At 41.2% G+C, this 72,089-nt stretch overlaps 3 long non-coding RNA genes across 15 annotated transcripts; 2 read left to right on the top strand and 1 right to left on the bottom strand.

Moving 5' to 3' along the window:
• Positions 1 to 17,850: 17,850 nt before the first annotated feature.
• LOC149125376 (uncharacterized) lies at positions 17,851 to 45,752 on the bottom strand. Of its 3 annotated transcripts, XR_016237050.1 has the most exons (4): positions 45,619 to 45,752; positions 23,004 to 23,136; positions 18,243 to 18,477; positions 17,851 to 18,070 (listed from the first exon to the last, which is right to left on the bottom strand). It is a non-coding gene; the product is annotated as an uncharacterized LOC149125376 (long non-coding RNA). The 3 variants fall into 3 exon arrangements; XR_016237051.1 differs by lacking the exon at positions 18,243 to 18,477; XR_016237053.1 differs by lacking the exons at positions 17,851 to 18,070; positions 18,243 to 18,477; positions 23,004 to 23,136 and adding exons at positions 29,723 to 30,040; positions 45,005 to 45,137 and having other exon boundaries at positions 45,619 to 45,734.
• On the top strand, positions 23,627 to 25,875 carry LOC149125377 (uncharacterized). 2 transcript variants are annotated; one of them, XR_016237054.1, is made up of 5 exons: positions 23,627 to 24,036; positions 24,425 to 24,606; positions 24,932 to 25,033; positions 25,132 to 25,298; positions 25,712 to 25,875. It is a non-coding gene; the product is annotated as an uncharacterized LOC149125377 (long non-coding RNA). The 2 variants fall into 2 exon arrangements; XR_016237055.1 differs by lacking the exon at positions 25,132 to 25,298.
• On the top strand, positions 45,628 to 70,285 carry LOC149125375 (uncharacterized). Of its 10 annotated transcripts, none has more exons than XR_016237042.1 (4): positions 45,628 to 46,036; positions 46,927 to 47,028; positions 47,127 to 47,293; positions 70,037 to 70,284. It is a non-coding gene; the product is annotated as an uncharacterized LOC149125375 (long non-coding RNA). The 10 variants fall into 10 exon arrangements; XR_016237041.1 differs by lacking the exon at positions 70,037 to 70,284 and adding an exon at positions 53,753 to 54,829; XR_016237040.1 differs by lacking the exon at positions 70,037 to 70,284 and adding an exon at positions 47,707 to 49,104 and having other exon boundaries at positions 45,629 to 46,036.
• Positions 70,286 to 72,089: the final 1,804 nt, after the last annotated feature.

The raw sequence follows: 72,089 nt of genomic DNA, 5'->3' as shown, positions 1-72,089 counted from the left end.
AAGCATCTCTCATGTTTCTATATGAATTTTAGCATCATTTTTTCTAGCTCTGAGAACATCGTTGGTATGTTGATTGGGATTGCATTGAATTTGCAAATTGCTTTTGGTAGTATGGATATTTTGGTATTATTCTTCCCATTCACAAACATAAGTTTTCTGTGAGACTGTCAAAAAGCCTTGACAAAAATTGGACTTTATTACACAAAAATTCATCACTTTTTGGGATCATTTAAATCCATAATTTTGCACTATTATTTGATAAATAATGAAAGACTTTCTCTGAGCATTTTAGTAGGAGAAATTAAAATATTTATCAATTTATTCAAATATTGTTTAGATGTGATATTCAAATATTGTTTAGAGCCATTGTCTGTATTCCCTCTAAATTAGGATTTTTTTGTTTTGCCTGTTAAACTTGTTCCTTGATTCAAAAACCCTTTTTAATGTAATGTAAACTGAAAATGTCATTTCATAAGCTAAAAAAAATGACAAAGAAGGAAAAAGAAGGGAGGGAGGTTGAGTATATCATTATGTTCTCCGAATTTTTTCTATAAACCATATTGAATCATTTAAAAGCTAATTAAAATTAAACTCAAAATTGGACCATTATGACCAATATTTAAAACAAGTGATTAAAAACTGTAGATGTCTTCAATTTTGATTATCATTCTTCTTTAGAATATCTGAAAGAAATCCGGTTTCTCACTTTAAAATATACCAGTGTGTTAGAATTCAGTATTAAATGACTTTGTTTAAAAGTGTTATTTAATCTATTGCTTTAAGTAGTAATACTATGGCCATTGTAAAACAAAATCCTTATCATTTTTCATAAAACAGAAAGGGCCTTTAAAACATCGTCACTAAAAATATTAAGAGACCTAAAATATAACATTCTTAAAACCCAAGTGATACCATTCAAAATTTTAAAATATGCAGGGATAGTTTGTGTCAAGTAACTAAATAATTGTTAAGTGTATGTATGTAATAGCTTCTATAAATTCTTTTGGCAAGGGCTGGCACTGTGGCATAGTGGGTGAGGCTGCCACCTGCAGTGCTGGTATTCCATAGGGGTATCAGTTCAAGACCTGGCTGCTCCACTTCCTATCCAGCTCTATGCTATGGCCTGGGAAAGCACTATAAAATGGTCCAAGTCCTTGGGCCCCTGCACCTGCATAGGAGACCAGGAAGAGGCTCCTGGCTCCTGCCTTCCAGTCAGCACAGCTCCAGCCATGGAGGCCAACTGTGGAGTGAACCAGTGAATGGAAGACCACTCTCTCTGCCTCTCCTTCTCTCTCTGTGTAATTCTGACTTTCAAATAATATAAATAACTCTTTAAAAAATTCTTTTGGCAAATAGATGAAGCTACTTGTTATACATTTCAAATAAATAGCAAACATACTAGAAAAATATATTGAATAAAATTTAAGCAACTCATAGCTATACACAGAAATTTCTCACCATAACAACATAGCAACCACTAAATTTCCAAACTTAATTTACCACAACTTAGAATCTTTAACTCCAGAAGGAGTACAAAATTGACAGAACAGTGGCCTATGTATCAGGATACCTAATGCTAATACAGAATTATCCCTGCTACAACTTACCTATGTGACCTTGAACAGTTCACTTTACTTCTCTGGGCTTGGCATTTAGCATCCTCATGTGATAAAGGAGGCTTGGATAAGATCAGTTGTACTTTATCTTGAGACTTCAATGATCTCTCAGTTTCCAAACAGGCACCTTAAGGGAAAGTAAACCTTTAGATCAAAGCTTACATTTTTAAATATAAATATATTTTAAACTGTTTCTACAACTAGTACAAAACAACACATTCAAATGTGTACCATGCCACTTTTCAATATTTGGGAATAATTAATGCATCATTTTAGAGCATTGTCTTGAGGCCAGTGCTGTGGTGTAGCCAGTAAAGCCACTGCATGCAGTGTGGGCATCCCATATGGAGGCCGGTTCAAGTCCAGGCTACTCCACTTTCCATCCAGCTGTCTGCTATAGCCTGGGAGAGCAGTAGGAAGTTGGCCCAAGTCCTTGGGCCCCTGAATCTGCATGGGAGACCCTGAAGAGGTCCTGGCTCCTGGCTTCAGATTGGCATATCTCTGACCTTTTAGGCCATCTGGGGAGTGAACCAGCAGATGGAGGACCTCTCTCTCTCTCTCTCTTCCTCTTGTTCACTATCTGTGTAACTCTGACTTCCAAATAAATAAATAAATAAATCTTTTAAAAAATCAAAAGAATATTGTCTGGCACACAGTGAACCACTAAGTACAAGATATTATTAGTAATATTAGATTGAAATGTTGAAATAAACTAGGCAATAAGCCTTAAGATGCAAATTAATACCAAGAAATATAATCTCAGATTTCTGTGTTCAACAAGGTAGTCTCTTTTCACTACTAACTTTATACTGAATAAGATATTTTGATATTTTGTTAAGAGTAAATTTATCGGGGGCCAGCGCTGTGGCTCACTTGGTTAATTCTCCACCTGTGGTGCTGGTATCCCATATGGGCAAAGGGTTCTAGTCCTGGTTGCTCCTCTTTCAGTCCAGCTTTCTGCTATGGCCCGGGAAGGCAGTGGAGGATGGCCCAAGTGCTTGGGCCCTGCACCCGGATGGGAGACCAGGAGAAAGCACCTGACTCCTGGCTTTGGATGGGCACAGCTGCAACTGTGGTGGCCATTTGGGGAGTGAACCAATGGAAGGAAGACCTTTCTGTCTTAATCACTGTCTATAACTCTACCTGTCAAATAAAAAAATTATTAGTTTTCCATAAAAACTGCAGTATTGAAAAGGTTCTAAAATCCCTCTAATTCTAAATGTCTGTGACTGCTAACTCATTAGCACATATTGCATTCTTTACATCTGGGTAATCATGATAATTCACTTTTAAATGATTAACAGATCTGCTGTTATATATAAATACATGCTTTTCCGAAAATCATACAATAAGCAGGCTACATACTTTACTTCAAGTAAAACTGCCATATCCAGTCCTACAATTATAAATAAGACAGTTTCAATTGTTCAGCATTATCAGTTATAAATTCCAATAGCATAGCAATACTCATAAGAATTTAGGGGGCCGATGCTGTGGAGTAGCAAGTAGAGCTGTGGCTTGCAGTGCCGACATTCCAAATGGGTGCCAGTTCAAGTCCTGGCTACTCAAATTACTATCCAGCTTTTTAGGCAAGTAAGACTTACTATCCAGCAGTAGAGGATGGCCCAGGCCCTTGGGCTCCTGCACCTGCATAGGAGACCCAAAAGAAGCTGCTGGCTCCTGGCTTTGGATTGGCACATCTCCAGCCATTGTGGCCAAATGGGGAGTGAACCAGTGGTTGGAAGACTGCTCTCTCTCTCTCTCTCCTTCTCTCTGTGTGTAAGTCTGACTTTCAAGTAAAATAAATGAATCTTTTTTTAAAAAGGACGAAATAAAAAGGAAGATGAAGATTACAAAATTGTTTAACATTTTTTTAATAAATATAAATTTCCAAAGTACAGCTTTTGGATTACAGTGGCTTCCCCTCCCCCAAAACATCCCTCCCACCCATAACCCTCCTATTTCCTGCTTCCTCTCCCATCCCAGAAGATTACAAAATTGTATGAAGGACATTTGTACAGTAAACAAATATACTGATTTCCAATGCAATATTTGAATACTTGAAGCAGGAAAGCTAAGTACTTCTTTGCCAAAATAACATGTTTTGTCCAGTGTAAAACCCATTTGCCATCCAAATACACAAAGGGATTTGGGGCAAGAAGGAAAAAAGAAGTCCACACATGCAGAAATTTTAAGCAAAACAAAATAGAGAATGTATTTAGTTTCATGAAAATCACATGAGAATTAATAGTATTCTACCAATTTCCAACAAATATTTTAACTTTAATGTATGAATGAATTTTCAGTTACATAGCAGAAAACTTCTACTCTCTCCCATAAAACTGAAAGAGAAACTTTTTAAAAGTAAAAACTGATGAAAGAATTCTGCAATACATGTTAATGTTAAGTAGCCCAGCAGAGTTTATTTAGAAATACAAACACACACACAGAAAATAAATACATTAAAATCTTACTGAATAGTCCAGTAATAGTTCAGGATCCAATATGTGTGCAAAAGATTCTGGATTTCCCAGTCACTTTGTATAGGAAATGATGTGCTTTGCTATGTAGCATGTAACTTTAGATTCCTGAACACCTCCACTTTGCTTCTTACCCTGAGTCCCAGCAAATACAGGAACACAGCTGTTGAATCATTCATGTTCTGGATTTGGGAATAGCAAAGAATTAATGAGTATAGAAAGTTGTACAGCAAAGACCAAGAATATCCAAGGGAGGTCAGGAAAATCAATTGAACAAGTCAAACTACTAAGAATGTATACTGAATGCTCTGTTTTTAATATGTCTTACTTACCTAAAAAGACATGAGAGCTATTGCTCTCTCTCTTAATACAACTAAGGAGAAGATATCACCAATGCTCAAGAAAAATGAATGAACAGCAGAGCTAATACAAAATCCCAAAATTCCAAAATAGAAAAACTGGATATGCACACCCTGAAGTGGCAATGAAGTAGAACAAATCTAAAATTAGAAAAAATTCTTTTTTTAAAAGATTTATTTATTTATTTGAAAGTCAGAGTTGCACAGAGAGAGGCAGAGAAGAGAGAGGGGTCTTCCATCCACAGGTTCACTCCCCAGTTGGCTGCAATGGCCAGAGCTGTGCCGATCCAAAGCCAGGAGCAAGGAGTTTCTTCCAGGTCTCCCACATGGGTACAGGGGCCCAGGACTTGGGCCATCTTCTACTGCTTTCCCAGGCTATAGCAGAGATCTGGATCCATATGAGCTGCCAGCACTGCAAGTGGTGGCTCTACCCACTATGCCACACCACTGGCCCCAAAAATTCTTGTCAAATTAAGAACATTTAACCTTTGTTTTAGAATGAATTGTTAAAATATCTAAACTGGGGGAATACACAATTTCTTTCTTTAGAAATCAGAAGAGAAAAAGAACACTTCAAGCCTACTGTGACACCACACAGAAGGAATGGAGAATCATGACCTCAATTAGCCTAGGGACAAAATAAAAGGGAGGGAAATAGGAACAACAGAATTAAGATGAATAAGCTTTGACAGCTGAGAGAATCTGAATGTAAAGAAAAGGCATGCAGTTAACTGAAACAATAGAGATAAGTCTGAGAGGAAAAAACATTGTTAAGACATATTAATGGGGCCAGAGCTGTGACTTAGTAAAGTAAAAAAAAAATCAAAAATTTGTCGTTAAATTATATAATTAAAAAAGATAAAAAAAGATGTTCAATCTTAAGTCTCTACAGCATAAGATATACATCAATTTTCCCAGGTTCTAATTGCATTTATTAACAAAGTTTCATGTGTATAATCACTAGCGTGGCTCCAATAAGTCTTTTTATAAAAATTATTTTTTATTTTGACAGGCAGAGTGGACAGTGAGAGAGACAGAGAGAAAGGTCTTCCTTTTTCTGTTGGTTTACCCCCTATTGACCGCTGCGGCCAGTGTGCTGCGGCTGGCACATTACGCTGATCCAAAGCCAGGAGCCAAGTGCTTCCTCCTGGTCTCCCATGCAGGTACGGGGCCCAAGCACTTGGGCCATCCTCCATTGCACTCCTGGGCCATAGCAGAGAGCTGGACTGGAAGAGGAGCAACTGGGACAGAATCTGGCTCTCCCAGCAGGACTAGAACTTGGTGTGCCTGCACCGCAGGTGGAGGATTAGCTTATTGAACCATGGCGCCTGCCTCCAATAAGTCTTAACCTGGGATGCAATGAAATTTTACAAGGATACTCAGTAAGAATTTTAGAAGAATTCCAAAATATGTATCAGAATAAAAATAAATACTTTACTTGGTACATCTCATTTTAACTATACTATTGTCTAAATTTCCAAATGTCAGATGTACTAAAAAAATCCCCAAAGCAGCAGAGTTGGTCCAACATGATGAGGAATAAAATAAAGATTTTCAGTTACAACTTGCCTAGAGAAAATGAGAATTCACACATCCCAGATTAAAATAACCAAGAAGGCCCAATAAAAGAAAATTCAATGTCTTCATACACTAACAATTATTACCTCAGATTTATTTAACAAAAAGGTGATTATTCCAGCTATATCCCATTAGGTAGCCCAATTTTACCTGCTAAATCCATTTAAAAAAAGCACCTCATGATATATTACTAAAATCATATTGCTATATGCCATCCACCATGTCCCCTGTACCTTATACCTAATGTTAACAGATCTGATGAAAATCAATAGATAAATGATGTGTCTTAACCAAGTGTGGGAAATGTGTTTTGTTCAACGTTTTTCCAAAAACCCCTGAGTCTCAGTTTGCCTTCACCTTGAAAAGACACTTCTGAGGTTTACAAATCAGTCCAGCTTCTTCGGGCCTCCCTCCAATGAAAGGGGCTAAAATCCATCAAAATAAACTCTAGGGACTGTCCTTGTGCTCCCAGTGACTTTTTCACTCTAGGGGCTCACAAACCTTCTAAATTCTTTAGATCACCTGTGATGTCCATTAGTTCTCAAAGACTATGATGCAAGTAATTTCCCCTCTTGGAACCTTGTTATCAACTGTGCTGTATGAGAAATGAAGTCTCCTACACACCTTGTGCTTATGATTCTCCAAACCATGTTGTCTGCTAGGACTTTAGCCATGAATATAGGACAGCAATACCTGAACATGATTACTGAGATCTCCTTAATAAAGGATAGACTGGGGCCAGCACTGTGGTGCAGTGGTGTAAACCTTTACCTGCAGTGCTGGCACCCCATATGAGCACCAGTTCTGGTCCCATTTCCCCTTTTCCCATCCAGCTCTCTGCAATAGCCTGAGAAAGCAGTAGAAGCTGTTCCAAGTGCTTTGGTCCCTGCCAAAATGTGGGAGACCTGGAAGCTCCTAGCTCAGATTGGCCCAGCTGCAGACATTGCAGTCATTAGGGGAGTAAATGAGCATATGGAAGACCTTTCTCTCTGTCTCTTCCTCTCACTGTCTGGAAGTACACCTGTCAAATACGTAAATAAATTCTTTATATATATTTACATTTATTTATATATATTTACATATATAAATATATTATATATGAAATAAATTGTAATTTATCATATATTATATAATATATAGTAATTATTAATAGATAATATTACATAATTTATCATAAGTATTATATATAAAATATATATATATATATATTCTTGAGATGACTTCAATAGCCAGAGTGTGGCCAGGTTGAAGCCAGGAGCTTCTCCTCCGATGTGTGTGGCAGCAACCCAGGCACTTGGACCATCTTTCACTGCTTTTTCAATCCATTGGTATGGAGCTGGATCAGAAATAATTATATATTTATATATAAATAAATTCATATATAATATTTACATATAATTATATATTATATATTTATGATAATTATATGTAATTCTATATTATGTATAGAAATATATAATATATATTATAATATATAAATATATATATGATGGATCAAAATGCGGCATTCTCCATTTGGCAGAAGGGACAGGCTCCAATATCTACTGTCTATGTCAGTATGTCAGTATAATGCAGGAGGTAACCCCTCTACCAAATAAGAAAAGCTATTTCAGTTCAGCTGGACATCATTCTGCTGACTGTTGACCTTATTACTGTTAGTCTGGATGCTTTCATTGGTTGCAATCCAGAGACCCAATTTTCCCATAGATATAAACATCAGCAAACAGGAAAATTTGGTAAGAAAAGCTTAAACTGAGAGTTACGATTAATAACTACTTTAACAAAATTTCTCAGAACCCATCTAATCCAAACCTTGGACAATTGGGAGCTGTTGTACTTGGCCCACCCATAATTGAAATGGATTCTAGATCCTTCAACTGCAAGGAGAGTATCATAGACATTAATGCTCCAAATGGATCCAGTTCCCTGCTAATGTGTCTGGAAAAGCAGCACGGGGTGACTCAAATATTGGGGCTCCTGCACCCATGTGAGAGACCTGGAAGAAGCCCCTGGCTCCTGATATCAGTCTGGCCCAGCCACAGTCATTGCAGCCATTTGAGGAGTGAACAAACCAGGAGGAAGATCAATCTCTCCCACTCTCTCTTTCTAGTGCTGCCTTTCAAATTCATAAATAGACCTTTAAGAAAGTTGATCACTTCAATAAATTTGTCATTGCTCAGTCATCATGACTTTTACTACCTTAAATTCTTTTTCAAAAGATTTATTTATTGGAAAGGCAGAAAGAGGAGCTGGTGGTTGTGGTGCAGTGGACAAATCCGCAATCTGTTACATTGGCATCCTCTACGTGCACCAGTTCAAGTACCAGCTATTCCATTTCTGATCCAGTGCCTTACCAATGGACTGAAAAAGCAGGGAAAGTTGGCCCAAGTGCTGGGATGCTGCCACACACATCGGAGGAAAAGCTCCTGGCTTCAACCTGGCCACACTCTGGCTATTAAAGTCATCTCAAAAATGAATTAGGTGGTGGAAGATTTCTGTCTCCCCCTCTCTCTGTAACTCTTTCAAATAAGTAATTCAATATTTTAATATGATAAAAAATGGCAGAGAGACACAGAGACAAAGAAAGAAGGAAAGAGAAGCAGAGAGATATCCCATCTGCTGGTTCACTTTCTATATGGCTAAAAATGTGCAAGACCAGGTTTCAAGTCCCCATTGAGGTTACAGTTCTCCAAATTAGATGACAAGAAGGAAAGAATTGGAGCTATTATCCATTTCTTCCCAGGGATATTAACATGAAATTGATTTGGAAGTGGAGTACCCAAAACTCAGATTAGCACTGCAATATACGATGCGGGCATCTGTTGTGATGGTTAACAAATTGGAAAACCTAGAGGGAAAATCAACAGATTCCTGGACATACACAATATACCAAAATTGAGTCATGAAGACACATAGAAAAGCTAAACAAATCAAAAACCAAGACAGAGATTGGATGAATAATAAAGACCCTCCCAAGAAAGAAAAGTCCAGGATCAGACAGCCTCACTATTGAATTCTACAAGTCTTTTAAAGAACTAATGCTTCTCAAACTATTCAACACAATTGAAAGAGAGACAATCCTCTCAAACTCCTTCTATTAATCTGACAATGACTCATTCTGTCATTTATTTATACATAATGTTGAGAAAATCAGAAGTATTTGTTGAAACTTCTGCTAAAATGCACTAGATTTATAATTTTTAAATACATCTTTCTTATATGTAATGCAGTACTGTGCTACTTTAGAGTATCAGAAATTTAAAATGTTGGACTGGTGCTGTGGTGGAGCAGGTTAACACCCTGGCCTGAAGCGCCAGCATCCCATATGGGGGCTGGTTCAATACTCAGCTGCTCCACTTCTGATCCTGCTCTCTGCTATGGCCTGGCAAAGTAGTAGAAGATGGCCCAAGTCCTTGGGCCCCTGTACCGATCTGGGAGACCTGTAACTAGCTCCTGGCTCCTGGCTTTGGATCAGCACAGCTCTGGCAGTTGCAATCAATTAGGGAGTGAACATCAGATGGAAGACCTCTCTCTTTCTCTCTGACTCTCCTCTCTGTCTGTAACTCGACTTGTGAATAAATAAATAAATAAATCTTTAAAACACTTAAGAAATTTAAAAAGGGAAAGGTTTTTAAAAAAATGTGTACAGGTAGTTTTGTTTGTGTGTGCATGAATGCACATTTGATGGAGATAGCACTGACAGTAATAATGTGAGAAATCCTAATGCTGATTTCAAACTTTCTATCCTCCGCAGAGATGGCTATTGAAGTAGACCACAGGGCCCCTTTGCTGTTGTGGACTGAAATGTGCCTCCCTAAAACTCAAACACTGAAGTGCTAACCACCAACATAACTCTACCTGAAGAAAGTGCTTTTAAGCAGATCAAATGATAGATGTGTCTGTCACATCAGAGAAGGGCTTCTGGAAAAATCGAGCCTATTAGGACCTTGATCTGATATTTTCAACCTCTACAACTGTGAGAAGTAAAATTCCATGATTTAAATCATATTCTCTGTGGTATTTTCTTAGCAAATTAATATATCCTCATTTCTGCCAGCATTTTCTGCTGTCATCTAGAAGGTCCTCATGATTAGCAGAGAAATATAGAAACTAAAAACTATGATTTTAGATTAGCGATTATCTACTAACACAGAAAAGATATCCCAGAAGCAACCTACTACCATCCTCCAGGACCCAGAAAAAAAGAAAAAAAAACAGGAATGAGTCAAGTTGTGGGGCAGTAGAAAAGTGAATAATGAAAGATCACAGCAGAAGTAAATAAGGAAGGGTTTGATGGTGTGGTGTAGTGGGTTAAAACCTTGTCCTGCTGTGCATGCATCCCATATGTTGTTGCTAGAAGACCAGGTTCTCCACTTCCAATCCAGCTCCCTACTAATGCACCTGGGAAATTGGTGGAAGATGGACCATGTTCTTGGGTGCTGGCACCCACATGAGAGACTTGGAAGAAGCATCTGAACTTTCAAATAAATAAATAAATCTTAAAAAAATAGAAGCAGTGTTAGCACTATTGGAAAAACAGACACATAGTTCAATGGAAAAAATAGGCATCTGAAATAAACTGACTTTTCTACAGCCAACCCCTATTTAACAAAGGAAAGAAAACAAACAGGAGAAAGAAGAATCCCTTTAGCAAATGGTTTAAAGGAAAGTGATTATCCATATGTAGAAGCCTGAAAAGATACCCCAACACCTCATACACTATGTAAAAGCAACTCAAGGTGAATTAAAAGTCTAAATATAAAACCAAAAACTTGAGAGCTTGTTTGGAGGTTCTAGCAGGGGAGCGCAGCTACTCATATACCCTTGACCGAAGACTGGTCCTCCTCTAGTGGGGAAGGTCATCCTCTTCGACCGAGCGCACAGCTTCAGGAGGGACCCACATGGAGTGGTGAGGGCGGAAGGGGACACCTGCCTAGCCAGCCAGATCAGCCAAATCAACCCTGGTGATCAATGGGGTGACAGATGTCGCAGCCAGATTGCCCTCACATCCTGAGTTCACGCCGGAGCTGAGGGAAGGAAGCGATGCCGTCGGATCCGGCCGCTCTTTGGGAGTCTGAGGAACAACTCACACCAGGTGGCTGCCGTTCCGTTGTCATGGGTAAAGGAGACCCCAACAAGCCGAGGGGCAAAATGTCCTCCTATGCCTTCTTCGTGCAGATGTGCCGGGAAGAGCACAAGAAGAAACACCCTGACTCTTCGGTCAATTTCGCAGAATTCTCTAAGAAATGCTCGGAGAGATGGAAGACCATGTCTGCAAAGGAAAAGCCCAAGTTTGAAGATATGGCAAAAAGTGATAAAGCTCGTTATGACAGGGAGATGAAAAATTACGTTCCTCCCAAGGGTGATAAGAAGGGAAAGAAAAAGGATCCCAATGCTCCTAAAAGACCACCATCTGCCTTCTTTCTGTTTTGCTCTGAACATCGCCCAAAGATCAAAAGTGAACACCCTGGCCTGTCCATTGGGGACACTGCAAAAAAATTGGGTGAGATGTGGTCTGAACAGTCAGCCAAAGATAAACAACCATATGAACAGAAAGCAGCTAAGCTAAAGGAGAAATATGAAAAGGATATTGCTGCATACCGTGCCAAGGGCAAAAGTGAAGCGGGAAAGAAGGGCCCTGGTAGGCCCACAGGATCAAAGAAGAAGAATGAACCTGAAGATGAGGAGGAAGAAGAGGAAGAGGAAGAAGATGAAGATGATGAGGAAGAGGATGAAGATGAAGAATAAATGGCTATCCTGTAATGATGAGTGTGGAGTGTGCGTGTGTGCTCAGGCAGTTGTTTTGCTAAGAATGTGAATTCAAGTGCAGCTCAATATTAGCTTCAGTATAAAAAAGCTGTACAGATTTTTGTATAGCTGGTAAGATTCTTTGTAGAGAAAATACTTTTTTTTAAAAATGCAGGTTGTAGCTTTTTGAGGGGCTACTACATACAGTTAGATTTTAAAGCTTCTGATGTTGAATGTTCCTAAATATTTAATGGTTTCTTTAATTTCTTGACTTGTGTATGGTAGCACAGCAAAGTTGTAGGAGTTAGTATCATTTGTAAATTTGGATTTTTTGTTAGGATGTTGCATTCTGTGTTTTTTTTTTTAAATTTTGTAATAAAATTATGTATGTTAAAAAAAACCCAAAACCTAAGTAAACATATGAGAAACTGTAAAACATTAGCATAGACAAGAGTTTTGGGTAAGATTCCAAAAGCACAAGTAACAAAAATGAAATACACAATTTTGAGTATATCAAATTAAGATGTATTTTCACAACAAAGTAATCAACAGAGTGAAGACACAATGGACAGAATGGCAGGAAACACTGAAAACTCTGAATATGACAAAAGATTGATAGCCAGAACATACATATATAGAACTGGAAAAACTCCAAACAAGAAGCAAAATGTACACTTAAGAAATGGGCAATGATCACAATAGATGTTTCTCAGAAGAAGAAATCTCAATGGTCAAGACATACATGAACATGCCCAGTATCACTAGCCATTAGCGAAATGTAAATCAAAACCAATAGCAGACTCCATCTGTAGGAGAAGACAATACTTGGGTTTTCATTTGTGCAACAAGTGGGTTTACAGGACTCTGTTCACCATTAGAGGGCAGAGTCTACATGGAAATAAAGAATCCTTAATACTTTCCTAATGGGCTTGTTGAATTCTTGACCAGTGCCTATTACCTTTGCCACAACCTTTCCAGTCTCACTACTTCCCTGCTTCTTCCTCTTCTCTGTAGCTTGCAAAAACAGTATATCTTCTATTTGTTTTGTTTTATTCCTTCTGTCTCATGATGTTCCTCTAAGAAATCACAACCCTCCAAGTATTCATTCATTTATGCAGTCTGCAGTTTTCATGGGCTACTACATGGCAAAGTACTAGGTTAAAGGAAAGGTATAGGTCAGGAACTGAGCAAAGTTCACAGTGATGAAGCCATTGGGGAAATGAACCTGATGGAAGACCTCTCTCTCTCTCTCTCTCTCTCTCTCTCCTTCTCTCTCTGTGTAGCTCTGATTTTCAAATAAATAAATCTTTAAAAACTAACTAAACAAACATACTAATAACGAGGTGGCAACACCTTTCTATCAGAACATGTGAAGCACTCAAACACAGTTTGTCCCAGAAAGTCAGCCATAGTTTTCAAGGGCACATCTTCTACTCCATTTGTGGACATCTCTGTGGGGGGTAAGGGGCACTTATTTCTTCCCCTCTTCTTTCTTACCACTCTCACAGTTATAACTTCTATCGATGCTTCCACAGACCAGTCTCTATGAAATTGTAGAACTAATATCCTCCCATGTCAAAAGTGTCATGGGTTTAAACACAGAACCCAAAATAAGACAAGTAACTGGCCTTCTTAATTACGCAGTGTGGAATGTAAGATTCTCACTGGATCACTGGGTAACTGTAAAGTACTGGGCAGAGAAAAAGATGTTGCGTATCTGTATTTATGATGTTGTAATTCTCCACTTTATGCAAACTCAGATTAAAAGAGCTCCAGTTAGTGGGCAGCACTGTTGCATAGTGGGTAAAGCTACTGCAGTGTCAGCATCCTATATGGGTGCCGGTTGGGATCCTGGCTGCTGCACTTCCCATCCAGCTCTCTGCTGTGGCCTGGGAAAACAGTAGAAGATGGCCCAAATCCCTCATCTCCTGCACCCACCTATGAGACCTGGACAAAGCTCCTGGCTTCTGGTTTTGGATCCAAACAGCTCCAGCCATCCATCTCTGCTTCTACCACTCTGTAACTCTGCCTTTCAAATAAATAAATAATTATTTTAAAAAAACAGCTTCATCCCAGAAGAAACTTCTGGCTTCAGACTGGCACAGCTCCAGCTGTTGCTGCCAATTGGGGAGTGAACCATCGGACGGAAGATGTCTCTCTCACTTTCTCTCTCTCTCCTCTCTCTGTGTAACTCTTTTAAATGAATAAATAAATCTTTAAAAAAGTAGCTCCAGTTATTGACAACACAGTAGACTTGCATTAATTTTAATTCCCTTCTCACTTTGCAAAGGGATCAGTGGCAGGTAAAAACAGTTGACAGCCTTGCTAACAGGAGAAGAAACAGCTGAAGACAGAAAATGAAAAGCAGCCAAATACATCATCAAAGAAAGAGAAGTGGACCTCATCCAACACAAACCTTTAAAAGTGGATGCTCACAATTAACGAGTGAAACAGCTGCCCACTGAAATCTTGTCTAGGGAGGGAAGATGTCCTAAGTTCTGCTTCTGTAAACTCCAGTCATAAATCTATCCTAATAAATCTGTCCCTGGCATCTCTTTTACAAATATACTGGACCCACTGACCATTGGAAATGTGGACCTAAGTCACGTAGGCTGCCATTTAAACCCACCAATGCTGTAACAGCTAAGAAACTTGAATGTGATGCTCAATTCTCAGGAAATCATTCCAGCTGAGCCTAGGGCCATTAATAGAAACTCCTTGGATCCTCCCCTGTCTCTGTGCCTGTTTGAAAGAAGGGAGTTTTCCCACCCCAGGTTTCTGGAACAGCTTCAAATTCCACATTGGAAAAATCTGATAATACTTGAGAGGGATCAATGCACAAAGCAGCTATTCAGGCTTCACACTGCTCCCCACCAGGAAGATGAGGTGCAGGATGAGAGCAGTGGGGCAGATCCTAGTCAGATCCTCCTTCCCACCCCTCTGCTGCCCCAGGCTCCCTGCTGAAGGCCACCCAGCCCCACCCTGCAGGAACCAGCCCAGGAAACATCAAGAGGCCTGGCCAGACTGCATTCTGAGACCACCCACAGTGGGAACCCAGCTTATTTAACTGTGGAGAGCCAGAGTCTTTCTGCCTTCCTTCCCTGCATGTGCATATTCCCAGAATGCTGCCCCCTCTCTCCTGTTACCACTAAATAAAGTGCATTAGGGACAGTTTGGGTGAGGTTCTGCAGGAGAGATTCCAGGCACTGGGAGCCTGGGAAGTGGAGGTGGGAGACAGAACAGCCCGGGTCCCAGCCCTGACCTTGGGGGAAGCTGCCATGATTGATGGCACCCTGGCAACCACCCTTCTCCCACATGTGTCCCTGCCCCTTCCTGCATGCCAAACCTGCAGCAGAAAGTCCCTGGAGCAGGTACCCTTTCTTCTGGACACGCGGGGGAGTGATTCGGGGAGTGGCGGGAAGAGACTCCCTGGTAAGTGGGACCTACAGGTGGACAATGAAGAGCGAAGAAGCAGCAGGAGGCAGGCTCAGGGTGAGCACTTGGAAACTGCCTGGGATCGCAAGTGCAGAGCAGGAGATGCAGTAAATGCCAGAGAAGGAGCAGCACAGCCCCCAGGGCTGACCCTGATCAAGGAATGAACTCCCTCTGGTCCAACTCAGGCCCCAGGGAATGGCTGTAGCAGGCGCATGTGCACAGGCATTCAGAAGGCATAAAACAACCGAGCTCCTGGGAACTCTGGGAAATGGAGTCCAGGCTGCAACATCCATAGAGACACCAGCTGGCCCTCCCCAAAGGCTGCAGTCGGGGGTGGGTGCCCATAACCAGAGGGCCTTTGCTTTTATTCAGTCCCTCCTTCCTTTCCTTCCCCCCACCAAAATCTGAGGGATCAGTTGCTTTCTTCCTTTCCTGAATCAAATCTGAAAGAATGACACTCACTGCTGCTAACTGAACCCAAATCCTGGCTCCCTCATAACCTCTGTCTCTTCCAGAAAAATCTTATTTACCTCTTTGGCCCTAGAAATCATAAATGACTATGATAGAATGTAACTTTTAACAGAGGTGTAGAAGGCATGGTTTAATATCCAGTTTTGAGAATACAATTTTCATTTGTGTTTTATTGATGTTTATAGTTCTTTTAAGATTTATTGATTTATTTGGAAGTCAGAGTTACAGAGAAGGAGAGGCAGAGACAGACAGAGAGAGAGAGGTTTACCATCTGCTGGTTCACTCCCCAACTGGCAGCAGCAGCACAGTGCCGATCCCTTATAGTTCTTTTCAAATCATTTTACACTGTCTTTTTATTCATCTAGTACAGAGACAGAACAATGGACACAGAGCTAACATAGCTGAGTATTCAAAGAGACAGGTTAAGGGGTTAAATGCCTTATATCATATCATTTATACCTTAGATTAATTTTGGGGACAGTATTATCTGGAGTTTACAAAGTAGAAACTGAATGGAAAGAGCTTAGAAAAGCATGGTGTTTTTTAATATCATTAAAAGTCTAAGTTAAAGGCCAATCAAGGGGCCAGCACTGTGGCATAGCAAGTAAAGCATGGACATTCCATATGGGTGGAGGTTGAGCCCGGCTACTCTGCTTTCGATCCAACTCTCTGCTATGTCCAGGGAATGCGGTGGAAGATGGCCCAAGTCCTTGGGCAGCTGCATCTGTGTGGGAGACCCAGAAGAAGCTCCTGGCTGCTGGCATCGGATCAGTACAGCTCCAGCCATTGTGACCAATTGGTGGGTGAACCAAAAGATGGAAGATGTCTCTCCCTCTCTTTCTCCCCTTCTACTCTGTGTAACTCTGACTTTCAAATCAATAAATAAATCTTTTTTAGAAAGCCAATCAATATATAATACTAGCTTAAAAATCTTTATTTGTCTTGGGTCTCAGTTTTTAAAATCTGATTTCTCAAAAGGAAAAAATGTGAGTGAGATGAGTACCTACAAAATAATTTACTGTAATTATTTACTGTAATAATTTACTGTAATGATTTACTGTAATTTACTGTAATAATTTACTGTAAAGAACCACATAGGATTATAACTTGTCTAGAAAACAAAGGAGATTCAAAGTTGCTATTATTTCATGGTTATTTTTTCTTATTTTTAATATCAAGATAGTATATAAATATTATGCACTCCTAGGTATTTCTGTGTTGTTTGATATGTTTTATTTTTTAATCAGAAATTCAAAGAGATAACTGGGTAACATGGAGTTCTGTGTTTCTGATTACTTCTCTCCATTAGAGATCATGGGATTAGAGTTGGTGCTAGATTAAGAATGCTTCAATCTTTATCCACTGACTTCACACCAGCATTTACTATGTTAAACAATATTCTTTGGGTAGATTGCTCTTTCTTGCCAGACTGTAAACTTCATGGGGTCTAGAAACATATTTGCTTTGACACTAAAACTCAGCATCTTGACAGTCAGTCTTTTAGTTGAATAAATACATGATATACAAACTAAATATTTCTGCCCCTCAAGAACTGCCTAATAGAGAAGAAAATAGAAACCAATTTGATGACTCTCAGTATTAGGTGAATATATAATTTGTCATTCTGACATAAGCCTTGTCATAAAAGGGCATATGAATAATCACACAGAGTTGAAGTGTATGAACACCTAGGGCCAAGTGGATTAAAAGTTCAACCTAGCTATGTAAGGCATTCCATGTCAATAGGAGAGGAAGGAGGAAGAGGGGAGGGAGTGTAGGTGGGAAGGTGGTTCCGGTGGGAAGAATCACCATGCTCATTACTTAGCAGCAAAGAGAGAATCTGTGATCATTTGTTGCTTAAGAAAGGGTGATAGGCATTATTTAATTATAATGCAGGCATCAGTGCTCTCCTGTCTCTGAAATAGGAAGTCTATAACTCAGAATTCATTGCTGTTTCATCAAAAACAATTCAAAACAAAAACCTAATTAATCATAAGTGGAAGTTGTGCATTAGAGGTCTATTCTAATCTCTAGGAGGTTCAGGGGTTGGAAAATTCATCCAAAATCTTGCTGAAAAATGTCCCACACATTTTCCATGAACACTACCCTTAAGCATAAGCACTTTAAAAAAAAAGATTTATTTATTTGAAAGTCAGAGTTACACAGAGAGAGGAAAGGCAGAGAGAGAGAGAGAGAGAGAGAGAGAGAGAGAGAGAGAGAGAGAGAATCTTCCATCTTCTGGTTTACTCCCCAATTGGATGCAATGGCCAGAGCTGAGCTGATCCAAAGCCAGGAGCTAGGAGCTTCTTCCAGGTTTCCCAAGTGGGTTCAGGGGTCCAAGGACGTGGGCCATCTTGTACTGCTTTCTCAGGCCATAGCACACCTGGATTGGAAGTGGAGCAGGTGAGACTCCAACCGGTGACCATATGGGATGCTGGCACTGCAGGAGGCAGCCTTACCTGCTACACCACAGCACCAGCCCCCATAAGCCCTATCTTCTGCAGAACCAGCACCCCAGACACCAGCCACCACATGGCATCCTATGGCACACTCACCCCTGGCAATGTTCTGCAGCTCCTGCTCCTCTCCACTTTCACTGGAAGAATCTGCAACTCCTTTTTTTCGTGCAAGTAATTCTGATTCAGATGATGCCCCTGACACAATTGGCTGGCAAGTGCCATGGCATGTGTCCATGACCTAGCTAAATGCAAAGCTGGAACATTTTAAACTTTTCACTGCCATGGTGAGACACGGACTCCATCTAATGAAGTAGGGGATTTTTCAGGGAGTCTAGAGAATCAAATATGACAAAATGACAAATCTTAACCAAATAGTGCCATGGTACAGATGAAGAGAACCCAAAATGTATTTTTCTATCTTTTATTTTCTGAGTTAAGTGCCTAAAAACAAAGCCAATGAGGGTTAAACAGACCCATTCTGAAAATTCCTTAACATGTTCATTTTCATCTAAATTAATATATTGCTTGAAGAAAATAAATTTTACATAAATGAAAATGCAGTACCACAGACAATTGTACAGAACATAGGCCCTCAGTTAGCTTCAAACCATCTGGGTCCATTAATGTGTTCTTCCAGAACCCAAGCTGCAGTACAATAAAACCACAGCCTCTGACATTCCTCCTCCACCCCACTGGATCTTGGGTTTCCTCCCACCTCCCCTCACCTGTAAATACATCAGTAGCGGGACAAATGGAATCCAAAGATACAATGATGTTATTTAACATGGAATAAACATAGTGTTTTAGTCAGTACAATCCTCAATACTACAATAATAATTCCAAGTTCACTGATTATGAAAGTAAGTATATGAAATCTATTCCTAAGTAATCATACCATCGAGAGCTGAATGTAGACTTTCAGAGGGAAAGAAACAGAGAATTGTGTAGAGATGTGTATCTCTATAATAGAGATTTACCGCTGTACTTTATAGACAGTACACCATGTTTGTATTTTCTTGTCTTTTTTTTTTGTTTTTTTTTTGTTTGTTTGTTTGTTTTTTTTTTTTTTTTTGCAGTCTGGAATAGTTTATTACATCCAGCTTGTCACTTTGGAAATTTTATTAGACACTAATGTACAACAAATTTTGAATCCTTACAGACAATATAGAGCACCCTAGGCCCTCCCAAGGGCAGAAAACAGACCAAGAGCTCAGATACTGGCTGCAACTGCAAGAAGCAGATGAAGATATCATTAGAAAGATACATATTCCTGCAGTGTGGCTGCTGAGCAGTTCTGCCCTTATGGATCTCATCTCTGTTTCAGATCATTAAAGAAAGTTACATGCTTTCTGACATTTCTAAAGATTTCATTAATGAGAATCTAAGATATGTTCACTATGCTAAGAGCTTCAGAACAACCCAAAGACTTGGGCCATCTTCTACTGCTTTCCCAGGCCATAGCAGAGAGCTGGATCAGAAGAGGAGCAGCCGGGATTAGAACCAGGGCCCATATGGGATGCTGGCACTTCAGGCCAGTGCTTTAACCCGCTGTGCCACAGCACTGGCCACTACGTAGTATTTCTAATAGAAGAGATGGTTAAGTCATTAACTCCTCTAAAATACAAGTTAAGTATTAGTTTTGAAACTCTGATTCATTCATGAGAAAAACAAAAGGTTAATTTTCTCTCTTTGCTTCTGGGTATGTAAATTTTCTTCTAAGAAATTAATCATGACTTTTACATCTCAGACCCTATTATGAGTCAGTAGAGAATATTGTGGGGTCATACGCTCATTCTATCAAAGGAACATTTCTCCAATTAAAGAAAACATTATGGGCATCCCATATGGGCACTGGTTTGAGGCCTTGCTGCTCCACTTCTGATCTAGCTCCTGGCTATGGCCTGGGAAAGCAGTAGAAAATGGCCCAAGTGCTTGGGCCCATGCACATGCATGGGAGAACTTGAAGCTCTTAGCTCCTGGCTTCAGATCAGCACAGCTCCAGCCATTGCAACCAGCTGGGGAGTAAACCATCATATGAAAGACCTCTCTCTCTCTCTCTCTCTCTCTCTCTCTCTGTGTGTGTGTGTGTGTGAGTGTGTGTGTGTGGGTGGGTGTTTGTAACTCTTTCAAATAAATAAACAAATCTTATAAAAAAAAAGCCAGTGGTCAGGGAAATTTCATCCAGGTCTCTCGCTTGGGTGCAAGACTCAAGGATTTCTACCATATTCTACTGCTTTCCCAGTATGTTTTCAGAGACCTGCATCAGAAGTAGAACATGCAATGGTGCCCATAGAGGATGCTAGTGTTGCAGGTGTTGCTATAACCCATTTTGCCACATGCTGGCCCCGTAACAATTTTTAATTCCTAGGAATTAACAGGGAAGAAAGAAGTATGGCAGGATACCTTTTTTAAAAAAAATATTTTATTCATTTGAAAAAGTTATATGGAGAGGTAGAGAGTGAGCTGATCGGAAGCCAGGAGCCAGGAGCTTTTTCTGGGTCTCCCACATGAGCAAAAGGGCCCAAGGACTTAGGCCATCCTCTACTGTTTTCCCAGGTGCATTAGCAGGAGGCCAGACTGGAAGTGGAGCAGCTGGGACTCTACCAGCACTCATATGGGATGCCTGTATTTCAGGCCAGGGCTTTATCCTGATGTGCCACAGTGCAAGATCCAACAGGTGACCTTTTACTCTCAATAATCTCTTCTTGGTATTGGCAGAAGTTTGTAATTTTTTGTTTATTTGCCTTCTTCTTAATCTATATTTTTAAAAAATTACAAAAAGTTCCAGCACCCTGAGAACCTCCATCACAAGGGCATACAATCAGATGTTTGTCCAGAAAAGGGTGGTGTAGATGCAAGGTGGAAAATGCAAGGTGAGTTGATTCATCTTTCTAAGGCTGTGGTTTCCATGGGCAACTTTTACAACCAACTGCCTTATTTGTTCCTCTTCCACAGAGTGGAAAACACGTTAAGTCATCCTATTTAGCCAAAAGCCAGTGGCAGCACTTAAATATGTCATCAATCCAGGGCCAGCATTGTGGCACAAAGGAGTAAGTTGCCAACTGCAACAGCAGCATGCCTTATGACACTGCTTTGAGACTCACCTCCTTCACTTCTTGTCCAGCTCTTTGCTTGGGAAAGCAGCAAAGATTGCCCAAGAGTTTGGGTTCCTGCACCCACATGGGGGACTGGGGCAGACTTCCAAGGTCCTGGCTTCGGCCTGCCTCACCCCAGATATTGTGGCCATCTGGAAGTGAGCCAGCAGATGAAAGATAGATCTCTCTCTCTCTCTCCCTTTTATGTAAACATACATTACATAAATAAATGAAAATGCATCAATGTAGCAACTTTTTGAGGAAAAGTCTTCTGATTATTGCAGGTATTGTCTCAATGCATAAAAATATTCAGACACAAAAATTATAAACTGGTTTATATTTATATTTCTCAACCACATACTTTTCAGAAAAAATTGTCTGCCACTCAGCATCAGGTATGAGTCTGAAAGCATTCATTAAAAAATCAAGAAATTTAACTAAACACAAAAACCTCTAATATAGGCTGCATATAAACCAGTGGCTTCCATGGGTATACACAGATTGATTTTTGTTAATTTACAGGGATCACTGCACTTCCCTGGCATGGAGCTGTCTGAAGAGTTTAAACACTGATGGGTGTGGCATTATTTCTGATATTTTCTTATTATCCAGAGTGCATTTATTAAATATCTATCATGAACTCCACACTCTATAAATCTATTTCAAATATGTTGATATTTAATGGTACTTACACACTTATAAACTGAGCTAATCCCCCTAACTTCTCTCTGGAATAGCTATGCCTTTGACATTGCCTTTTTTCACACATATGGAAATGCATACTATGCTTCTGTATGGTACTTCAGAATTTATAAAAGGCTTTTCAGGTAAGATTTACATAACATCATGTGAAAGTGGCCAAAGGACACAGTCTTCTCATTACAGAGGGGAGAGGTATGAAGTGAATTTCCGAACAGTTATTCAGATTTTGTCAATCAGGTTCAGAATCTTATTAGGTATCAGATACACATCTAGATTTTTTTCCCTATTGTCTCTTTGTCAGAATTCCCAGCTTATGAGTGAACTTCAGTCTGAATGAATGCTAATATTCAATGTTCTAAGTGAAAAAATTACTGAGGTTTGTATTGGTGAGTAAAGCATGTGTCTAAATGTTACTTGTATTTAATAGTAAGTATTGAATTATATGAAATTGAATATAAGATTATGCAAATTTTTAAGATGAAGAGCATATATTTAAAACCACATTCTTACTTTTTGCAAACATGTTGAAACACCTTACTGGAGCATGTGTTTGGCATAGTGGTAAAGCCTTCCACATCCCAGTCAGAATGCCCAGGCCTCAAGCCCTGGCCCTGATTCTGTTTCTGGCTTCCTGCTAACAGAACCCTGGGAGGCAGCAGCTGATGGCTCAAGTACTTGAGTCCCTGCCACCTGTGTGGGAAACCCACACTGAGTTCCTGGCTTCAGCCTGAGCCAGCTCTGGTTGGTGCAGACATTTGAGGAATGAGCAGTAAATGGAAGGGCTCTCTCTGCCTTGCAAATAAACAAGAATAAATATACAGACCTTTTCTTAAGGTGTCTTGCTCACTTCTAAATGATTTCCCTTTTCACAGTAAAATACCTAACTGTCCTCTTTAGTAACAATGCATGTTTTGCTCTCCATGTCCACTCCTGAGCTCCAAGTACCGGCAGCTCACCCTAGCATGCTGACTGGTTCCAATGTTCAAGTACTCATCTCCCATTCTCTTTTGGTGGGTCTACTGGAAAGAAAGGAGAGTATCTACAGTAATTAATATCTTACTGTGGCTCTTGCTGTCCACCTGCAGGCCTGAAGGATGACCAGCTGAATACACACTGTGAAGTTCTGGACATAGTTTCCAAACTTCAGTCACTTTGCAGCGGAGGGACTCTGTCCTCGTCAATCACCTGAAAGCCTGCAGGAGTAAGGAGAAGCTGTGTTTGAAGAATTCACAAATACAGTGCATTGAAGCCAACCACTACCACCTCCACCACACCCCTACTTCAGAGTTCTGGCAAATCCCAAACCAGGAGTTTGGGACCAGGAGTGGTTCAGGAGGTGACCTCAACTCCTTACTCTGAACAGCTCCAAAGTGCCTGGTGCACCCAGCAGGAGCTCAGCGCCTCAACCTCCCGCCCTCCTGCCCTTGCCACCAGGATGCCAGGCACTCAGAGCCTCCAGGAGGCCTGCAGCAGACCCGCAGTTCCAGGCACACTGGGTTGTGCATCCAGAGCAAACCCAAAATACAGGCCCAGCTCAAGTGTCACCTCCCCACAACGTCTCTGTAGCCTACTCCCTCCCGGAAGGCTGCGGGCCAGCACTCGGCACTGGGATACGCGACATTTGGGGTTCACCCATGCTCCCACGAAGGAAGATGCCCCCGTGGGAACCCCACTCCACCTGTGGGCAGGGCTGGGGAAGGAGGGCCAAGTCAGCCTCCACCCTAGGACTGCAGCCTGGGAAAGTCCAGGGCCCCAGTGCCCTTGCCGGGCATGGGGTCTCACTAAGTGCTCTGAGCCAGGGCCTCAGCCATCAGCAGCTCTCTTGCTTCCAGAATCTGCTGCAGGGCAGCTTAGGCTCCGCCCAGCGGGGAACCTCAGGCCAATCCTTCCTGCCCTGGGGCAGGACCAGTGCTGCCAGACCCGCCCCATGCCAGGCTGGCTATAAAGGCGGTGGTGATTGGTGGGCAGCTGGTAGTTGCGGTGTGTGCCGGTGATGTGGGTCGTTTAGCTTCTTGGCTGTTTTGTACTTTGGGGCCAGAATGCAGGCGGTGGCCCGAGAGTTAGGAGGGTCAGGAGAAGAAGAGACAGACCTGGTGAGTGCGACTGCCCACCTCTCCCGCCAGCCCTGCTGGCTGAGGCTTGACGCACGTGCTGCACTTGGAGAAGCAATGAAGGCCGAGTCTCATCAGGAAAACCAAGTGTGCGGTGCTGATTTACTCACTGACACAGCATCTGTGTGGTCTGCATGGGCAGACAGGGGGAAGGGTTTGGTAGGAGGGCGCTGTTGGCACACTGGGCCCTCATGCAGCTGCCTGCTGTAGGCATCCAGGGCAGCAGAGCCTGCAGGGTCACTAGGGATCCTGGCCATGCTGTGTCTTCCATCATCCACCCTCCTGCACTGATGCTGGGGGAACTGCTTCTGCGGTTGATATCTCATTTGAATTCATGGTCATTTTCTCATGATGGGCTGATCTCACACAGTGACAATCATGGAACAAATCACGGTTCTGCGGCATCTGCCTACCAGGAGCATTGCAGGTGGACAGGGGGACACGGGTGACCGGTGGCACCTCCTGTGCATGGTCTCTGGCCCATCCAGGACTGAAGGTGGAAAGGAAAGGAGAGGAGCCGGCTCAAGGCAGTCCCGCTGTGGATTCCATCAGGTGCAAAATGCCTCCCGATTGCGGTTAACCTTGCAGGGAAATTGTCTCCTTTTGTGGGCCAGAGACAGCATCTGCTTTATTAGCTGTGCAGTGTATTGATAATTAAAATTTGGGCAGTCCTATCTTTAGTCCTCACAGCGTAGTTACATTCTGAGGAACTGATGAAACTGCTCAGTACTTCGGGGCTGAGTGTAATATTAGGTGGGTAAGCCTGTTGTTGGCTTTTGGTTTATAGCTATTGGGTGACTTTATTTGGTAAAAATGCATTCAGGCTCAGTAGCATATTCAAGGATGACCACTTAGTGAATTGTCTTTTTTTTTTAAGATTAAGAGTACTGAAGACCGGGTTGAGCTACCTATGGCAAAACTCCACCATTCCTGGGAAGGCCACAATTGGCAAGAAAAGCAGGTAGCAAGCTTTCATCAAGTAAGTTGAGATTCCTGTGTTTGCAATCTGAAGAGCTCACTGCTGAGCTGGGAGGGGAACTGCTCTGAGCACAACTCATTAGAGAACTGCTCTTGCAGACCTTCCCCGAAGGAAGGAGTGTTGTGGTCAGAAGCATTCCAGGAGCTGCTGGCCAGCAATTGTGAATTAGGCTTGAATTGAATCCATTGCAAGTATCACAAGAGTGCAGAAAGGATGTGTCCTCCAATGAGCAGCTCACCAGGGAGAATTCGACTTAACCTAGAAGGTCTGTTTCTCTCCACTTATTTCTCAGCATATTCACACCAGGTGGGGAGGATAAATCACCCTTCAGCTCTGCAATGGCAGTGCTCTTGGTTGAGGCTGAGGATGCTTTTCATTGCATGCAGTGTTTGCAAGAGACTTAGTTCCCTGAGGATTTATGCCTCTCCTGTAAATACATTTTTGGCACTAAAACAAACTGAAGTATTTCTGTTTTAGTAGTATGGAACCAACTTAAGTATTTTGCCTACTGGCATCTTTGTCTTTAAAGAGCTAAATCCGCAGGATTACAGGATTGAGTAAAAACTAGAGAATAGCTAATCCTAGTACTAGAAAATTACAAGGGATAATTTGATCATTAGCTTCCTCATATTCCTCATGATTCTTTTTATTTTTCTACCTTCTTTTCCCTACATACAGATGGTCTGGCTGTATTGGAGGCTTTTTTAAAAACTGAATTCTGTGAAGAAAATATAGGCTACTGGCTGGCTTGTGAAAACTTCCAAAAAAGATCCACCCACCCCAGAAGCCATCCTTATATGCAAGAAAAATATATACACTCTTCTTAGAAAAAGGCCCAATAGAGGTAAGACACAATTCCTTATTTCAGCATAAAGTGTACACTCTTGACATCAAGAAGCAACAAAAGAAGTAAAGACATAACACTAAAGCAAGGGCCAGGGAATCTGAAAAGCTTCCTCTCCTGGTGTCCTGTCTTTCAAATAAGTATCCCCAGACCTGGCAGGTGGAGCTCATCACACATTACCGCTTCTAATTTTCACTTTCAAAGAGCTGAGCCCCCTTCTCTAACAAAGGATAATGAGTGATCTTTGTTTCAGATGAACACGCTTTCAAACCAAAACTCTTATTATCCAAAATATAAGAGAAGCTATGACTCCCAGCTTTACAACTGCCTGGAAAAGGGTGTATTACTTGATGGAGAATAATTTTTTGAAGTTGTATTTATTTGCAAGGCATAGTTACAGAGAGAAAAAGAGAGGGAAAGACAGAGGTCCATCTGCTGGTTCACTCCCTCAGTGGCCACAATGGCCAGGGCTGGGCCAGGCTGAAGCCAGCAGCTTCCTCCAGGTCTCCCATGTGGGGGCAGAGGACCAAGCACTTGGGCCATTCTCTGCTGCTTTACCCAGCAAGGAGCTAGGGAAGAAGTAGAGCAGCTGGGAGTCAAACTGGCATCCATGTGGGATGTTAGTGCTGCAGGCAGCAGTGTAACTTGCTATGCCACAGCACCAGCCCCCAGAAAGAACTCTTATCCCTGGTCTTTCTTTTGAGTCAGAATGCTACCAGGATTTGTGTTGAAAACCACAGATCACCACAGAACCCCATGAGAAGAAAAAGGAGCCCCAGAGTAGAGGACATGTTCTGTTTCCTAAGGCAGAAGTTTTTGACTGCCAGAGACGAACATTCAATTCAGCCTGGGTGTTTGGGAAACATCCCTCACAACTGTTGATTCCAGTTCAGGTAGTAAATCAGGAAGCTGGTGACTATCCAAGAGATGCCTGTATCAGAACAGCTTCCACCACCGTGAAGACACAGGCAGGAAATACGTGGTCTGAGTGGGGTGGGTCTCACTGGAAAAGCAGGACTCTGAGATGGAAGATAATGCAATGGAATGCTGTTGTTCTAGACTCACTTAAAATCAATAGGTCTGGGATTCTGTGGCCTTAGCTACCTAGCTCTACATCTTTCCTTAAATCCATCCATGTTACCACATGGTTTTAGTTCTAGGTTTTTAGTCCAAACTAATGTAACATGTTTATTATGTAGAATCATCCATGCTATTGTTGTGTATTGCTGAACCTGAAGTGATGTTTGAATTGTTAAATGGTATATAAAATAGTGAGTGCTCATGTGTAGAAAACCACAGTGGCTGTTCCAAGTGCCAAACACTCTTGAAGGCAGTTAAGCTTTGAAGTGGCCTTTGAATATTTGAATACATTTATTTTGATAACTAATGTCATTGAATACTCAGAGTCCAGGTGTGAGTTGATTTGATTTTGGTAACTGGAAATATGACCAACATAAGATCTTTGTAGTAGAGAAGAAGCATGCATTACTGAATCTGTGCAGGGAGAACTGACAGCCCCCAGAGCTGAGATGGGGGTGGCAAGGAAGATGCTCTTTTCTAAATCTAAGTCACAGCACATCTTTAGAATGACGCAGGGTTAAAATTATGAACAGAATCCTTTATTAAACATCAAGGTCTTTGATGAGAATAGAACATTGACCTAAATCCCTTTTTGAGGATAAGAACCAGGTAAATAGGAGGCTGTGGTGGTGACCTCGAAGTGGTTGGGGCCCGGGGTAGGGAGTTGTGGTTTCCAATGCCTGGCCCAGAATGGCCACGGGCTCCCCGGGTCGTGGGCCGGAACCTCGGCTCAGGACTCCAGAGGTCGGGGGAAGCCTGCTGGGCCACTTCCTACTTCCTTCCTTGGGCAGAAGTCAGGGATCACAAAGTGACCTAAAGTGACCAGTTTGGGGCAGAAATCCCTGAGGCACCACTGGGGCCTGGAGAGGACCCATGGGTGGGGCAGAATCAGAGGGGAAATGCCCAGGACCTGAGCTCCAAGGCTGCAGGTGTTCCTGTTGGCCCCCAGGCACCTGCGGTGCCTAAACCCCTCTCATAACAGAACCATGCGTGCACCTCAGACCGTTTTTACCCCTAATTCCACTTTAAAGAAAGGTTTATCGAGGCTGGCACAGTGGCATGGGGGGTGCAACCATAGCCTGCAGGGCCTGCCTCATGGGCGCCAGTTCAAGTCCCTGCCACCCCACTTCCTGTCCCACTCAAGCCAAGGAGTGCAGCGGTGATGGACAGGTACTTGGGCCCCAACCACGTCGGAGACCTAGGCAGGGGCTCGTGGGCCTTCAGCCTCGCCCAAACATTGGGGGATCATACCAGCAGATGGAAGACCCCTGTCTCTATGTCTCTATGCCTTTCAAATAAATCTCTTAAAATAAATAAAAAGGAAACGCAAAAAAAAAAAAAAAAAGAACCAGCTAAATAGAAGTGAACTGTATGGAGACAAACACCAATGTTACATTACTCAACTCTCCGCTGCTCCAATGAACTAAGACAAATAAGAGGGATATAGGCCTCCCCTTTTTTGTTATCCTTCCCTTGGTTCCAACTAGCATGGGCTTCCAGAAAATGTACAGGGAATCCATTCTCTTCTGTGGTTATACACGATCTCAGAATTTCCCTTATTCATTTGCCTAACAGATTTTGATTATGTTACTCTAGGGAAAGGGAAGGCAACAAAACTGCCCTTTCCTCCGTTTTTAAAACTTATTATTTGCTTCAAAGGCAGAGTTATAGAGAAGGGGTAGAGACAGATCTTCCATCTGCTGGTTCACTTCCCAAATTGGCCTCAGCTGAGCCAATCTAAAGCCAGGAGCTTTTCCAGGCCTCCCACATGAATGCAGTGGTTCAAGCACTTGGGCCACCTTCTGATGCTTTCCCAGGCACATTATCAGGGAGCTAGATTGGAAGTGGAGCAGCTGGGACTTGAATCAGCACCCATATGGGATGCTGGCACAGCAGGCCATGGCTTTACCCACTGTGTTGGTACCGTGTGTGTGTGTGTCTGTGTATGTATTTTTATTTCAAAGACTCATTTATTTATTTGAAAGGTAAGGTTAGAGAGGGAGAGACATAAGAAGAGAGATCTTTCAACCTCTGGTTCACTCCCCAAATGTCCACAACAGCAGAGGCTGGGCCAAGCCAAAGCCTGGAGGCTGAACAGTGGATAATCATTAGTTATTAATTTAAAATGAATAGGCTGTATCTGGTGCTGTGGCATATAAGGTAAAGCCACCACCTGCAGTGCTGGCATCCCCTATGGGCACTGGTTCATGTCCCAGCTGCTCTGCTTCTAGTCTAGCTCCCTGCTAATGTGCCTGGGAAAGCAGCAGGAGATGGCCCAAATACTTGGGCCCCTGAATCCATGTGGGAGACCTGGAAGAAGCACCTGGCTTTGGATTAGCTCAGCTCCAGCTGCTTGCAGCCACGTGGGGAGTAAAACAGCATACAGAACATCTCTGTCTATTTATGTGTCTCTCTTATAAATTCTGTCTTTCAAATGAATAAATAAATCTTTAAAAAAAGGTTTATTAATGTATGCTATAATCCAGTACAAGTAAGAGAAGCATTAAATATTGCTACCTATTTTTTATTTTTTAATTTTTTAAACTTTTATTTAGTAAATATAATTTTCCAAAGTACAGTTTATGGATTACAAAGGCTTCCTCCCCCCAACTTCCCTCCCACCAGCACCCCTCCCATCTCCCACTCCCTCTCCCATTCCATTCACATCAAGATTCATTTTCAATTATCTTTATACACAGAAGATTGAATTAGTGTATATTAAGTAAAGATTTCATCAGTTTGCAGCACACATAACATAAAGTGTAAAATACTGTTTGAGTAGTAGTTATAGCATTACTTCACATTGGACAACACATTAAGGAAAGAGATCCCACATAAGGAGTAAGCACACAATGATTCCTGTTGTTGACTTAACAATTTGACACTCTTGTTTATGGCATCAGAAATCTCCCTGGGCTCTAGTCATGAGTTGCCAAGGCTATGGAAGCCTCTTGAGTTCACTGACTTCGATCTTACTTAGACAAGGTCATAGTCAAAGTGGAAGTTCTCTCCTCCCTTCAGAGAAAGGTACCTCCTTCTTTGATGGCCCATTCTTTCTACTGGGATCTCACTCACAGAGATTCCTGGAAATACACAATATACCAAAATTGAGTCATGAAAACACACAGACAAGCTAAACAAATCAAAAATCAAGACAGAAATTTGATGAGTAATAAAGACCCTCCCAAACATTCTGGTGCTGTGCCTCACTAGGCTAATCCTCCGCCATGGGGCGCTGGCACACCAGGTTCTAGTCCTGGTCGGGGCACCGGATTCTGTCCCAGTTCCCCCTCTTCCAGGCCACTCTCTGCTGTGGCCAGGGAGTGCAGTGGAAGATGGCCCAAGTATTTGGGCCCTGCACCCCATGGAAGACCAGGATAAGTACCTGGATCCTGCCATCTGATCAGCGCAGTGTGCCAGCTGCAGCCACCATTGGAGGGTGAACCAACAGCAAAGGAAGACCTTTCTCTCTGTCTCTCTCTCTCACTGTCCACTCTGCCTGTCAAAAAAAAAAAAGAAAAAGACCCTCCCCAACAAAGAAAAGTCTAGGGTCAGACAGCCTCACTCTTGAATTCTACAGGATTTTTAAAGAACTAATTCTTCTCAAACTATTCAACACAATTGAAAGAGAGACAATCCTCTCAAACTCCTTCTATTAATCCTGCATCACCTTAATTCTTTAACTAGAAAAAGATACAGTGGAGAAAGAGAACTATAGAAAAATATCCCTGATGGGGGCCAGTGCCGTGGCACACTGGGTTGATCCTCCACCCGTGGAGCTGGCATCCCATATGGGTGCCACTTTTGGTCCCAGTTGCTCCTCTTCCAGTCCAGCTTTCTGCTCTGGACTGGGAGGGCAGTGGAGGATGACCCAAGTGCCTGGGTCCCTGCACCCACTTGGGTGACCAGGGAGATGCTCCTAACTCTGGCTTCCGATAGGACCAGCACCACTTGTTGGGCCATATGGAGAATAAACAAGCAGATAAAATACTTATATCTCTCTGACTCTGACTCTGCCTCTCCCTCTCTGTAACTCGACCTTTCAATAAATAATTCTTTTGAAAAAGTCAACAAACAATAAAGGCTGGTGGAGAGGGAGAGAAAAAGGCACCCTAACCCACTGTTGGTGGGAATGAAGCCATAATTGAGAATGAAATCCTATCTTTTGTAACTAAATGGATGAACTGGAAACAAGCATCCTTCATGAAAGAAGCCAGTCCCCAAAAGACAAATACCATATGTTTTCTCTGACTGGTGGTAATTGATATATAGACAACAAAAAGTAGCATATGATTTAAATTGACATTTTGAGATTTGAGTATTGTTCATAGCACTTTTCTGTACTCTTTGATAGAGTAAACAACATATACTCATTGATATTTCTGCTACTACTTGCTGAATTCTTTATTTTGTAGAGGGTTAAAGCTTGTGATTCTAAAATAAAATAAAAGCATGCAGCTGTCAGAATTAAAAGAAAATAAAACAAGAAGGAGAGAGTTGGAAATATGAGACCAAGGGAAGATAGGGTAGGATGTTATCAGTTTGCTCTTCAAACTGTATATATAAATTACATGAAATTTGTTCACTTAATATGCATTTAAAAATATAAACTTAACACTGGAAGAAAAAGACCTGAGATCAGTGTTTTCTGGATCACCACTAATAAAATTTTTTTTTTTCCTTTCATTCTTTTTTTTTTTTTATCTTTTATTTAATGAATATAAATTTCCAAAGTACGTCTCATGGGTTACAATGGCTTTCCCCCCCATACCGTCCCTCCCACCCACCACCCTCCCCTTTCCCACTCCCTCTCCCCTTCCATTCACATCAAAATTCATTTTCGATTATCTTAGTATACAGAAGATCAGCTTATTATACATTAAGTAAGGATTTCAACAGTTTGCTCCCACACAGAAACATAAAGTGAAAAATAATAGATGATTTTTTTTAAATGATGATGAAATCAGATCAGACCTATTGTCATGTTTAATCCCAGTGAGAGTCAAGTTGGGAATTGATAGTTTCTTTCTTTTTTTTTTTTTTAACAGAAGATCAGTTTAGTGTACATTAAGTAAAGATTTCAACAGTTTGCACCCCCATAGAAACACAAAGTGAAATATACTGTTTGAGTACTCGTTATAGCATTAAGCCTCAGTGTACAGCACATTAAGGACAGAGATCCTACATGAGGAGTAAGTGCACAGTGACTCCTGTTGTTGACTTTACAAATTGACACTCCTGTTTATGGCATCAGTAATCTCCCTATGCACCAGTCATGAGTTTCCAAGGCTATGGAAGCCCCTTGAGTTCTCCGACTCTTATCTTGTTTAAACAAGGTCATAGTCAAAGTGGAGGTTCTCTCCTCCCTTCAGAGAAAGGCACCTCCCTCTTTGAAGACCTGTTCTTTCCACTGGGATCTCACTCACAGAGATCTTTTTGCCAGAGTGTCTTGGCTTTTCATGCCTGAAATACTCTCATGGGCTTTTCAGCCAGATCCGAGTGCCTTTAGGGCTGATTCTGAGGCCAGAGTGCTATTTAGGACATCCGCCATTCTATGAGTCTGCTGAGTATCTCACTTCCCATGTTGGATCACTCTCCCCTTTATTTATTCTATCGGTTAGTGTTAGCAGATACTAGACTTGTTTATGTGCTCCCTTTGACTCTTAGTCCTTTCATTATGATCAATTGTGAACTGAAATTGATCACTTGGAATAGTGAGATGGCATTGGCACATGCCACCTTGATGGGATTGAATTGGAATCCCCTAGTATGTTTCCAACTCTACCAATTGGGGCAAGTCAGCCCGAGCATGCCCCAAATTATACATCTCTTCCCTCTCTTATAGCCACTTTTATGTTTAACAGGGATCACATTTCAGTTAATTTTCAACACTTAAGAATAACTGTGTGATAATTACAGAATTAAACCAGTCATATTAAGTAGAACAGACAAAAAAAAATACTATGAGGGATAATGTATTAAGTTGTCCATTAGCAGTCAGGGCTATGCTGATCAAGTCACCATTTCTCATAGTGTCCATTTCACTTCAGGAGGTTTCCTTTTTGGTGTTCAGTCAGTTGTCACCGATCAGGGAGAACATATGGTATTTGTCCCTTTGGGACTGGCTTACTTCACTCAGCATGATGTGTTCCAGATTCCTCCATTTTGTTGCAAATGACTGGATTTCGTTGTTTCTTACTGCGGTATAGTATTCTAAAGAATACATATCCCATAATTTCTTTATCCAGTCTACCGTTGATGGGCATTTAGGTTGGTTCCAGGTCTTGGCTATTGTGAATTGTGCTGCAATAAACATTAGGGTGCAGACCGCTTTTTTCTTTATCAATTTAAACTCCTTTGGGTAAATTCCAAGGAGTGGGATGGCTGGGTCGAACGGTAGGGTTATATTCAGGTTTCTGAGGAATCTCCAGACTGATTTCCATAGTGGCTTGACCAGTTTGCATTCCCACCAACAGTGGGTTAGTGTCCCTTTTTCCCCACATCCTCGCCAGCATCTGTTGTTGGTAGATTTCTGTATGTGAGCCATTCTAACCGGGGTGAGGTGAAACCTCATTGTGCTTTTGATAAAATTTAGGCTTCAAATATGTCTGACCATATTCAATTTCTTATTTATTTATTTTATAAGAAAATTAACATCACCATTCCTAACAAGTCCATCCTGCTTCATGCATATCTATCAGTTTCCACTATGCTAATAATTTCTCATGAACTTAAATCCATATCATCTTAAAGAGATGCAATGTGGGGCTGGTGCTGTGGCATAGTAGATAAAGTTGCTTCCTGCAGTGCTGGCAAGCCATATGGGCACCGGTTCAAGTCGTGGCTACTGTACTTCCCATCCAGCTCTCTGCTGTGGCCTGGGAAAACAGTAGAAGATGGCCCAAATCCCTCATCTTCTGCACCCAACTATGAGACCTGGACAAAGCTCCTGGCTTCTGGTTTTGGATCCAAACAGCTCCAGCCATCCATCTCTGCTTCTACCACTCTGTAACTCTGCCTTTCAAATAAATAAATAATTATTTTAAAAAACAGCTTCATCCCAGAAGAAGCTCCTGTCTACAGGCTTCAGACTAGCACAGCTCCAGATGTTGCTGCCAATTGGGGAGTGAACCATCGGATGGAAGATGTCTCTCTCTTTCTCTCTCTCTGTGTCCCTCTCCTCTCTCTAACTCTTTCAAATGAATAAATAAACCTTTAAAAAAAACTAGCTCCAGCATAATGTTGTGAAATAAGCCAATTCCTAAGGGAGAAATACCACTTGTTCTCCTTGATAGGTGACAACTAACTGAGCACCAAAAAGGAAACCTGTTAAAGTGAAATGAACACTATGAGAAACGGTGACTTGATCAGCCCTCACCCTGACTGTTGATGAGCAACGTGATATGTTATAGCTCTTAGTATTTTTTTTGTTTGTTCTACTTAATACTTTTGGTTGAATACTGTAATCAATACACAATTCTTCTTAAGTGCTGAAAGTTAACTGAAAAGTGATCACTGTTAAATATAAGGGTGGAATAAGAGAGGGAAGAGATGTGCAATTCGGGACATGCTCAAGCTGACTTACCTCAAACGGTAGAGTTAGATACATACCAGGGGATTCCAATTCAATCCCATCAAGGTGGCATGTACCAATGCCATCTCACTAGTCCCAGTGATCAATTTCTGTTCACAATTGATCATAATGATAGGACTAAGAACCAAAGGGATCACATAAACAAGAATAGTGTCTGCAAATACTAGCTGATAGAATAAAAAAGGGAGAGAATGATCCAACATGGGAAGTGAGATACACAGCAGACCCATAGAATGGTAGATGTCCTAAACAGCACTCTGGCCTCAGAATCACCCCTTAAGGCATGCATGCGGACCTGGCTGAAAAGACCATGAGAGTATTTCAGGCATGGAAAGCCAAGACAGTCTGGCAAAAAAAAAAAAAAAAAAAAAAAAAAAAAAAAAAAAAAAAAAAAAAAAAAAAAACTAAACTAAATGAAAGATCTCCATGAGTGAGATCCAGTGGAAAGAACGGGTCATCAAAGAAGGAGGTACCTTTCTCTAAAGGGGGGAGAGAACTTCCACTTTGACCATGGCCTTGTCTAAAAATTATCAGAGTCAGTGAACTCAGGGGACTCCCATAGCCTTGGCAGCTCATGACAAGAGCCTAGGGTGATTACTGATGCCATAAACAAGAGTGTCAATTTGTTAAGTCAACAACAGGAGTTACTGTGCACTTACTCCTCATGTAGGATCTTTGTCCTTAGTGTGCTGTACATTGAGATTTAATGCTATAATTAGTACTCAAACAGTATTTTTCACTTTATGTTTCTGTGTGGGAGCAAACTGTTGAAATCTTTACTTAATGTATTCTAAACTGATCTTCTGTATATAAAGAGAAACAAAAATGAATCTTGATGTGAATGGAAGGGGAGAGGGAGTGGGAAAGGGGAGGAGGTACCCTTTCTTCCAGACACACAGGGAGGGAAGTGGGGAGTGCGGGGAAGAGATTCCCTGGCATGTGGGACCCACAGGATGATGATGAAGAGGGAAGAAGCCGCAGGAGGCAGGCTTGGGGTGAGCACTCAGAAACTGCCTGGGATCACACCTGCAGAGCAGGAGATGCAGTAAATGCCAGAGAAGGAGCAGCACAGCCCCCAGGGCTGACCCTGATCAGGGAATGAACTCCCTCTGGTCCAACTCAGAGCCCCAGGGACTGGCAATAGCATGTGCATGCGCACAGTCATTCTGAAGGCAGAATACATCCGAGCTCCTGGGAACTCTGGGAAATGGAGTCCAGTCCGCAGCATCCCTAGAGACACCAGCTGGCCATCCCCAAAGGTTGCAGTCGGGGGTGGGTGCCCACAACCAGAGGGCCTTTGCTTTTATTCAGTCCCTCCTTCCTTTCCTTCCCCCCACCAAAATCTGAGGGATCAGTTGCTTTCTTCCTTTCCTGAATCAAATCTGAAAGAATGACACTCACTGCTGCTAACTGAACCCAAATCCTGGCTCCCTCATAACCTCTGTCTCTTCCAGAAAAATCTTATTTACTACTTTGGCCCTAGAAATCATAAATGACTATGATAGAATGTAACTTTTAACAGAGGTGTAGAAGGCATGGTTTAATATCCAGTTTTGAGAATACAATTTTCATTTGTGTTTTATTGATGTTTATAGTTCTTTTAAGATTTATTGATTTATTTGGAAGTCAGAGTTACAGAGAAGGAGAGCCAGAGACAGACAGAGAGAGAGAGAGAGAGAGGTTTTCCATGTGCTGGTTCACTCCCCAATTGGCAGCAGCACCACAGTGCAGCCCCCTTATAGTTCTTTTCAAATCATTTTACACTGTCTTTTTATTCATCTAGTACAGAGACAGAAGAATGGACACAGACCTAACATAGCTGAGTATTCAAGGAGACAGGTTAAGGGGTTAAATGTCTTATATCATATCATTTATACCTTAGATTAATTTTGGGGACAGTATTATCTGGAGTTTACAAAGTAGAAACTGATTGGAAAGATCTTAGAAAAACATGGTGTTTTTTAATATCATTAAAAGTCTAAGTTAAAGGCCAATCAAGGGGCCAGCACTGTGGCATAGCAAGTAAAGCTACTGCCAGCATGGACATTCCATATGGGTGGAGGTTGTGTTCCGGCTACTCTGCTTTTGATCCAACTCTCTGCTATGGCCAGGGAAAGCAGTGGAAGATGGCCCAAGTCCTTGGGCAGCTACATCTGTGTGGGAGACCCAGAAGAAGCTCCTGGTTGCTGGCATCGGATCAGTACAGCTCCATCCATTGTGAGCAACTGGTGAGTGAACCAAAAGATGGAAGATGTCTCTCTCTCTCTCTCTCTCTCTCCCCTTCTACTCTGTGTAACTCTTTCAAATAAATAAATAAACCTTTTTTGAGAGCCAATCAACATATAACACTAGCTTAAAAATATTTCTTTTGTCTTGGGTCTCAGTTTTTAAAATCTGATTTCTCAAAGGGAAAAAAATGTTAGAGAGATGAAGAGTACCTACAAAAATAATTAATTGCAATAATTTACTGTAATGATTTACTGTAATTTACTGTAATAATTTACTGTAAAGAACCACATAGGATTATAACTTGTCTAGAAACAAAGGAGATTCAAAGTTGCTATTATTTCATGGTTATTTTTTCTTATTTTTAATATCAAGATAGTATATAAATATTATGTACTCCTAGGTATTTGTGTGTTGTTTGATATGTTTTATTTTTTAATCAGAAATTCAAAGAGATAACTTGGTTACATGGAGTTCTGTGTTTCTGATTACTTCTGTCAATTACAAATCATGGGATTAGAGTTGGTACTAGATTAAGAATGCTTCAATCTTTATCCACTGACTTTACCAGCATTTACTATGTTAAACAATATTCTTTGGGTAGATTGCTCTTTCTTGCCAGACTGTAAACTTCATGGGGTCTAGAAACATATTTGCTTTGACACTAAAACTCAGCATCTTGACAGTCAGTCTTTTAGTTGAATAAATACATGATATACAAACTAAATATTTCTGCCCCTCAAGAACTGCCTAATAGAGAAGAAAATAGAAATCAATTTGATGACCCTCAGTATTAGGTGAATATATAATTTGTTATTCTGACATAAGCTTGGTCATAAAAGGGCATATGAATAATCACACAGAGTTGAAGTGTATGAACACCTAGGGCCAAGTGGATTAAAAGTTCAACCTAGCTATGTAAGGTATTCCCTGTCAATAGGAGAAGAAGGAGGAAGAGGGGAGGGAGTGTAGGTGGGAGGGTGGTTATGGTGGGAAGAATCACCATGCCCATTACTTAGCAGCAAAGAGAGAATCTGTGATCATTTGTTGCTTCTGAAAGGGTGATAGGCATTATTTAATTATAATGCAGGCATCAGTGTTCTCCTGTCTCTGAAATAGGAAGTCTATAACTCAGAATTCCTTGCTGTTTCATCAAAAACAATTCAAAAAAAAAACCTAATTAAGCATAAGAGGAAGTTATGCATTAGAAGTCTATTCTAATCTCTAGGAGGTTCAGGGGTTGGAAAATTCATCCAAAATCTTGCAGCAAAATGTCCCATACATTTCCATGACCACTACCCAGAAGCATAAGCTCTTTTAAAAAAAAAGATTTATTTATTTGAAAGTCAGAGTTACACAGAGAGAGGAGAGAGAGAGAGAGAGTGAGAGAGAGAGAGGGAGAATCTTCCATCTGCTGGTTTATTCCCCAATTGGATGCAATGGCCAGAGCTGAGCTGATCCAAAGCCAAGGAGCTAGGAGCTTCTTCCAGGTCTCCCATGTGGGTTCAGGGGTCCAAGGACATGGGCCATCTTCTACTGCTTTCTCAAGCCATAGCACACCTGGATCAGAAGTGGAGCAGCCGGGACTCGAACCGGTGACCATATGGGATGCTGGCACTGCAGGAGGCAGCCTTACCTGCTACACCACAGCACCAGCCCCCATAAGCCCTATCTTCTGCAGAACCAGCACCCCAGACACCAGCCACCACATGGCATCCTATGGCACACTCACCCCTGGCAATGTTCTGCAGCTCCTGCTCCTCTCCACTTTCACTGGAAGAATCTGCAACTCCTTTTTTTCGTGCAAGTAATTCTGATTCAGATGATGCCCCTGACACAATTGGCTGGCAAGTGCCATGGCATGTGTCCATGACCTAGCTAAATGCAAAGCTGGAACATTTTAAACTTTTCACTGCCATGGTGAGACACGGACTCCATCTAATGAATTAGGGGATTTTTCAGGGAGTCTAGAGAATCAAATATGACAAAATGACAAATCTTAACCAAATAGTGCCATGGTACAGATGAAGAGAACCCAAAATGTATTTTTCTATCTTTTATTTTCTGAGTTAAGTGCCTAAAAACAAAGCCAATGAGGGTTAAACAGACCCATTCTGAAAATTCCTTAACATGTTCATTTTCATCTAAATTAATATATTGCTTGAAGAAAATAAATTTTACATAAATGAAAATGCAGTACCACAGACAATTGTACAGAACATAGGCCCTCAGTTAGCTTCAAACCATCTGGGTCCAATAATGTGTTCTTCCAGAACCCAAGCTGCAGTACAATAGAACCACAGCCTCTGACATTCCTCCTCCACCCTGATGGATCTTGGGTTTTCCTCCCACCTCCCCTCTCCTGTGAATACATCAGTAGCAGGACAAATGGAATCCAAAGATACGATGATGTTATTTAACATGGAATAAACATAGTGTTTTAGTCAGTACAATCCTCAATACTACAATAATAATTCCAAGTTCACTGATTATGAAAGTAAGTATATGAAATCTATTCCTAAGTAATCATACCATCGAGAGCTGAATGTAGACTTTCAGAGGGAAAGAAACAGAGAATTGTGTAGAGATGTGTATCTCTATAATAGAGATTTACCGCTGTACTTTATAGACAGTACACCATGTTTGTATTTTTTTTCTTTTTTTTTTTTTTTTGCAGTCTGGAATAGTTTATTACATCCAGCTTGTCACTTTGGAAATTTTATGATTAGACACTTATATACAACAAATTTTGAATCCTTACAGACAATATAGAGCACCCTAGGCCCTCCCAAGGGCAGAAAACAGACCAAGAGCTCAGAGACTGGCTGCAACTGCAAGAAGCAGATGAAGATATCATCAGAAAGATACATATTCCTGCAGTGTGGCTGCTGAGCAGTTCTGCCCTTATGGATCTCATCTCTATTTCAGATCATTAAAGTTACATGCTTTCTGACATTTCTAAAGATTTCACTAATGAGAATCTAAGATATGTTCACTATGCTAAGAGCTTCAGAACAACCCAAAGACTTGGGCCATCTTCTACTGCTTTCCCAGGCCATAGCAGAGAGCTGGATCAGAAGAGAAGCAGCCGCGATTAGAACCGGAGCCCATATGGGATGCTGGCACTTCAGGCCAGTGCTTTAACCTGCTGTGCCACAGCACTAGCCACAACATAGTATTTCTAATAGAGGAGATGGTTAAGTCATTAACTCCTCTAAAATACAAGTTAAGTATTAGTTTTGAAACTCTGATTCATTCATGAGAAAAACAAAAGGTTAATTTTCTCTCTTTGCTTCTGGGTATGTAAATTTTCTTCTAAGAAATTAATCATGACTTTTACATCTCAGACCCTATTATGAGTCAGTAGAGAATATTGTGGGGTCATACGCTCATTCTATCAAAGGAACATTTCTCCAATTAAAGAAAATATTATGGGCATCCCATATGTGCACTGGTTTGAGTCCTTCTGCTACACTTCTGATCCAGCTCTTTGCTATGGCCTGGGAAAGCAGTAGAAGATGGCCCAAGTGCTTGGGCCCATGCACAGGCATGGGAGACCTTGAAGCTCCTGGCTCCTGGCTTCGGATGAGCCCAGCTCCAGCTGTTGCAGCCAAATGGAAAGTGAGCCAGCAGATGGAAGACTTCTCTCTCTCTATGCAACTCTGCCTTTCAAATAAATAAAGAAATTTTTGGAAAAATAAAAAAGATGTCCAAGTCTTACATCAGAGTACTGGGGTTCAGTGCCTAGCTCTGGTTCCTAACTCCAGCTTCCTGCAAATACCGATCCTATAAGGCAGCACTGATGGCTCAAGTATTCAGGTTTCTGCCCACACATGGGAGATTAAGATTGAGTTCATGGGCTGGCGCCATGGCTCACGTGGTTAATGCTCTGCCTGCAGCACTGGCATCTCATTTGGGTGCCGGGTTCTAGTCCTGGTTATTCTTCTTCCAGTCCAGCTCTCTGCTGTGGCCCAGGAGGGCAGTGGAGGATGGCCCAAGTGCTTGGGCTCCTGCACCTTCATGGAAAACCAGGAAGAAGCACCTGGCTCCGGGCTTTGAATTGGCATAGTGCCAGCTGTAGTGGCCATTTGGGGAATGAACCAGCAGATGGAAGACCTTTCTTTCTGTTTCTCTCACTGTCTTTATCTCTACCTGTCAAATAATTAAAAAAATTGAGTTCACACTCCTGGCTTCAGCCTGACCCAGTTCTTGCTGTTGCAGACATTTGGGGGAGTAAAGCAGAGAATCAGAGTGCATTTTCATTCTCTCTCCCTCTGCCTCCCAATTAAGTAAAAAAAAAATAAAGAAACTCAAACTGCACTAAAGGTAATAATATAGGTAAGTGTCCCACTTCTTTCATATGACCAACCACTAGGTACTAAAAGTTTTCAGTTTTTCCACTCACCACATCTGTTGCCCATGGCATTTAATTTCCTAGGTTTTAATTTTTCTTTTCCCTAGGTAAAACATGACCACTTGGTGCCAGTGCTGTAGCGTGAGGTAAGATGCTGCCTGCGATGCGTGTATCCCATATGGGTGCTAGCTGAGTCCCAGCAGCTCCCCTTCCAATCCAGCTTCCTGCTAATGGTCCCAGAAAAGCAACAGAAGATAACTGGGGCCCTGCCACCCACATGGGACACCCAGATGAAGTTCCTGTCTTCAGTCTGGCCCAGCCCAGGCCACTGCAGCCACCTGAGGAGTACACCAGCAGATAGATAATCTGTCTCTTCCACTCTGCTACATTTTCAAATACATGCATCAATCTTCCTTTAAAAAATAAAAATAAAAACCACTTAAGCTGTCAAAGGTATACAAGGAAGAAGCTTACAGCACTGAAAAATTCAGGACCTAAAACATCTTCATGATTGAAAAAAGCAAAGCAAAGAGCAATATACAGAATGATACTGAGTGGGTTTTTAAAAGCATATATTTTGGTCCCTAAATTTCTAAACCATAACATGATTATCATATATATATATATATTTATATATTTTTAAGATTTGTTTTATTTCCTTGAGAAAGGTCTTCCATCTGCTGGTTCACTCCCCAAATTGCTGAAAACCTGGGGCTTGGCCATGGCAAAGCCAGGAGTAGGGGCCAGTGCTATGGCACAGCAGATTAACACCCTGGCCTGAAGCACTGCCATCCCATAGGGTGCTGGTTCAAGACCCGAATGCTCTACTTCTGATCAAGCTTTCAGCTTATGGCCTGGGAAAGCAGTAGGAGATGGCCCAAGTCCTTGGGCCCCTGCACCTAAGTGGGAGGCCTGGAAGAAGCTCCTGGTTCCTGGCTTCAGATCAGCGCAGCTCCAGCCATTGAACCAGTTGGGGAGTAAAAAATCAGATGGAAGCCCTCCCTCCCTCTCTCTCTCTTTCTCTGTGTGTGTGTGTGTCTGTGTGTAACTCTTTCAAAGAAATAAACAAATCTTTAAAAAAAAAAGCCAGGAGTCAGGGAAATTTCATCCAGTTCTCTCGCTTGGGTGCAGGACCCAAGGATTTGTACCATATTCTGCTGCTTTACCAGTTATGTTAGCAGGGAGCTGTATCAGAAGTAGAACATGCAATTGGTGCCCATAGAGGATGCTAGTGCTGCAGATGTTGGTATAACCCATTTTGCCACAGTGCTGGCCCCGTAACAATTTTTAATTCCTAGGAATTAACAGGGAAGAAAGAAGTATGGCAGGATACCATTTTTCAAAAAAATTGTTTTATTTATTTGAAAAAGTTATATAGAGAGGTAAGGAGTGAGGGAGAGAGAGAGAGAGAGACAGAGAGAATCTTCTTTCTGCTGGTTCACTCCCCAAATGGCTACAATGGACAGAGCTGAGCTGATCTGAAGCCAGGAGCCAGGAGCTTTTTCTGGGTCTCCCACATGAGCAAAAGGGCCCAAGGACTTGGGCCATCCTCTACTGTTTTCCCAGGTGCATTAGCAGGAGGCTGGACTGGAAGTGGAGCAGCTGGGACTCTACCAGCACTCATATGGGATGCCTGTATTTCAGGCCAGGGCTTTATCCTGATGTGCCACAGTGCTGGCTCCAACAGGTGACCTTTTACGCTCAATAATCTCTTCTTGGTATTGGCAGAAGTTTGTAATTTTTTGTTTATTTGCCTTCTTCTTAATCTATATTTTTAAAAAATTACAAAAAGTTCCAGCACCCTGAGAACCTCCATCACAAGGGCATACAATCAGATGTTTGTCCAGAAAAGGGTGGTGTAGATGCAAGGTGGAAAATGCAAGGTGAGTTGATTCATCTTTCTCAGGCTGTGGTTTCCATGGGCAACTTTTACAACAACTGCCTTATTTGTTCCTCTTCCACAGAGTGGAAAACACGTTAAGTCATCCTATTTGGCCAAAAGCCAGTGGCAGCACTTAAATATGTCATCAATCCAGGGCCAGCATTGTGGCACAAAGGAGTAAGTTGCCAACTGCAACAGCAGCATGCCTTATGGCACTGCTTTGAGACTCACACCCTTCACTTCTCATCCAGCTCTTTGCTTGGGAAAGCAGCAAAGACTGCCCAAGAATTTGGGTTCCTGCACCCACATGGGGGACTGGGACAGAGTTCCAGGGTCCTGGCTTCAGCCTGGCCCAGCCCCAGCTATTGTGGCCTTCTGGAAGTGAGCCAGCAGTTGAAAGATAGATAGATCTCTCTCTCTCTCTTCCTTTACCTAAACATACATTACATAAATAAACGAAGATGCATCAATATAACAACTTTTTGAGGAAAAGTCTTCTGATTATTGCAGGTATTGTTTCAATGCAGAAAAATATTCAGACACAAAAATTATAAACTGATTTATATTTATATTTCTCAACCACATACTTTTCAGAAAAAATTGTCTGCCACTCAGCATCAGGTATCACTCTGAAAGCATTCATTAAAAAATCAAGTAATTTTACTAAACACAAAAGCCTCTAGTATAGGCTGCATATAAACCAGTGGCTTCCATGGGTATACACAGATTGATTTTTGTTAATTTACAGGGATCACTGCACTTCCCTGGCATGGAGCTGTCTGAAGAGTTTAAACACTGATGGGTGTGGCATTATTTCTGATATTTTCTTATTATCCAGAGTGCATTTATTAAATATCTATCATGAACTCCACACTCTATAAATCTATTTCAAATATGTTGATATTCAATGGTACTTACACACTTACAAACTGAGCTAATCCTCCTAACTTCTCTCTGGAAAAGCTATGCCTTTGACATTGCCTTTTTTCACACATATGGAAATGCATAATATGCTTCTGTATGGTACTTCAGAATTTATAAAAGGCTTTTCAGGTAAAATTTACATAACATCATGTGAAAGTGGCCAAAGGACACAGTCTTCTCATTACAGAGGGGAGAGGTATGAAGTGACTCTCTGAACAGTTACTCAGATTTTGTCAATCAGGTTCAGAATCCTATTAGGTATCAGATACACATCTAGATTTTTTTTTCCCTACTCTCTCTTTGTCAGAATTCCCAGCCTATGAGTGAACTTCAGTCTGAATGAATGCTAATATTCAAGGTTCTAAGTGAAAAAATTACTGAGGTTTGTATTGGTGAGTAAAGCATGTGTCTAAATGTTACTTGTATTTAATAGTAAGTATTGAATCATATGAAATTGAATATAAGATTATGCAAATTTTTAAGATGAAGAGCATATATTTAAAACCACATTCTTACTTTTTGCAAACATGTTGAAACACCTTACTGGAGCATGTGTTCGGCATAGTGGTAAAACCTTCCACAACCCAATTCAGAATGCCCAGGGCTCAAGCCCTAGCCCTGATTCTGTTTCTGGCTTCCTGCTAACAGAACCCTGGGAGGCAGCAGCTGATGGCTCAAGTACTTGAGTCCCTGCCACCTGTGTGGGAGACCCACACTGAGTTCCTGGCTTCAGCCTGAGCCAGCTCTGGTTGGTGCAGACATTTGAGGAATGAGCAGTAAATGGAAGGGCTCTCTCTGCCTTGCAAATAAACAAGAATAAATATACAGACCTTTTCTTAAGGTGTCTTGCTCACATCTAAATGATTTCCCTTTTCACAGTAAAATACCTAACTGTCCTCTTTAGTAACAATGCATGTTTTGCTCTCCATGTCCACTCCTGAGCTCCAAGTACCGGCAGCTCACCCTAGCATGCTGACTGGTTCCAATGTTCAAGTACTCATCTCCCATTCTCTTTTGGTGGGTCTACTGGAAAGAAAGGAGAGTATCTACAGTAATTAATATCTTACTGTGGCTCTTGCTGTCCACCTGCAGGCCTGAAGGATGACCAGCTGAATACACACTGTGAAGTTCTGGACATAGTTTCCAAACTTCAGTCACTTTGCAGCGGAGGGACTCTGTCCTCGTCAATCATCTGAAAGCCTGCAGGAGTAGGGAGAAGCTGTGTTTGAAGAATTCACAAATACAGTGCATTGAAGCCAATCACTACCACCTCCACCACACCCCTACTTCAGGGTTCTGGCAAATCCCAAACCAGGAGTTTGGGACCAGGAGTGGTTCAGGAGGTGACCTCAACTCCTTACTCTGAACAGCTCTAAAGTGCTTGGTGCACCAGCAGGAGCTCAGCACCTCGAACTCCTGCCCTCCTGCCCTCCCACCAGGACGCCAGGCACTCAGAGCCTCCAGGAGGCCTGCAGCAGACCCGCAGTCCCACGCGCATTGGGATGTGCATCCAGAGCTAACCCAAAATACAGGCCCAGCTCAAGTGTCACCTCCCCACAAAGTCAGTCTCCTACTCCCTCCCGGAAGGCTGCGGGCCAGCACTTGGCACTGGGATTCCCGGCATTTGGGGTTCACCCATGCTCCCACGAAGGAAGATGCCCCCGTGGGAACCCCACTCCACCTGTGGGCAGGGCTGGGGAAGGAGGCCGAGACAGCCTCCACCCTAGGACTGCAGCCTGGGAAAGTCCAGGGCCCCAGCGCCCTTGCAGGGCATGGGTTCTCAGTGTGCTCTGAGCCAGGGCCTCAGCCATCAGCAGCTCTCTTGCTTCCAGAATCTGCTGCAGGGCAGCTCAGGCTCCGCCCAGCGGGGAACCTCAGGCCAATCCTCCCTGCCCTGGGGCAGGACCAGTGCTGCCAGACCCGCCCCATGCCAGGCTGGCTATAAAGGTGGTGGTGATTGTTGGGCAGCTGGTAGTTGCGGTGTGTGCGGGTGACATGGGTCGTGTTAGGTTCTTGGTCTTCCCATTTCATACCTTGGGGCCAGAATGCAGGTGGTGGCCTGAGAGTCAGGAAGGGCCGGAGAAGAAGAGACACACCTGGTGAGTGCGACCGCCCACCTCTACCACCAGCCCTGCTGGCTGAGGCTTGCAGCACGTGCTGCACTTGGGGAAGCAATGAAGGCCAAGTCTCATCAGGAAAACCAAGTGTGAGGTGCTGATTTGCTCACTGACGCAGCCTGTATGTGCTCTGTATGGGCAGACAGGGGGAAGGGTTTGGTAGGAGGGTGCTGGAGGTGCACTGGGCCTTTGTGCTGCTGCCTGCTGTAGGCATCCAGGGCAGCAGAGTCCTGCGGGGACCCTAGAGATCCTGGCCATGCTGTGCCTTCCATCATCCACCCTCATGCACTGCTGCTGTGGGCAGTGATTCTGCGGTTGATATCTAATTGGAGTCCATGGTCATTTTCTCATGATGGGCTGATCTCACACAGTGACAATCATGGGACAAATCACTGTTCTGTGGCATCTGCCTCCCTGGAGAATTGCAAGTGGACAGGGGTACACAGGTGACTGGTGTCACCTCCTGTGTATGGTATCTGGCCCATCAAGGACCAAAGGTGGAAAGGGAAGCAGAGGAGCTGGCAGTCCCACCGCGGGTTCCATCAGGTGCAAAATGTCTCCCGATTGCAGTTAACCTTGCAGGGAAATTGTCTCCTTTTGTGGGCCAGAGACAGCATCTGCTTTATTAGCTGTGCAGTGTATTGATAATTAAAATTTGGGCAGTCCTATCTTTTGTCCTCACAGCTTAGTTACATTCTGAGGAACTGATGAAACTGCTCAGTACTTTGGGGCTGAGTGTAATATTAGGTGGGTAAGCCTGTTGTTGGCTTTTGGTTTTTAGCTGTTGGGCTACTTATTTCGGTAAAAATACATTCAGCCTCAGTAGTGTATTCAAGGATGACCACTTAGTGAATTGTCTTTTTTTTTTTAAGATTAAGAGTACTGAAGACTGGGTTGAGCTACCTATGGCAAAACTCCACCATTCCTGGGAAGGCCACAATTGGCAAGAAAATCAGGTGGCAAGCTTTCATCAAGTAAGTTGAGATTCCTGTGTTTGCAATCTGAAGAGCTCACTGCTGAGCTGGGAGGGGAACTGCTCTGAGCACAACTCATTAGAGAACTGCTCTTGCAGACCTTCCCCGAAGGAAGGAGTGTTGTGGTCAGAAGCATTCCAGGAGCTGCTGGCCAGCAATTGTGAATTAGGCTTGAATTGAATCCATTGCAAGTATCACAAGAGTGCAGAAAGGATGTGTCCTCAAATGAGCAGCTCACCAAGGAGAATTCGACTTAACCTAGAAGGTCTGTTTCTCTCCGCTTATTTCGCAGCATATTCACACCAGGTGGGGAAGATAAATCACCCTTCAGCTCTGCAATGGCAGTGCTCTTGGTTGAGGCTGAGGATGCTTTTCATTGCATGCAGTGTTTGCAAGAGACTTAGTTCCCTGAGGATTTATGCCTCTCCTGTAAATACATTTTTGGCACTAAAACAAACTGAAGTATTTCTGTTTTAGTAGTATGGAACCAAATTAAGTATTGTGCCTGCTGGCATCTTTGTCTTTAAAGAGCTAAATCTGCAGGATTATAAGATTGAGTAAAAACTAGAGAATAGCTAATCCTAGTACTAGAAAAGTACAAGGGATTATTTGATCATTAGCTTCCTCATATTCCTCATGTTTCTTTTTATTTTTCTACCTTCTTTTCCCTACCTACAGATGGTCTGGCTGTATTGGAGGCTTTTTTAAAAACTGAATTCTGTGAAGAAAATATAGGCTACTGGCTGGCTTGGGAATACTTTCAAAAAAAATCTACCCACCCCAGAAGCCATCCTTATATGCAAAAAAATATATACACTCTGCTTAGAAAAAGACCCAAAAGAAGTAAGACACAATTCCTCATTTCAGCATAAAGTGTACACTCTTGACATCAAGAAGCAACAAAAGAAGTAAAGACATAAGACTAAAGCAAGGGCCAGGGAATCTGAAAAGCTTCCTCTCCTGGTGTCCTGTCTTTCAAATAAGTATCCCCAGACCTGGCAGGTGGAGCTCACCACATATTACAGCTTCTGATTTCCACTTTCAAAGAGCAGAGCCCCCTTCTCTAACAAAGGATAATGAGTGATCTTTGTTTCAGATGAACACGCTTTCAAACCAAAACTCTTATTATCCAAAATATAAGAGAAGCTATGACTCCAGCTTTACAACTGCCTGGAAAAGGGTGTATTGCTTGATGGAGAATAACTTTATGAAGTTGTATTTATTTGCAAGGCATAGTTACAGAGAGAAAAAGAGAGGGAAAGACAGAGGTCCATCTGCTGGTTCACTCCCTCAGTGGCCACAATGGCCAGGGCTGGGCCAGGCTGAAGCCAGCAGCTTCCTCCAGGTCTCCCATGTGGGGGCAGAGGACCAAGCACTTGGGCCATTCTCTGCTGCTTTACCCAGCAAGGAGCTGGGGAAGAAGTAGAGCAGCTGGGAGTCAAACTGGCATCCATGTGGGATGTTAGTGCTGCAGGCAGCAGTGTAACTTGCTATGCCACAGCACCAGCCCCCAGAAAGAACTCTTATCCCTGGTCTTTCTTTTGAGTCAGAATGCTACCAGGATTTGTGTTGAAAACCACAGATCACCACAGAACCCCATGAGAAGAAAAAGGAGCCCCAGAGTAGAGGACATGTTCTGTTTCCTAAGGCAGAAGTTTTTGACTGCCAGAGACGAACATTCAATTCAGCCTGGGTGTTTGGGAAACATCCCTCACAACTGTTGATTCCAGTTCAGGTAGTAAATCAGGAAGCTGGTGACTATCCAAGAGATGCCTGTATCAGAACAGCTTCCACCACCGTGAAGACACAGGCAGGAAATACGTGGTCTGAGTGGGGTGGGTCTCACTGGAAAAGCAGGACTCTGAGATGGAAGATAATGCAATGGAATGCTGTTGTTCTAGACTCACTTAAAATCAATAGGTCTGGGATTCTGTGGCCTTAGCTACCTAGCTCTACATCTTTCCTTAAATCCATCCATGTTACCACATGGTTTTAGTTCTAGGTTTTTAGTCCAAACTAATGTAACATGTTTATTATGTAGAATCATCCATGCTATTGTTGTGTATTGCTGAACCTGAAGTGATGTTTGAATTGTTAAATGGTATATAAAATAGTGAGTGCTCATGTGTAGAAAACCACAGTGGCTGTTCCAAGTGCCAAACACTCTTGAAGGCAGTTAAGCTTTGAAGTGGTCTTTGAATATTTGAATACATTTATTTTGATAACTAATGTCATTGAATACTCAGAGTCCAGGTGTGAGTTGATTTGATTTTGGTAACTGGAAATATGACCAACATAAGGTCTTTGTAGTAGAGAAGAAGCATGCATTACTGAATCTGTGCAGGGAGAACTGACAGCCCCCAGAGCTGAGATGGGGGTGGCAAGGAAGATGCTCTTTTCTAAACCTAAGTCACAGCACATCTTTAGAATGACGCAGGGTTAAAATTATGAACAGAATCCTTTATTAAACATCAAGGTCTTTGATGAGAATAGAACATTGACCTAAATCCCTTCTTGAGGATTAAGAACCAGCTAAATAGGAGGCTGTGGTGGTGACCTGGAAGGGGTTGGGGCCTGGGGTCAGGGGTCATGGGTCCCAATGGCTGGCCCAGAATGGCCATGGGCTCCCTGGGTCGTGGGCTGGCACCACGGCTCAGGGCTCCAGAGGTCAGGGGAAGCCTGCTGGGCCGCTTCCTACTTCCTTCCTTGGGCAGAGGTCAGGGATCAGAAAGTAACCTAAAGTGATCAGTTTGGGGGGGAAATCCCTGAGGCACCACTGGGGCCTGGGCCGGGCCTGCAGGCAGGGCAGAAGCAGAGGGGAGACACCGAGACCTGCAGGCCAAGGCTGCAGGTGTTCCTGTTGGTCCCCAGGCACCCGTGGGGCCTCAGCCTCTCTCACAACAGAACCGCACATGCACCTCAGTCCATTTTTACCCCTAATTCCACTTTAAAGAAAGGTTTATCAAGGCTGGCACAGTGGCGTGGGGGTGCAACCACAGCCTGCAGGGCCTGCATCATGGGCACCAGTTCCATTCATTGCCGCCCTACTTCTGTCCCACTCCAGCCAACAAGTGCAGTGGTGATGGACAGGTGCTTGGACCCCACACCACATGGGAGATGGGTGGGGGCTCATGGGCCTTCAGCCTCACCCAAACATTGCGGAATCAAACCAGCAGATGGAAGACCCCTGTCTCTATGCCTTTCAAATAAATCTAAAATAAAAAAGAAATGCAAAAAAAAAAAAAAAAAAGAACCAGATACACACAAGTGAACTGTATGGAGACAAACACCAATATTACATTACTCAACTCTCCGCTGCTCCAATGAACAAAGAAGATAAATAAGAGGGATATAGGCCTCCCCTTTTTTGTATCCTTCCTTGGTTCCAACTAGCATGGGCTTCCAGAAAATGTACAGGGAATCCATTCTCTTCTGTGGTCAATACATGATCTCAGAATTTCCCTTATTCATTTGCCTAACAGATTTTGATTATGTTACTCTAGGGAAAGGGAAGGCAACAAAACTGCCATTTTCCCCCATTTTTAAAATCTGTTATTTATTTGAAAGGCAGAGTTATACAGAAGGGGTACAGACAGATTTTCCATCTGCTGGTTCACTTCCGAAATTGGCCTCAGCTGAGCCAATCTGAAGCCAGGAGCTTTTCCAGGCCTCCCACATGAATGCAGTGGTTCAAGCACTTGGGCCTCCTTCTGATGCTTTCCCAGGCACATTATCAGGGAGCTAGATTGGAAGTGGAGCAGCTGGGACTTGAATCAGCACCCATATGGGATGCTGGCACAGCAGGCCATGGCTTTACCCACTGTGTTGGTACCGTGTGTGTGTGTGTGTGTGTCTGTGTATGTATGTATGTATTTTTATTTCAAATACACATTTATTTATTTGAAAGGCAATGTTAGAGAGGGAGAGACATAAGAAGAGAGATCTTTCAACCTCTGGTTCACTCACCAAATGTCCACAACAGCAGAGGCTGGGCCAAGCCAAAGCCTGGAGGCTGAACAGTGGATAATCATTAGTTATTAATTTAAAACGAATAGGCTGTAGCTGGTGCTGTGGCATATAAGGTAAAGCCACCACCTGCAGTGCTGGCATCCCCTATGGGCACTGGTTCATGTCCCAGCTGCTCTGCTTCTAGTCTAGCTCCCTGCTAATGTGCCTGGGAAAGCAGCAGGAGATGGCCCAAATACTTGTGCCCCTGAATCCATGTGGGAGACCTGGAAGAAGCACCTGGCTTTGGATTAGCTCAGCTCCAGCTGCTTGCAGCCACGTGGGGAGTAAAACAGCAGACAGAACATCTCTGTCTATTTATGTGTCTCTCTCTATAATTCTGTCTTTCAAATGAATAAATAAATCTTTAAAAAAAGGTTTATTAATGTATGCTATAATCCAATCCAGGAACAGTAAGAGAAGCATTAAATATTGCTACCTATATTTTATTTATTATTTATTTTTTAATTTTTTAAACTTTTATTTAGTAAATATAATTTTCCAAAGTACAGTTTATGGATTACAAAGGCTTCACCCTCTAATTTCCCTCCCACCAGCACCCCTCCCATCTCCCACTCCCTCTCCCATTCCATTCACATCAAGATTCATTTTCAATTATCTTTATACACAGATGATCGATTTAGTATATATTAAGTAAAGATTTCATCAGTTTGCAGCACACAGAACATAAAGTGTAAAATACTGCTTGAGTACTAGTTATAGCATTACTTCACATTGGACTACACATTAAGGACAGAGATCCCACATAAGGAGTAAGCACAGTGATTCCTGTTGTTGACTTAACAATTTGACACTCTTGTTTATGGCATCAGAAATCTCCCTAGGCTCTAGTCATGAGTTGCCAAGGCTATGGAAGCCTCTTGAGTTCACTGACTTCGATCTTACTTAGACAAGGTCATAGTCAAAGTGGAAGTTCTCTCCTCCCTTCAGAGAAAGGTACCTCCTTCTTTGATAGCCCGTTCTTTCTACTTGGATTTCACTCACAGAGATCTTTTATTTAGGTCCTTTTTCTTCTTTTTTTCTTTTTTGCCAGAGTGGGTTTCCATACCTAAAATACTCTCATGGGCTCTTCAGCCAGATCTGAGTGCCTCATGGGCTGATTCTGAGGCCAGAGTGCTGTTTAGGACATCTGCCATTCTACGAGACTGCTGTGTATCGCACTTCCCATGCTACCTATATTTTATATAGTCTAAGTATTGTATAAACTAAAATATTCAACACTGGAGTATGCTATCAGTAATTACACTACCAATCTCAGTGATTATAAATAAGAATTTTAGCAACTATACTGATTCTGAACAGTGATTCAATGATTCTGTTTTTAAATTTAAAAATGCCCATGAACTTCAATGTTTCTGTGTAGCTCCTAATAGAATTACAAGCCTTAGAAGTTCTATGCTGTTTAACATTTCATCTTCGGTGCCAACTTGATTATTACACTGCCAGTTTATAAAGCACTTCACAGTCATGTGAACCTTACCATAAGATAGGACTGTGTAGAATAAATCCTTTAACTATAAAGACAATCTTATCTCACAAGGGAGGATGATCCAGAGGGGTCAAATGACTTGCTAATGTCACTTAGCTCTGTTGGCACAGAAACAAGGAAAGCTCTCAGCTTCCTGCCACCTCCCCTTACACCACCTGCCTCAACTAGATGAGCCTGTAATTTTAAGGACACTCAGGCCCCATGAGTTTAAATGAATTTTTCAAGGTTACATGACAAGTACCAAAGCCAGAAGCAAAAATTATTGTTAACATCTTTCTCTTCCTTATCCACAATGGAAGTTTGATGTACACTTATGCATTATTCATATATCATTTACAACCAAGAAGCATTAATTTTCCCCAAATTTAACAATGAAACTACTTTTTTCCATTGAGGAAGCTATTTTAATGGATGATACAAACATACTTGTTTTGTTTTTCAATTTGAGATGCAAAGAAATGAACAAGTAGACAGAGAAGTGGTATTCACCCTCTAGTTCACTGCTGAAATATCCACAGTGGCCAGGGCTGGCCCAGGAGCAGGGAACCCAATCATCTGAGCCATCACTTGCTAGCTACCAGGGTCTGCATTATCAGGAGGCTGGAGGCAGGGTCTGGAACCGGGAATAAAACCCAAAAACTCCAATGTGGGACACAGACATCTGAACCATAAGGCTACACCCTGGCTTCCAGACTTGTTTTTTCACCAGTCCTCTGAAAAGGAAAGTTAATTACAACCTGAAATCCAAGACTCTGGAGTCCTCAGGTGTGTGTGTCTATGAAAGTTTATGCATGAGAGTTACTTAGGTTGCCCAAGAGTGTGCAGTTTAGAGAGAACAGAAGAGTGAAACATGTGTCAGAGGATGTCAGCATTGGAGAGGTGGCTGAGCTCTAGACAATGGCTGAGGAGGACAAGTCCACAGGGAACAGCAGCTTGATTTAGTCACAAGGAAACCGGCTGTTTCTGGATTCATCCACCCCTCCCAGTTGACTGGCTTTGGAATTCTGATTGAATTCACCTGAAAATCGCACTAACACTCGATTTAGAGGGAATTAATATCTGTCCTCTCAGCAAAAGGGTTCCATTTCTTTTTCCAAAACACAAAAACTCACCTTGGTCGTGTTACCTGTAGATTTCTAAGCATGAAATGCCATTTTTTTTAAATTTCATAATAACTACTCTGTCTGAACTCTTGTTTTATTGCATCAGAATACAAAATTTGGGAAGGAAGAAGGCAAAACCAACTGAGACGCAGAAACCATTTAGAATATTGCCGCTTAAGAAATGAAAAATCGGCTGAGGTACCCAAAACAATGACAGCAATCCAGAATTGGAGCAAGCCAACAGCTGTGCCCTGATTCGAAAAGACCATTCCTCGCATGCCCTGAACTCCTTATTACAGCATCAAAACCAAAGCTCACATCAGAAAAATCATTACAAATCATGATAAAGAAGAAAACTGTGAAAAAAGCCAAAATAATCCAAGGGTCCTTTGTGATATTGGTCTTGATTTATTCCCAAGGAAACCGGCTGTTTCTGGATTCATCCAGCCTTTCTAGCTGACTGACTGTGGAATTCTGATTGAATTCACCTGAAAATCGCACCCACACTTGATTTGGAGGGAATTAATATGTGTCCCCGCAGCAAAAGGGTTCCATTTCATTTTCCAAAGCACAAGGAATCATCTTGGTCATCCTGCCTGTAAATTTCTAAACCAGAAAGGCCAATTTGTTGTGTTTTTTATTTCATAATGGATCCTCTGTCTAAACTCTTGTTTGTATTGCGTCAGAATACAAAATTTGGAATGGAAGAAGGGAAAAGAAACTCAGACCAAGAAAACATTTAGGAAATTGCCACTCAAAACCAAAAATTGCTGAGGCACCCAAAACAATGACAGCAAGCCAGAATTGGAGCAAGCCAACAGCTGTGCCCTGATTGAAAAAGATCATTTCTCCCGTGCCCTGAACTTGATATGCCAGCCTCAAAACCAAAGCTCACATCAGAAAATTCATTACAAATCATGATAAATAAGGAAAATGTGAAAAAAGCCAAAGAAATCCAAGAGTCTTTTGTGATATTAGGCTTGATTTAGTCACAAGGAAACCAGCTGTTTCTGGATTCATTCACCCCTCCCAGTTGACTAGCTGTGGAATTCTGATTGAATTCTCCTGAATATCACACTCACACTTGATTTGGTGGGAATTAATATCTGGTGCTGGTTCTGCGGGCTGGAGCTTTAACCCACTGTGCGATAGCACTGGCCCCTGTAAGTGGTTTTCTTAATTCTCCCAGCATTCTGTCTGTTTTCTTCTTAGATTTATAATAATTTATTAATGAAAATGGATGTAGGAAGGTAAATTTTATTCTCAGGGAATATATAGAAACAAGATGTGTGATGAATTTGTCATGACTATCAATCATTGCATTTATCCAAGAAAAGGTAATGTCGTCTTTCATTTTCTGTTGCCATAGCAAAATATATATTTGTTATATGATTTCAATTGAAGCTTCAAGGACAATATACTAAATTTGGGGGTCACAATGTCCAACACAGTCTTTAGTGTTATACAGATGATGTAGTGGTCAGTGTTTTAGTTCCACTCTGGAAATAAACAATTAGCATTCTGCAAGAGAAAGAGTTACATAGGTCTAAACCACAAATCAGCTACATTTTTGTTTTGACAGGCAGAGTGGACCGTGAGAGAGAGACAGAGAGAGAGGTCTTCCTTTGCCATTGGTTCACCCTCCAATGGCCACCACAGCCTGTGCATTGTGGCCAGCGCACCGTGCTGATCTGATGGCAGGAGCCAGGTACTTATCCTGGTCTCCCATGGGGTGCATGGGCCCAAGGACTTGGGCCATCTTCTACTGCTATCCCAGGATATAGCAGAGAGCTGGATTGGAAGAACATCAGCTGGAATTAGAACTGGCACCCAAATGGGATGCTGGCCCTTCAGGCCAGGGCTTTAACTCACTGCACAACAGCGCCGGCCCCAATTTTTATCCTTTTTAAGGAATGACCATACTGTTCTGCATAACATCTGTACTAATTTGTGTTTTCACCCACCATATATGAAGGTTTTCTTTTCCCATATGCTCTCTAGAATTTGTTATTTTTGATCATTTTGGCATAAAGATGATATAGTATTGTTCATGTTTTTGTGTATTTTGAAATCAGTTAATTTGTTTATTAAATCTTTGTTTATTTGAAAGGTGGATTTAGAGAGAGAGGGAAAGACAGAGATGGCTTTCATCTGCTGGCTCACACCCCAGAGAGTTTCAACAGTTGAGCCTGGGGCATGCTGGAGTCAGGAGCTTCATCCAAGTCTCCCATGTGAGTGGCAAGGACCCAAGTCCTTTGTCCATCTTCTGCTGGTTTCCCAGGTGTTTAGCAGTGAGCTAAATTGGAAGTGGAGATTCCTAATATCAAAGTGGAACTCACATGATATGCTGGCCTCACAGATTGCAGCTTATCCCACTTGGCCACAATGCCAGCCCCTCGATCAATTTAATTCCTCAAAAATAGGTCAGTAATGTTGGCATCTATCTCATTTTGTGTTTTCTCTGTTATTATTCAACTTATTGATGTCTTATTTTTGTTCACATTATTCCTCTCAATTGGTCTACCTGAGGTGAGTAGGGCTGCTGTGTTGCTTAAATGCAGTGTATGCTTTAGATTACTCATTTACTGAGTGCATGTATTTCACATAGCACTTCACTGAAGTTCTACTATGTCCCAAATCCTCTTCTAGGCACAGAATTCAGACCACTTTTCTCTTAGGCCCAGATCTTGCCTTTAACATACTACTTGGAATTTAGTAGCTCATGAAATCTGCAGACTGCATAAATGAATGAATAGTTTGAGGGCTGTGCTTTTGTGGAGGAACTTCATAGGAGACCGAAGGAATACAATAAATCAAAAGTATCCACAGTATATGGAATGTATACTATTTTACAAGTCACAGAGAAGAGGAAGAAGGAAAGTAGTAAGACTAGAAAGTTTGTGGCAAGACTAACAGGCACTGGTCAAGAACTTAATAAGCCCATTAGGAAGGAAGGAAGTTTTCTTTCCCTCCCTGTAGACTCTGCTCTCCAGAGGTGAACAGGGTCCTCTAAACCCACTTGCTGCACACACAAACACCTGAGCGTTGTATTTTCCCACAGGTGTTGGAGACTGATATGGTGTTCTGATTTATATTTACATAATGGCTAGTGACATCGGGCATATTCACATGTTTTGACCATTTACATTTCTTCTGAGAAATGTCTATTCAGATCCTTGCCTGTTTCTTCACTGTATTTTTTGCAGTTTTTCCAATTCATGTAAATGTTCTGGAAATCTGTAAACATTCAGAGTTTTAATTTTTCCTGCCATCTGTTCATTGTATCTACACTCTGATGTTTACTTTGTTGTGAACAAGTATCTTAATGGATATACTCAAATGTCTCTGTTTTTATTTTTGTGACTATTGCTATTGGAATCTTACCCAAAAGCTATTGTGTGTTGACAATATTTAGAGTTTCCCTATGTTTGCTTGGGTTTGGGTCTTATGATTAGATTTTAATTCACTGTGAGTTCACTTTCACATAGTGTAAGAGATGTTGGAGTCTCTTTTCAGGCTTCTACATATGGATAATCAAGTTCCTCTGCACCACTTGTGAAAGAGATTCTTCTTTCTCCAGTTCATTTTAGTTCCTTTGTTAAATATGAGTTGCTGGTAGAAATTTGGGTTTATTTCTATGCTACCTAGTCTTTTCCATTGAACTATGTGTCTGTTATTATGTCAGTGCTAACACTTCTGCTTTTTTTTGCAGTTTATTTATTTATTTGAAAGGCAGAGTCACAGAGAGGTAGAGGCAGAGAGAGAGAGGTCTTCCATCCACTGTCCACTGGTTTACTCCCCAAATGGCCACAATGGCTGGAGCTGTGTTGATCTGAATCCAAGTGTCAGGAGCTTCTTCCAGGTCTCTATGCAGGTGCAGGGGCCCAAAGACTTTGGCCATTTTCTACTTTTTTCTCAGGCTATACCAGAGAGGGGTATAAGAAGTGGAGCAGCTGGGAAACATACTGGCACCCATATGAGATGCCGGCACTGCAGACAGTGACTTTTCCTGCTTTGTCATAGTGCTGACCCCTGTAATATATAATATGATGTCTCCAGCTTTTTTTTTTGCTTTATAATATTGCTTTAGATGTTAAGCATCTCTCATGTTTCTATATGAATTTTAGCATCATTTTTATTAGCTCTGAGGAGAACACCGTTGTTATGTTGATTGGGATTGCATTGAATTTGCAAATTGCTTTTGGTAGTATGGACATTTTGATATTATTCTTCCCATTCACAAACATAAATTTTCTGTGAGACTGTCAAAAAGCCTTGACAAAAATTGGACTTTATTACACAAAAATTCATCACTTTTTGGGATCATTTAAATCCATATTTTTGCACTAATATTTGATAAATAATGAAAGACTTTCTCTGAGCATTTTAGTAGGAGAAATTAAAATATTTATTTTATCAATTTCTTCAAATATTGTTTAGATGTGATATTCAAATATTGTTTAGAGCCATTGTCTGTATTCCCTCTAAATTAGGATCTTTTTGCTTTTTGCCTGTTAAACTTGTCCCTTGATTCAACAACCCTTTTTAATGTAATGTAAACGGAAAATGCCATTTCATAATCTAAAAAAATGTCAAAGAAGGAAAAAGAAGGGAGGGAGGTTGAGTATATAATTATGTTCTCTGAATTTTTTCTATAAACCATATTGAATCTTTTAAAAGCTAATTAAAATTAAAACTCTAAATTGGACCATTATGACAAATATATAAAACAAGTGATTAAAAACTGTAGATGTCTTCAATTTTGATTATATTTCTTCTTTAGAATATCTGAAAGAAATCCAGTTTCTCAATTTAAAATATACCAGTGTATTAGAATTAAGTATTAAATGACTCTTTAAAAGTGTTATTTAATCTATTGCTTTAAGTGGTAATACTATGGCCATTGTAAACAAATCCTTATCATTTTTCATAAAACAGAAAGGGCCTTTAAAACATCATCACTAAAAATATTAAGAGACCTAAAATATAACATTCTTAAAACCCAAGTGATACCATTCAAAATTTTAAAATATGCAGGGATAGTTCGTGTCAAGTAAATAATTGTTAAGTGTATATATGGAATAGCTTCTATAAATTCTTTTGGCAAGGGCTGGCACTGTGGCATAGTGGGTGAGGCTGCCACCTGCAGTGCTGGTATTCCACAGGGGTATCAGTTCAAGACCTGGATGCTCCACTTCCTATCCAGCTCTCTGCTATGGCCTGGGAAAACACTATAAAATGGTCCAAGTTCTTGGGCCCCTGCACCTGCATAGGAGACCAGGAAGAGGCTCCTGGCTCCTGCCTTCCAGTCAGCACAGCTCCAGCCATGGAGGCCAACTGTGGAGTGAACCAGTGAATGGAAGACCACTCTCTCTGCCTCTCCTTCTCTCTCTGTGTAATTCTGACTTTCAAATAATATAAATAAATCTTCAAAAAATTCTTCTGGCAAATAGATGAAGCTATTTGTTATACATTTCAAATAAATAGCAAACATACTAGAAAAATATATTGAATAAAATTTAAGCAACTCATAGCTATACACAAAAATTTCTCACCATAACAACATAGCAACCACTAAATTTCCAAACTTAATTTACCACAACTTAGAATCTTTAACTCCAGAAGGAGTACAAAATTGACAGAACAGTGGCCTATGTATCAGGATACCTAATGCTAATACAGAATTATCCCTGCTACAACTTACCTATGTGACCTTGAACAGTTCACTTTACTTCTCTGGGCTTGGCATTTAGCATCCTCATGTGATAAAGGAGGCTTGGATAAGATCAGTTGTACTTTATCTTGAGACTTCAATGATCTCTCAGTTTCCAAACAGGCACCTTAAGGGAAAGTAAACCTTTAGATCAAAGCTTACATTTTTAAATATAAATATATTTTAAACTGTTTCTACAACTAGTACAAAACAACACATTCAAATGTGTACCATGCCACTTTTCAATATTTGGGAATAATTAATGCATCATTTTAGAGCATTGTCTTGAGGCCAGTGCTGTGGTGTAGCCAGTAAAGCCACTGCATGCAGTGTGGGCATCCCATATGGAGGCCGGTTCAAGTCCAGGCTACTCCACTTTCCATCCAGCTGTCTGCTATAGCCTGGGAGAGCAGTAGGAAGTTGGCCCAAGTCCTTGGGCCCCTGAATCTGCATGGGAGACCCTGAAGAGGTCCTGGCTCCTGGCTTCAGATTGGCATATCTCTGACCTTTTAGGCCATCTGGGGAGTGAACCAGCAGATGGAGGACCTCTCTCTCTCTCTCTCTCTTCCTCTTGTTCACTATCTGTGTAACTCTGACTTCCAAATAAATAAATAAATAAATCTTTTAAAAAATCAAAAGAATATTGTCTGGCACACAGTGAACCACTAAGTACAAGATATTATTAGTAATATTAGATTGAAATGTTGAAATAAACTAGGCAATAAGCCTTAAGATGCAAATTAATACCAAGAAATATAATCTCAGATTTCTGTGTTCAACAAGGTAGTCTCTTTTCACTACTAACTTTATACTGAATAAGATATTTTGATATTTTGTTAAGAGTAAATTTATCGGGGGCCAGCGCTGTGGCTCACTTGGTTAATTCTCCACCTGTGGTGCTGGTATCCCATATGGGCAAAGGGTTCTAGTCCTGGTTGCTCCTCTTTCAGTCCAGCTTTCTGCTATGGCCCGGGAAGGCAGTGGAGGATGGCCCAAGTGCTTGGGCCCTGCACCCGGATGGGAGACCAGGAGAAAGCACCTGACTCCTGGCTTTGGATGGGCACAGCTGCAACTGTGGTGGCCATTTGGGGAGTGAACCAATGGAAGGAAGACCTTTCTGTCTTAATCACTGTCTATAACTCTACCTGTCAAATAAAAAAATTATTAGTTTTCCATAAAAAACTGCAGTATTGAAAAGGTTCTAAAATCCCTCTAATTCTAAATGTCTGTGACTGCTAACTCATTAGCACATATTGCATTCTTTACATCTGGGTAATCATGATAATTCACTTTTAAATGATTAACAGATCTGCTGTTATATATAAATACATGCTTTTCCAAAAATCATACAATAAGCAGGCTACATACTTTACTTCAAGTAAAACTGCCATATCCAGTCCTACAATTGTAAATAAGACAGTTTCAATTGTTCAGCATTATCAATTATAAATTCCAATAGCATAGCAATACTCATAAGAATTTAGGGGGCTGGTGCTGTGGAGTAGCAAGTAGAGCTGTGGCTTGCAGTGCCGGCATTCCAAATGGGTGCCAGTTTAAGTCCTGGCTACTCAAATTACTATCCAGCTTTTTAGGCTAGTAAGACTTACTATCCAGGACCTTGGGCTCCTGCACCTGCATAGGAGACCCAAAAGAAGCTGCTGGCTCCTGGCTTTGGATTGGCACATCTCCAGCCATTGTGGCCAAATGGGGAGTGAACCAGCAGTTGGAAGACTGCTCTCTCTCTCTCTCCTTCTCTGTGTGTGTAAGTCTGACTTTCAAGTAAAATAAATGAATCTTTTTTTTAAAAAGGACGAAATAAAAAGGAAGATGAAGATTACAAAATTGTTTAACTTTTTTTAATAAATATAAATTTCCAAAGTACAGCTTTTGGATTACAGTGGCTTCCCCTCCCCCAAAACATCCCTCCTACCCATAACCCTCCTATTTCCTGCTTCCTCTCCCATCCCAGAAGATTACAAAATTGTATGAAGGACATTTGTACAGTAAACAAATATACTGATTTCCAATGCAATATTTGAATACTTGAAGCAGGAAAGCTAAGTACTTCTTTGCCAAAATAACATGTTTTCTCCAGTGTAAAACCCTGGAGAAATCCAAATACACAAAGGGATTTGGGGCAAGAAGGAAAAAAGAAGTCCACACATGCAGAAATTTTAAGCAAAACAAAATAGAGAATGTATTTAGTTTCATGTAAATCACATGAGAATTAATAGTATTCCACCAATTTCCAACAAATATTTTTAACTTTAGTGAATGAATGAATTTTCAGTTACATAGCAGAAAACTTCTACCCTTTCCCATAAAACTGAAAGAGAAACTTTTATAAGTAATAACTGATGAAAGAATTCTGCAATACATGTTAACGTTAAGTAGCCCAGCAGAGTTTATTTAGAAATAAAAACTCACACATAGAAAATAAATACATTAAAATCTTACTGAATAGTCCAGTAATAGTTCAGGATCCAATATGTGTGCAAAAGATTCTGGATTTCCCAGTCACTTTGTATAGGAAATGATGTGCTTTGCTATGTAGCATGTACCTTTAGATTCCTGAACACCTCCACTTTGCTTCTTACCCTGAGTCCCAGCAAATACAGGAACACCGCTGTTGAATCATTCATTTTCTGGATTTGGGAATATCAAAGAATTAATGAGTATAGGAAGTTGTACAGCAGAGACCAAGAATATCCAAGGGAGGTCAGGAAAATCAATTGAACAAGTCAAAATACTAAGAATGTATACTGAATGCTCTGTTTTTAATATGTCTTACTTACCTAAAAGACATGAGGGCTATTGCTCGCTCTCTTAATACAACTAAGGAGAAGATATCACCAATGCTCCAGAAAAATGAATGAACAGCAGAGCTAATACAAAATCCCAAAATTCCAAAATAGAAAAACTGGATATGCGCTCCTTACGCACATCCTGAAATGGCAATGAAGTAGAACAAATCTAAAATTAGAAAAAATTCTTTTTTTAAAGATTTATTTATTTATTTGAAAGTCAGAGTTACACAGAGAGAGGCAGAGAAGAAAGGGGGTCTTCCACCCACTGGTTCACTCCCCAGTTGGCTGCAATGGCCAGAGTTGCGCCAATCCAAAGCCAGGAGCAAGGAGCTTCTTCCAGGTCTCCCACATGGGGAAGGGGCCCAGGACTTGGGCCATCTTCTACTGCTTTCCCAGGCTATAGCAGAGATCTGGATCCATGTGAGATGCCAGCACTGCAAGTGGTGGCTCTACCCACTATCCCACCCCGCTGGCCCCGAAAATTCTTGTCAAATTAAGAACATTTAACCTTTGTTTTAGAATGAATTGTTAAAATATCTAAACTAGGGGAATACATAATTTCTTTCTTTAGAAATCAGAAGAGAAAAAGAACACTTCAAGGCTACTGTGACACCACACATAAGGAATGGAGAATCATGACCTCAATTAGCCTAGGGACAGAATAAAAGGGAGGGAAATAGGAACAACAGAATTAAGATGAGTAAGCTTTGACAGCTGAGAGAATCTGAATGTAAAGAAAAGGCATGCAGTTAACTGAAACAATAGAGATAAGTCTGAGAGGAAAAAACATTGTTAAGACATATTAATGGGGCCAGAGCTGTGGCTTGGTAAAGTCAAAAAAAAATCTAAAATTTGTTTTTAAATTATATAATTAAAAAAGATAAAAAAGATGTTCAATCTTAAGTCTCTACAGCATAAGATATACATCAATTTTCCCAGGTTCTATTTGCATTTATTAACAAAGTTTCATGGGTATAATCACTAGAGTGGCTCCAATAAATCCTTTTTCAAAAATTATTTTTTATTTTGACAGGCAGAGTGGACAGTGAGAGAGAGAGACAGAGAGAAAGTTCTTCCTTTTTCTACTGGTGTACCCCCCTGTGGCCACTGCAGACAGTGCACTGCGCTGATCCAAAGCCAGAAACCAGTTGCTTCCTCCTACTCCTCTCCCAGGCAGCTGCAGGCCCAAGCACTTTTGCCATCCTCCACTGCACTCCTGGGCCATAGCAGAGAGCTGGACTGGAAGAGGAGCAACTGGGACAGAATCTGGTGCTCCCAGCAGGACTAGAACTTGGTGTGCCTGCACCGCAGGTGGAGGATTAGCCTTTTGAGCCATGGCACCTGCCTCCAATAAGTCTTAACCTGGGATGCAATGAAATTTTACAAGGATACTCAATAGGAATTTTAGAAGAATTCCAAAATATGTATCAGAATAAAAATAAATACTTTACTTGGTACATCTCATTTTAACTATACTATTGTCTGAATTTCCAATTGTTAGATGTATTAAAAAAATCCCAGAAGCAGCAGAGTTGGTCCAACATGATGAGGAACAAAATAAAAGTTTTCAGTTACAACTTGCCTAGAGAAAATGAGAATTCACAGATCCCAGATTAAAAGAACCAAGAAGGCCCAATAAAAGAAAACGCAATGTCATCATACACTAACATTTATTACCTCAGATTTATTTAACAAAAAGGTGATTATTCCAGCTATATCCCATTAGGTAGCCCAATTTTACCTGCTAAATTCAGTAAAAAATAAAAGCACCTCATGATATATTACTAAAATCATATTGTTATATGCCATCCACCATGTCCAAGTGTGGGAAATGTGTTTTGTTCAACGTTTTTCCAAAAACCCCTCAGTCTCCGTTTGCCTTCACCTTGAAAAGACACTTCTGAGGTTTACAAATCAGTCCAGCTTCTTCGGGCCTCCCTCCAATGAAAGGGGCTAAAATCCATCAAAATAAACTCTAGGCACTGTCCTTGTGCTCCCAGTGACATTTTCAATCTAGGGGCTCACAAACCTTCTAAATTCTTTAGATCACCTGTGATGTCCATTAGTTCTCAAAGACTATGATGCAAGTAATTTCCCCTCTTGGAATCTTGTTATTAACTGTGCTGTATGAGAAATGAAGTCTCCTAAACACCTTGTGCTTACGATTCTCCAAACCATGTTGTCTGCTAGGACTTTGGCCATGAATATAGGACAGCAATACCTGAACATGATTACTGAGATCTCCTTAATAAAGGATAGACTGGGGCCAGCACTGTGGTGCAGTGGTGTAATCCTTTACCTGCAGTGCTGGCACCCCATATGTGCACCAGTTCTGGTCCCCATTTCTCCTTTTCCCATCCAGCTCTCTGCAATAGCCTGGGAAAGCAGTAGAAGCTGTTCCAAGTGCTTTGGTCCCTGCCAAAATGTGGGAGACCTGGAAGCTCCTAGCTCAGATTGGCCCAGCTGCAGACATTGCAGTCATTAGGGGAGTAAATGAGCATATGGAAGACCTTTCTCTCTGTCTCTTCCTCTCACTGTCTGTAAGTACACCTGTCAAATACATAAATAAATTCTTTATATATATATTTACATTTATTTATATATATTTACATATATAAATATATTATATACAAAATAAATTATAATTTATCATATTATATAATATATAGTAATTATTAATAGATAATATTACATAATTTATCATAAGTATTATATATAAAATATATATATAGATATATATATTCTTGAGATGACTTCAATAGCCAGAGTGTGGCCAGGTTGAAACCAGGAGCTTCTCCTCCGATGTGTGTGGCAGCAACCCAGGCACTTGGACCATCTTTCACTGCTTTTTCAATCCATTGGTATGGAGCTGGATCAGAAATAATTATATATTTATATATAAATAAATTCATATATAATATTTACATATAATTATATATTATATATTTATGATAATTATATGTAATTCTATATTATGTATAGAAATATATAATATATATTATAATATATAAATATATATATGATGGATCAAAATGCGGCATTCTCCATTTGGCAGAAGGGACAGGCTCCAATATCTACTGTCTATGTCAGTATGTCAGTATAATGCAGGAGGTAACCCCTCTACCAAATAAGAAAAGCTATTTCAGTTCAGCTGGACATCATTCTGCTGACTGTTGACCTTATTACTGTTAGTCTGGATGCTTTCATTGGTTGCAATCCAGAGACCCAATTTTCCCATAGATATAAACATCAGCAAACAGGAAAATTTGGTAAGAAAAGCTTAAACTGAGAGTTACGATTAATAACTACTTTAACAAAATTTCTCAGAACCCATCTAATCCAAACCTTGGACAATTGGGAGCTGTTGTACTTGGCCCACCCATAATTGAAATGGATTCTAGATCCTTCAACTGCAAGGAAAGTATCATAGACATTAATGCTCCAAACGGATCCAGTTCCCTGCTAATGTGTCTGGAAAAGCAGCACAGGGTGACTCAAATATTGGGGCTCCTGCCCCCATGTGAGAGACCTGGAAGAAGCCCCCGGCTCCTGATATCAGTCTGGCCTAGCCACAGTCATTGCAGCCATTTGAGGAGTGAACAAACCAGGAGGAAGATCAATCTCTCCCACTCTCTCTTTCTAGTGCTGCCTTTCAAATTCATAAATAGATCTTTAAGAAAATCGATTACTTCAATAAATTTGCCATTGCTCAGTCATGATGACTTTTACTACCTTAAGTTCTTTTTCAAAAGATTTATTTATTGGAAAGGCAGAAAGAGGAGCTGGTGGTTGTGGTGCAGTGGACAAATCCGCAATCTGTTACATTGGCATCCTCTACGTGCACCAGTTCAAGTACCAGCTATTCCATTTCTGATCCAGTGCCTTACCAATGGACTGAAAAAGCAGGGAAAGTTGGCCCAAGTGCTGGGATGCTGCCACACACATCGGAGGAAAAGCTCCTGGCTTCAACCTGGCCACACTCTGGCTATTAAAGTCATCTCAAAAATGAATTAGGTGGTGGAAGATTTCTGTCTCTCCCTCTCTCTGTAACACTTTCAAATAAGTAATTAAATATTTTAATATGATAAAAAAAGGCAGAGAGACACAGAGACAAAGAAAGAAGGAAAGAGAAGCAGAAGGATCTCCCATCTGCTGGTTCACTTTCTATATGGCTACAACTGTGCAAGACCAGGTTCTCAAGTCCCCATTTAGGTTACAGTTCTCCAAATTGATGACAGGAATGAAAGAATTTGAGCTATTATGCATTGCTTCAAAGGGATATTAACATGAGACTGATTTGTAAGTGGAGAACACAAAACTCAGATTAGCACGGCAATATAGGATGTGGGCATTGGTTGTGATGGCTAACAAATTGGAAAACATAGAGGAAAAATCAACAGATTCCTGGACATGCACAATATACCAAAATTGAGTCATGAAGACACATAGAAAAGCTAAACAAATCAAAAACCAAGACAGAGATTGGATGAGTAATAAAGACCCTCCCAACAAGGAAAAGTCCAGGATCAGACAGCCTCACTATTGAATTCTACAGGACTTTTAAAGAACTAATTCCAATACTTCTCAAACTATTCAACACAATTGAAAGAGAGACAATCCTCTCAAACTCCTTCTATTAATCCTGCATCACCTTAATTCTTCAACTAGAAAAAGATACCGTGGAGAAAGAGAACTATAGAAAAATATCCCTGATGGGAGCCAGTGCCGTGGCACACTGGGTTGATCCTCCACCCATGGAGCTGGCATCCCATATGGGTGCCAGTTCTGGTCCCTGTTCCTCTTCCAGTCCAGCTTTCTGCTCTGGACTGGGAGGGCAGTGGAGGATGGCCCAAGTGCCTGGGTCCCTGCACCCACTTGGGTGACCAGGGAGATGCTCCTAACTCTGGATTCCGATTGGACCAGCACCACCTGTTGTGCCATATGGAGAATAAACAAGCAGATAAAATACTTATGTCTCTCTGCCACTGCCTCTGCCTCTCCCTCTAAGTAACTCCACCTTTCAAATAAATAATTCTTTTGAAAAAGTCAACAAACAATAAAGGCTGGTGGAGAGGGAGAGGAAAAGGTACCCTAACCCACTGTTGGTGGGAATGAAGCTAGTACAGCCATTATGGAAGGCAGTATCAAAGTTCCTCAGAAATCTGAAAACAAACATACCATATGATCCTGCCACCTGACTCCTGGGAATTTATCCATATGAAATGAAATAGAATATGCATAGGCATGAGTTATCTGTACCCTCATGTTTATTACAGCTCAATTCACAATAGATAACATGGAATCAACCCAGATGTCCATCAACTGGTGACTGGAAAAAGAATATGAGCTATATATACAGTGTAAAATACTCTTCAGCCATAATTGAGAATGAAATCCTATCTTTTGTAACTAAATGGATGAACTGGAAATAAGTATGCTTCATGAAAGAAGCCAGCTCCCAAAAGACAAATACCATATGTTTTCTCTGACTGGTGGTAATTAATATATAGACAATGAAAAGTAGCATGTGAGTTAATATGACATTTTGAGATTTGAGTATTGTTCATAGCACTTTTCTGTACTCTTTGATAGAGTAAACAACATATACTCATTGATATTTCTGCTACTACTTGCTGAATTCTTTATTTTGTAGAGGGTTAAAGCTCGTGATTCTACAATAAAATCAAAGCATGCAGCTGTCAAAATTAAAAGAAAATAAAACAAGAAGGAGGGAGTTGGAAATATGAGACCAAGGGAAGATAGGATAGGATGTTATCAGTTTGCTCTTCAAACTGTATATATAAATTACATGAAATTTGTTCACTTAATATGCATTTAAAAATATAAACTTAACACTGGAAGAAAAAGACCTGAGATCAGTGTTTTCTGGATCACCACTAATAAAATTTAGGCTTCAAATATGTCTGACCATATTCAATTTCTTATTTATTTATTTTATAAGAAAATTAACATCACCATTCCTAACAAGTCCATCCTGCTTCATTCATATCTATCAGTTCCCACTATGCTAATAATTTCTCATGAACTTAAATCCATATCATCTTAAAGTGATGTAATGTGGGGCAGGCGCTGTGGCAGAGCAGATAAAGTTGCTTCCTGCAGTGCTGGCAAGCCATATGTGTGCCAGTTCAAGTCGTGGCTGCTCCACTTCTGAACCAGCTCTCTGCTATGGCCTGGGAAAGCAGTAGAAGGTGGCCCAAGTCCTTGGGGCCTTGCACACATGAGAGATCTGGAAGTAGCTCCTGGCTTTGGATCGACACAGACCAGCCATTGTGGCCAACTGGGAGTAAACCAGCAGATGGAAGATCTCTGTCTCTGTCTGTCTGTCTGTCTCTCTCTCTACCTCTCCTCTATTTGTGCAACTCTTTCAAATCAATAAATAAATCTTTAAGAAAAAAACCTGATTCATGTTATTATTTATGTGTTTTAGAGGCTTTGCAGATGTTGATTACATGTGCCATGGAAACCCATTAAAATGCAAATCCTATAAGAGGCAACCCTTATAGGTAAAATCCAGTGCATGTGTTGAGAAAAACACACTAGCAATACATTTCAAAAAGCTGTGAAATATTATAAGTGGCTGTCAAAAGCTAAAAATCTGACAATGACTCACTATGTCATTTATTTAGTACATAATGCTAAGAAAATCAGAAGTATTTGTTAAAACTTCTGCGAAAATGCACTAGATTTATAATTTTTAAATGCATCTTTCCTAGATATAATGCAGTCCTGTGCTACTTTAGCGTATCAGAAATTTAAAATGTTGGACTGGTGCTGTGGTGGAGCAGGTTAACACCCTGGTCTGAAGTGCCAGCATCCCATATGGGGGCCGGTTCAATACTCAGCTGCTCCACTTCTGATCCTGCTCTCTGCTATTGCCTGGCAAAGTAGTAGAAGATGGCCTTGGGCCTTGGGCCACTGTACCCATCTGGGAGACCTGGAACTAGCTCCTGGCTCCTGGATTCAGATCAGCACAGCTCTGGCAGTTGCAATCAATTAGGGAGTGAACATCAGATGGAAGACCTCTCTCTTTCTCTCTGGCTCTCCTCTCTGTCTGGAACTCGACTTGTAAATAAATAAATAAATAAATGAATCTTTAAAACAATTAAGAAATTTAAAATGTGAAAGGTTTTTAAAAAATGTATTTCTTTATTGTGAGGCAGAGTTACAGATATAGAGAGGAAGAGAGAGGTCTTCTATCGACTGGTTCACCCCTAAATGGCCAGAATGGCTGGACCTGGGCCGATCTGAAGCCAGGTGCCAGAAGCCAGGAGTCAGTAGCTTCCTCCAGGTCTCTCACATGGGTGCAGGGACCCAAGCACTCAGGGCATATTCCACAGCATTCCTAGGCCATTAGCAAAGAGCTGAATTGGAAGTGCAGGAGCAGGGACTCAAACTGGTGCCCATGTGGGATGCTGGTGCTGCAGGTGGATGCTTAATCTACTATGCCACAGAGTGGGCCCAGTGAACGGTTTTAGGAAGACATCTTTCATGAGGCTAGGCTGCAATATTGCAAGGTAAGGTTTACCTTTTATTTCCACACATCAGTATTCATCTTTTAGCAACTATAAATACTGAATATCATACATATAGACATAAATATAGGTAATTGCAGATTTTGTTGTCATTCTTTCTAATTCTCTTTTTAATGTCTGCTAATAGGCCATCTTATGGATTATTATACTGATGTTACCTGTACACAACCATCAGGCATTTCCACTGTTGAATGTGTTTATGTGTACAGGTAGTTTTGTTTCTGTGTACATGAATGCACATTTGATGGAGATAGCATTGACAGTAATACTGTGAGAAATCCTAATGCTGATTTCAAACTTTCTATCCTCCGCAGAGATGGCTGTCATTGAAGTAGACCACAGGGCCCCTTTTGCTGTTATGGACTGAAATGTGTCTCCCTAAAACTCAAACACTGAAGTGCTAACCACCAACATGACTCTACCTGAAGAAAGTGCTTTTAAGTAGATAAAATAAAAGCTGTGTCTGTCACATCGGAGAAAGGCTTCTGGAAAAATCGAGCCTATTAGCACCTTGATCTGATATTTTCAACCTCTACAACTCTGAGAAGTAAAATTCCATGATTTAAATCATATTCTCTGTGGTATTTTCTTAGCAAATTAATATATCCTCATTTCTGCCAGCATTTTCTGCTGTCATCTAGAAGGTCTTCATGATTAGCAGAGAAATATAGAAACTAAAAACTGTGATTTTAGATTACCAAGTATCTACTAACACAAAAAAGATATCCCAGAAGGAACCTACTACCATCCTCCAGGACCCAGAAAAAAACAGGAATGAGTCAAGATGCAGGGCAGTAGAAAAAAGTGAATAATGAAAGATCACAGCAGAAGTAAATAAGAAAGGGTTTGGTGCTGTGGTGTAGTGGGTTAAAGCCTTGACCTGCTGTGCATGCATCCCATATGTTGCTGCTAGGAGACCAGGTGCTCCACTTCCAATCCAGCTCCCTGCTAATGCACCTGGGAAATTGGTGGAAGATGGACCGTGTTCTACGGTGCTGGCACCCACATGAGAGACTTGGAAGAAGCATCTGGCCTTTCAAATAAATAAATAAATCTTAAAAAAAAATAGAAGCAGTGTTAGCACTGTTGGAAAAACAGACACATAGTTCAATGGAAAAGAATAGGCAGCTGAAATAAACCAACTTTTCTACAGGCAACTCCTATTTAACAAATGAAAGAAAACAAATAGTTGAAAGAAGAATCCATTTAGCAAATGGTTTAAAGGAAAGTGATTATCCATATGTAGAAGCCTGAAAAGATACCCAACACCTCATACACTATGTAAAAGCAACTCAAGGTGAATTAAAAGTCTAAATATAAAACCAAAAACTAAGTAAACATATGAGAAACTGTAAAACATTAGCCTAGACAACAGTTTTGGCTCAGATTCCAAAAGCACAAGTAACAAAAATAAAATATACAAAGTTGAGCATATCAAATTAAGATACATCTTCACAACAAAGTAATCAACAGAGTGAAGATACAATGGACAGAATGGCAGGAAACATTGAAAACTCTGACTATGACAAAAGATTGATAGCCAAAACATACTTATATAGAACTGGAAAAACACCAAACAAGAAGCAAAATATACAGTTCAGAAATGGGTAATGATCTGAATAGATGTTTCTCAGAAGAAGAAATCTCAATGGTCAAGACATAGATGAACATGCCCAATATCACTAGCCATTAGGGAAATGTAAATCAAAACCAATAGCAGACTCCATCTGTGGGAGAAGACAATGCTTGGGTTTTCATTTGTGCAATAAGTGGGTTTAGAGGACCCTGTTCACCATTAGAAAGCAGAGTCTACATGGAAGTAAGGAAACCTTAATGTTTTCCTAATGGGCTTGTTAGCTTCTTGACCAGTGCCTATTACTTTTGCCACAACCTTTCCAATCTCACTACTTTCCTTCTTCTTCCTCTTCTCTGTGGCTTGCAAAAACAGCATACCTTCTATATACGGAGGATACTTTTGTTTTGTTTTATTCCTTCTGTCTCATGATGTTCCTCTAAGAAATCACAACCCTCCAAGTATTCATTCATTTATGCAGTCTGCAGTTTTCATGGGCTACTACATGGCAAAGTACTAGGTTAAAGGAAAGCTATAGGTCAGGAACTGAGCAAAGTTCAGAATGATGAAGCCATTGGGGAAATGAACCTGATGGAAGACCTCTCTCTCTCTCTATGCCTCTCCTTCTCTCTCTGTGTAACTTTGATTTTCAAATAGATAAATAAATCCTTAAAAACTAACTAAATATACTGATAACCTGGTGGCAACACCTTTCTATCAGAACATGTGAAGCACTCAAACACAGTTTGTCCCAGAAAGTCAGCCATAGTTTTCAAGAGCACATCTTCTACTCC

The sequence above is a fragment of the Oryctolagus cuniculus genome, chromosome 7 (genome assembly GCF_051225735.1).
Source record: "Oryctolagus cuniculus isolate XC-2025 breed Fujian yellow rabbit chromosome 7, ASM5122573v1, whole genome shotgun sequence".
NCBI classification, from domain to species: domain Eukaryota; kingdom Metazoa; phylum Chordata; class Mammalia; order Lagomorpha; family Leporidae; genus Oryctolagus; species Oryctolagus cuniculus.
The sequence above is the reverse complement of the archived record's forward strand: the minus strand, read 5'-3'. Positions and strand labels throughout refer to the sequence as shown.